At 29.2% G+C, this 72,089-nt stretch overlaps 6 protein-coding genes and 1 long non-coding RNA gene across 7 annotated transcripts in view; 3 read left to right on the top strand and 4 right to left on the bottom strand.

Annotated features, from left to right (window-relative positions):
• The window catches only part of LOC135949004 (uncharacterized), a 4,343-nt gene extending 4,021 nt beyond the window's left edge, over nt 1-322 (bottom strand). The window contains exon 1 of the mRNA XM_065498461.1: nt 245-322. Within this exon, the coding sequence (XP_065354533.1) occupies nt 245-322 (78 nt within the window). The remainder of the gene's footprint in view (nt 1-244) is intronic.
• Nucleotides 323-26,508: 26,186 nt separating this feature from the next.
• On the bottom strand, nt 26,509-30,933 carry LOC135963657 (uncharacterized). The gene is made up of 4 exons (XM_065515600.1): nt 30,730-30,933; nt 30,510-30,667; nt 30,329-30,442; nt 26,509-26,686 (listed from the first exon to the last, which is right to left on the bottom strand). The coding sequence occupies exons 1-4, from the start codon at nt 30,916-30,918 to the stop codon at nt 26,566-26,568; spliced, it is 582 nt and encodes a 193-aa protein (XP_065371672.1). The 5' UTR covers nt 30,919-30,933; the 3' UTR covers nt 26,509-26,565.
• A 14,191-nt stretch (nt 30,934-45,124) lies between these two features.
• LOC135949003 (uncharacterized) lies at nt 45,125-49,983 on the top strand. The gene is made up of 4 exons (XM_065498460.1): nt 45,125-45,740; nt 48,291-49,140; nt 49,296-49,547; nt 49,672-49,983. The coding sequence occupies exons 1-4, from the start codon at nt 45,125-45,127 to the stop codon at nt 49,946-49,948; spliced, it is 1,995 nt and encodes a 664-aa protein (XP_065354532.1). The 3' UTR covers nt 49,949-49,983.
• A 10,759-nt stretch (nt 49,984-60,742) lies between these two features.
• Nucleotides 60,743-64,180, top strand: LOC135948999 (uncharacterized). Its single transcript, XM_065498457.1, has 4 exons — nt 60,743-61,151; nt 61,220-61,730; nt 62,231-62,542; nt 63,886-64,180. Exons 1-4 carry the CDS (start codon nt 60,911-60,913, stop codon nt 64,151-64,153), a joined length of 1,332 nt encoding a protein of 443 aa, XP_065354529.1. The 5' UTR covers nt 60,743-60,910; the 3' UTR covers nt 64,154-64,180.
• Nucleotides 64,181-64,246: 66 nt separating this feature from the next.
• LOC135963560 (uncharacterized) lies at nt 64,247-66,642 on the bottom strand. The gene is made up of 3 exons (XM_065515476.1): nt 65,742-66,642; nt 64,462-64,572; nt 64,247-64,391 (listed from the first exon to the last, which is right to left on the bottom strand). Exons 1-3 carry the CDS (start codon nt 66,620-66,622, stop codon nt 64,253-64,255), a joined length of 1,131 nt encoding a protein of 376 aa, XP_065371548.1. The 5' UTR covers nt 66,623-66,642; the 3' UTR covers nt 64,247-64,252.
• A 395-nt stretch (nt 66,643-67,037) lies between these two features.
• On the top strand, nt 67,038-68,021 carry LOC135963930 (uncharacterized). The gene is made up of 4 exons (XM_065515943.1): nt 67,038-67,139; nt 67,198-67,499; nt 67,587-67,697; nt 67,774-68,021. The coding sequence occupies exons 1-4, from the start codon at nt 67,056-67,058 to the stop codon at nt 67,928-67,930; spliced, it is 654 nt and encodes a 217-aa protein (XP_065372015.1). The 5' UTR covers nt 67,038-67,055; the 3' UTR covers nt 67,931-68,021.
• LOC135963931 (uncharacterized) lies at nt 67,966-71,799 on the bottom strand. Its single transcript, XR_010576861.1, has 2 exons — nt 71,677-71,799; nt 67,966-68,148 (listed from the first exon to the last, which is right to left on the bottom strand). It is a non-coding gene; the product is annotated as an uncharacterized LOC135963931 (long non-coding RNA).
• Between the last annotated feature and the right edge of the window lie 290 nt (nt 71,800-72,089).

Here is a 72,089-nt window from a genome sequence, read left to right as displayed (position 1 = left end):
TAAAACTTCTAACCAAAATAAATAGAGTCAAGTTATTAGCAAATTAGACAAATTATACCAACAAATACTGAAGATATTTTTTCTATCAACGTACAAGTTAAATACTTCTAAATCCACACATACAATTTAGGGCAAAAACAAAATAGAAAAACTTTGGTCTCTTTTAAAATTATATGGGGGGGGTGTGTTTTTGTTAAAACAAAAGAAATCAAATACTGTGCAATTAATACTTTTGTTGACCCACTTCACCACACATTGAGTACATCCCAACACAAAACCAACCATAGTTATCATCATCGTCATCATCACTGCCAGACACCATCTTTAGAGTGAAATGAGTATTTTTAACATCATGACAATGATATACACTTCCTAATAAACGAACACGCACACTAGTTGGATACGTTCAAATTTTACAAAACAGTCATTCCATGAAAGATGTATTAAAAAATTCAATTATTTGGACGTGTGTCTTTAGACTTTGTTCAAATATCCTATTTGACATTTCCATTTTCCAGTAAAAATTAAGAGGTTATAAATTGAAATATATAAATGAAAATATAATATTTTAATTGCAAAATTTAAAGCGGTGATAATAACCTTTCATATGGCCCCAGAATAGCTCTAAATGATATGAATACAAAACTTATAAATTTGTAGAATTTTGTCACCTTTTCAAAAATTTCAAAATGTAAATGCCTAAATAGCTCCTTAGGGTATAGTACATATATGTGCCAAAAATTAACAAAATCTGAAGACCCAAGGGAATTTTTTGGTTGATGTACGGTGTGAAATGAATGAAATAATAGTATGTAATTTAAAACAAAAAGAACCACTTGAACTCGATTTTTCGTTTTTGTACATTTTTTTGTTAAAAACTAATTTAATTAACAACTTAAAGAAAAGAAGAACTTGTCCTCTAATGTTACACAGTCCGGCCAAATCAGCCAGAAGCTACAAAAACAGTAAAATGATTCGTTCATTCGTTCGTTTTTCATGTTTTGTTTTATTAAGTTTTATTTTCATGATTATTTTACAAAAGCCAATCGAGTTAAACAAACGCACTTTGAACAACCAACTAAACCACACCACACCACATCTTCTCTCATCCATACTCATCAACAAAAAATTAAAATAAAAAACTAAAAACAAAAAGATAAAGATAAAATATCTGTTAAAGACAGTTTTCAGTTGGTGTGTGTATGTGTATATGTGGTAGTTTTTGTTTTTGTTTCGCATACAAAAACAAACGAAAAAGTATTAGAGAAAGAAAAAAAAACTCAGAACTGAATCAGAATCAGAGTTAGAATTATAGAAGAAGAAAAGATAAGATAAAAGTTTTCCTCCATCTCCATAAAAGGAAAAAAGTTTTGTAGAGTTTTTAGTTAAAATACTAAAGGCCATGAAATTGTTGAGAGTGTTGGAATTGTTGAGTGCAACTTTGCCGCTTGTGTTTCTTTTAAAGTTGTCCTCTTCTAATAAAGTGGCAGCATTAGCGAAAGAGGATACAATGGAAAATGTAAACGACATTGATTTCTATAACGCCTCTAGTGCCCATGAAGGTGGATGTGGTGTCCATGTGAATGTTGATGGCAATGTGCTAACAACCCCCACAACACGAGTATTAAGCAACAACATTGATGGCACAGCACCACATTCGAGGGGTAAGCGTTTTATTGCTTTTCCCGTTGGTTCATCATTTTCGGTAAGTAAAAGTCTAAAAGCATTCAAAAGTGTCAACAAACACAATTTTATAATTGACAATTTATTTTTCCAACCTTCAACCTCCCACCATCTCTCAATCTGTTAACAGACAGCCGTTTGCATGACAACTGGTGTTATTGGAAATCCCGATTATCGATACTTAAGTATGGGTTTGAATTGGGGCATTGCTTATGATTTGCCGAACTCAACATGGGTGCTGCAAAATGCCAATGGCTTTGGTGCCAAAGATCAACAACAGCTTGTTAGCCCACAAATTAAGCGTAGGCATCGCCGTGATCTCTATGGCAAATTGGAAACTCTAATAAATGGGTGAGTTGAGAAATACATATTTCTATGCAAATATTAGTCAAATGAAAAGCTCATTACACATTTAAATCTACATATTCAACTTTGATTTCTACACTGATAGAAATAATGTTGGTAAATGAATATTAAATACATATATAAAAAAAGTTAGTCTAGTTAGTATGTCCGTCAAGCATTCATAGTAGGTTGGTCAATATTTGTCACTTTTTTTGTTTTTCGATGGTCCCAAGTTCTCCTTCATTTACAAACCAGGAGGCGAAATAATTACTCTCTCCCAAATTGTATGGTTCACACAACAACAAAATACATTGATTTACATGTATTTTGTTGTTGCAAGACTTGGGTTTTTGACAACAGATTTAGGGCCATTATTACAACTTGCCGTTATAGTTAAAGTTACCTTTAAGGGTACCTTTTTCTATTAATCATCATTTAGTGTTTATTATTGAAGAACATTTTTTACTCTTCAATAATAAACACTAATACAAAATTTATTTTTTATTAAGATTTAGTGTTAATGTTCTAAATTCCCAATTTGATTCTTGATCAATTCCCTGAAATTTATTGTTGGGGATAAGCTAGTCCCTCTGCGCATGTCGTTGGTTGCTTTGGCCAGATCACCAGGAAACCTTTTCCCAAAAGGCTTTAGAAAAGCCAAAGATAAATACCAAAAAAGCTGTATATCGAATGAGAAAGTTTGATTTGTAAAAAATATCAAAGCATAGACAAAACACCAACCATAAACAATGATTTTATCTTTTCTTACATTCCCTACTACAATTGGTTGGGTTCTTTTCGACTCGACTCGAAATGTAATGTATAAGTGGGTTAAGAAAAAATAAAAATAAATCATTTTGTTTTTTGATAACAAAGAAAATTTCCAAAATGTGAAAATTACGGTCACCCTAATATACAGTAGTTACCATTAGAAAAACCTAATTTGTGATTAATTTTACATTGATACCAACTCTTCCAGTGGTTTTTGAGTTGGAAGTGAATTAGTTACGTCGTTGTTCTATTGGAGCTATTGCCATAAGGCTTTTGTTAACGTATTTAGAATTGACACAAAACTTAATTATGATAAACATTGGAAATTTATGAATTATGGAGAATTATTCTCAATATTCACAAAAAAATAAAGTGTTTTTCAGAAAAATTTCTACAAAAATCATAAATCATTGGTAACAGACTAATTTTTATGAGTGTAAAACAAATAAAACACATACTACTACTTCGAACTTAACCACTTTGGCATGTTTATGATATGAATATGATAAATTGAAATGATTTTTAGTATTATTTTTTGTGCTCATGTTCCACATACTTACTTATATGGACAAACATTGGTTTATATGGATTTTTGTTTATTTAAGAGCCTCAACAGTAAAACAAACACAACAGAACTGAACAGGACAGAGAAAATAACAAAAATATACTCGTAGATGTATAAAAAAGCCCTTCTTAGTATTTGCTAGTTATCGTGCATTTAACATGTTTAAGTAGTTTGCCAATCACAACTTGACAAATATTTATGGCCCTCTCATTTATGGTAACTACCACACTCTGCACACACTGCTTTTCACATTTCCCATAGACAAATAAATACATTCAGTGTCGGTTAAAACATATTGGACAACAAATTACTTCTATACTATTTCTATGCGGAAAACAAACAAATTTGCTTGTTTCTTAAAACCACACGCAGAGAAAAAATATAGTTGGGCATGGTTACTGTAACCATTTCAATATTGTTAAAAATTTTTTAACTATATTATAGTCACAGTAACCATTTACATGATTGTGGTAACCATAATATGGTTAATTTACGATATACATGATTGTATCGACCATATATATGGTTACAGTAAACAAATATATGTTTGTGACAACCATTTATATGATGATATATGACTTATCATATTATGGTGCTCTCGGCTTAAGGCTTATCATAATCTGAGAACAACATATTATGATAAAATTATTCATCATAAATATGGTTGCCACAAACATATATATGTTTATTGTAACCATATATATGGTTGAGACAATCATGTGAATCGTAAATTAACCATATTATGGTTACCACAATCATGTAAATGGTTACTGTGACTATAATATTGTTAAACATTTTGTAACACTATTTAAATGGTTACAGTAACCATGCCCAATTATATTTTTTCTCTGCGTGCAGAGATCGAAAATAACTCGTCCATATATCGAAAAACCCAAATAGTGATTTATATTTTTGTGATAAAAACAAATCACTGAAAATAACAGTTATAAAATGATTTTATAACTTTTATTAGTTTTTGTTGTTTTTTAATGGTTTGATGTGAGATAAACCATTCATTTGTTCTTGCTCTTAATAACTGTTACTTTCTCTTTTATTTACATACAATAACATTAACATTTTAGTAATTTTTAAATAATTATGGAAATAATATGATAAGTAGGAAGTAATGAAGTCTGAGTAACAGAAATGAGATTTTTTTTTTTAATAACAATATTAATCTTTTGATAAGTTTTATATATTTAAGCGTTGATTTGCATCAAATGTATTTTTGCGATTTATTTTTCATGTTCGCAAATAAAAGTCACAAGCTGACCTTTACGAAAAAAATAAATTATAAATCACTCATTCAGATTAATTGTGTTTGTTTCTTTTGTGTTTCTCTCAACCCCAAACCTAAAATGTTCTCGAATAAATCACTCTCTCAGTGATATATCACAAAAAATTATATTTAAATGTCGCAGCCATTTAAAAATGAGAATTTACCATTGAAATGAAAGTGAACCCGTTATTTTCGGTCTCTGCTTAAAACATAAAATATATGTATGTATGTTACGAAAAGTTCCAACCCTGATTTAACTAAAAAACACAAAATTATGGAAATGTTTGTATTTTAAAAGCAAGAAAATGCATAAAACAATAAATAGCATGGATCAAACTGGTTATTTATGAAAAAGATAAGAAAAACTGACCGTTACAAATGTTCAATAAAAATTTCAATTGAACAACATTCCTAACGTCACGTTTAACTAATATTTAAAAAAAAAATACTACAATCATATATACATATGATGGCTACAATCATATCATGAACTTTGTTCAATATATTTTGACCAATACTGTACATATACATACATATGTATCTGTGATGATGCATGTGCTTGTGTATAAATATGTTTTTTTTCTTGTTGTAGTTTTTGTTTTTGGGAATTTTACTATGAGGCACTTTAATACTTTTTCTTATTGTTGATGTTGGCTTCAGATTTTGTCCCCTTAAAGCGCCAGAAAATTTATAAATATTATTTCTGTTTTTGTGGTTATTGTTGATTTTATTTTAATATGCTTATAGATGATAGTTTTGCTTTCTTTTTTATCTGTGATAAAAGTGTGAGATTTACCTTTTGGTTTGTAATACAAACTAGGGTTGTCAATTATTCGAGTTTACTACTAAATATTTTATACTGTTACAGTAACTAAAGTGTACAAATTTCCATCAAATTATGATTATATTTACGTATTGTAATTTAATTTAAATTTAACCCTAATGTGGACCTGTATAAAATTTTCGCCTGAAATGTCTAATAATTGTTTAGTTTACGTCCAGCAATAATGGGACGTTTTAATTACATTATAATCTCCCAATATATTGCTGGGAGTATAAATTTATTGAAATACAAAATTATCTAAAATAATACGAGATTTATTTTGAAATTAATTTATTCGATATTTTATTCTAAAATTAAAAGTTTTATTCAATCAAATGGCATTTCTTTTTCTTTCCACGATAATTCGAATAATTTTTATTTGAATGACAACCCTAATAGAAACATATCGTTCCATAAATGCTAAAAGTCCTGGCGAAGTTTTTTTTTTAATTTTTTTAAAAGCAAACACACTGCGAAGCGTTTTTCTGGTCCACATATACACCCAGAGTCTCTGGCGGTAATCGAACCCACAACCCTCAGATTGATAGTCCTGCCCACTTTCGTTTACACTATCTGGGCAACGTGAAAATATTATTTAACAGTTATAGTTGATAACATTTAGAGAACTCTTAATAATATTGGAGATTTTTTCATATTTTTAATATTAAAACCTTTTTGCTTAATTAGGAAGTTTTGTTTTTTAGTTAAAGATATTTATACTCCAATATAGATATACGTATGTACCCTCCTATATTTAATATACCGATATACTAAAATTGTAGAGAGGAGAACATAAATGAGTGAGTGATACTCTCAATACAATCTTTATGAATTTGTTGTGATAAGCATAACGAGAATAACAGCAATAACAACAACGACATAATAGAAATAATGCCTCAAGTGACTTTTATTTCTATTTGTATTTTAATATCCAATTGTTTGTATTTCTAAGAGTGTATGTATGAATGTACATATGTATATGTATGTGTAGTGTAAGGACTTGTAAAAAAAACACAAATACCCACACATCAGGTAAATATTTCTAAAATCCCTGCTAGTAATTGGAAGTTATATTTTCCATGCATGTGTCTACTTCGTTACGAAGAAATATTATTCTGCAGTTTACATTCTAAAAGAAAAGAAATGAACATGACATACTCAGTAAATTTATGAATTTTAAAGTCATCCAACCGATGACATAAAAAATGTATGTGTTGAAACAAATATAATTTATAAAGATTTCTTAATTAATTAGTATTAAATTTAAATTATATTTATATTTATAATTGAAATGTTTTTTAAAAGCGTGCACTGTGGTTCCAAATCAAAATCTAGGTGGACAAAATTATTTGGCGCTCTTTTTATATAGAATTGGTGTCTCCGATTCCAAAAAAAAATGTTTAAAAGATCAATATAAACTTTTTGCAAGTTACAGTAGGGTCTAGATATATAAAAATCATTAATAAAAAAATAGGTTTTCATGTGTTTCTGAAACGAAATTGTCTGTATTTACAATATTTCAAGTTACAGTAGGTTCTAGATATATAAAAATCATTAATAAAAAAAAATATTTCTAAAAATTCCATTCCATAAAAATGTTAAAAAAGTATTTCGGCGGGTGCTGGCGGCTACAATTTTTTTACAAAGACATTCCCCAGAAGTTTCTTTAAATAATGTATATAGTCATTGGACGGACTTCGAAGGTATTTTTTTTTTTTGACAAGCTATATAATATTGTTAGAAAAAAAATATCAGTATATTTGAGACCCAAGTTTAAAGGACTATAACAGGAAAATGGAGAGGCCCATAATTTTCCAAATTCTGAAGATACCGATTTTTATAATTTTATCCACCTAGATTTTGATTTGGAACCACAGTGGCGTGCCAGTAAATAAAGTTTCTTTTTTTTTGATAAAAGCATTTTTTTGATAAAAGTGCTATAATTAGTGAAATTTTGTTTAAAGGTAAATACGTTTTCCAATTAATTGGTGTTTGCATAAATGGAATGCAATAAAATATTTCCATTTTAATGACAGAAACATAATTGGAAACAAAATCATTGGTAGGCAAATAGAGGCATCTAATTTGTGTGCATGTATGGGTAAAAACTAAAATATCTGCAACAACATCAAGCAACTGAATGAAATATTTGTATTTTTACGCTCTATTATTATCATTCGGGTTGTGTAAATTTACGAATAATCTTCGTAACCTAAACAATATGAACGCCTGCCAATGCACTAAATGATGAATCGAAATAGTTTCACCTTGTATGTATCATATGCATGGACAGTTTTATCCGAACGGTGGAACGAAAGAAATCATATTCGATGTGTTTCAACTTCAAGATGATACATATGGGAGATTTTTTCGATAGAAATTATTTGCAGGGATATTTAATTGTTTGTATGTATGTGTATTTCTGTATGCGTATTGGTATGTTTATTTAGCAAATGATATTTGTGCAGGTTTATGCAAATACACAAACAAACACAAGCAATAGTATCTGCGAATATACCATATTCAAATATTGTTTATTGTTGTTATTTACACCAGTATAGTTCATTCTTGTATGATTTTTCTAAACTAATGTATGTATGTAAGCATATTAGGATGACCCCAATCACTTCCTTTCTCAAAAATTATAGTTATAGGTTCAATCGTTTGTGAGCTGGATGAAAGTTTTTCTGTTTGCTATTCCATATGATCCAAATTAACTAGATGAAATGTTAGTTTGCCCATTTTTTTTTTTTTTTGATTTTTCAGAAGACTTTTGTTTTCTTGAAAATTTATTTAAAGTTATTTAATTTTCGTAAGAAAAATCTGTAGTATTTACTTTTGCCATTTAACTCTTTAACTTCAGTTGAGAATAGCGGTATTTTTTATACACATGTACATGTATACACATGTGCAAATAAAAAAAAAAATCAATATTTTTCAAAATTTCATCAACGTTTTGCAAAAAAATATTTCCGAAACCGGTCGAGTTTTCAATAATGAAAAAACCGGATTATCGGTTTCAGTTTTAGATACTCTAAGGGCCACCCCAAGATATATGTATCTAAACATCATATATATGTAGCTATCTACATTATGTAAATACATACATACATATGTATATGTTTATGTTTATATAACAGTATGTGTGTGCTTTTGTATGTGGTTGTTACAATAAAATATTGGCCAACATTTTATTGGCATTTAAATTGGGTTCCTATTTTGTTGTATTTTTTTTTCTCCGCAAACAAAACAAAAATTTGCTTTAAAATTACTATAATCTTTTTCAATTTTTTACTTTGTTGTGGTTTTTATGGTCAATAGATACATGTTGATATAGAACACTGTTGCCATTTACAATGAAATCGAAATATGATATGATAATACAGCAAAAAAAAAATAATACTAGAAAATTCAATAAATTGTTAAGTCTGCAGTGGCAACACTTTCAATTACATACACATGTACATTGACCAATATTAAATGAAAATAATTGCATGTATTTGTATCTATATTTATTCAAAAGGTTTTAGGTTGCTTTATCAACAACCCCCACAAAAAAGTGTGTGTATCAAAATGTAATTTTTAATTTTGTAATTAGTACATTAAAATGTGGTTTTGTAATTAAAAAATAAAACACAATCAATAACTAAAACTGGCAAATTATGCACAGAAATTAAAACACAAGAATTTTATTTAATTTTATAAGTCAACTACTAAAACTTTCCATAATCCGATTTACTTCAATAAATAATTTTTAAATTTGCATTCCCAAAAGAAACAACCTTATGGGGAGGAGAAAGAACAATTAAAGCAGACTACTTCAAGTATTAAAAACCAGTAAGAAAGTATAATCGGATTCCGACGGATTCCGACCACACAATAGCCTTTACATTACACTAAACTGACTCTGAACAATATCCCCCATATCAATATATATTACCAGTGTTAGTGGTTAGCTATGGACCTATCATAACTCAATATCAGAATGTGATTCACTTCGACATAAAACTTATTTCTCATACATTTTATCCCACTTCTAATATATGCCTATATGGGCAAAAGCATTAATTGTTTATGATTTTGACAAATGTGCTAACGCCACTACTAGCTCAGAATCGAATGTTCATAATTTTGTTTAAAAATATAAAAAAAATATTATTGAAAGTTTTTTTTCCTTTTTTGAATTTTTTTCACAGCAGATATGAAGGAGCAATATTGTTATATGCGTTATTACTCTATCACCATCCGGTAGAAAGTTATGTGATTTTTCCATTTTTTTCACACAGTTAAACGCAAAGCCAACTGATAACAAGTACGAAGATATAGTCGTTCAATCACGACCATATAGTACCCTACACTAAGTACTTGCGTAAAAATAGTTTTTGTTTAAAATTTCAATAAATTGTTATTCGTTAGTGATTTTTGGAAGTGGGCTTTTAATATGGGTGCTATGACTTATCATGGACCGAACGTAATTTAATTTATGCTCATGATTTCTTGCTGTATGGAACTTGCTTCTTTTGAATTATATGCAGAGAAAAACATGGTTGGACATGGTTACGACAACTATACTATGTTCTCTGTAACAATATATTGTTGTCGTAAACATATAATTATTGTTTTAATTTAATTTCAACAATATTATAGTCACTGTAATCGTTTATATTTTCATCGCAATTATAAATATGAATATGGTTTTCGAACAACTAAATAATGATAATTAGGTAAACATATTATTTTTATGTACAACCTTTAAATGTTAAGTTAATATACGCGTAGTTTACAACAACTAAATAATAATAAATGTAGTCATAATATGTTTAACATGCAAACAAAATATGTTTACTTTTAATTGTCTGTTTTCCCACCATTTGTGAGTGTTAGTGTTTGTCTAAGCTATGTTATTTTTACAAGTAAATTTTGAGTGTCAGTAATTCCCATTCGCTCTATAGTTTTATTTGTATATTATCTTTAACTTTCCTAGGCGAATAACAATAAATTTGATTTAATCAATAATATTTTAATTGTGAATTTAGTACTTTAAAACTAAAACCTATTAAAATTTTGTATTTCCAAAAATAAATTTTAATAATAATATGATTATTTTGGATCATAATATGATTTAATTGTATCATAATATGATTTAATTGGGTCATAAATATGATGACTTTGGGTCATATTATGATTAATTTATATCATAATATGATTATTTCAAAACATATTATGATTGATTTTTATCATAATTTGATTATTTCAGAACATATTATGATATTGTATGATACTAATAATGATCATAATATGTTTTGGACTACAAGCAAAAATCTGATCATAATATGTTGCTCTTAGTTTATGGTTACCACAATCATGTTTTTTCTCTGCGTGTAGATATCAGCATTTTAAGAGGTTGATTCTGGTTAAAGTGATTTTCGGATGTTGGCTTTATATGGGAAATATGACCAATTACGGATCGATCGCCATGAAATTATGTGCCGTAATTTCGTTTTTGTTGAATTTTATGTGGATAGCAATATTTTCAAAAGATTTATGGTCATTCAAATGATATTCGGAAATGGTTATTATATGTGAGCTATGACCAATTATGGACCGATCTCCATGAAACTTGGTCTGTCTATATGAAACTTATTTGTATCGAATTTTATTTATCTACTAACATTTTTGTTAGACATTGGCGTAGATAGGGTGGTGCTGGGGTGGGCAAAACCTCCCCAGACACGCATCTGCCCACCCGAGATAAAAATTTGGAAAGTCGCTGAAAGATTTTTTTGGATTTGTAGATTGTTCCGATAAGAAATTCCTGTGCCCTAGAACATTAATCATGGGGTTTTTGGAACCCAAAAAGTTAAAAAATATTCCAATGCCAATTGTACAACGGAGCACATGTAATGTTTGGTTTTTACAAGCTAAAATAAAGGAGTCAAATCCGCAAATCTTTTTGGTTCATTTCTTATCCGACAGGCTAAATTTAGTTATTGTGGATTCGTGTTCACACATATCATCAGCGCAAACATTCTTATCATAGAGGCATTATGCATTACTATTAGTTCTGCTAGTTGCGAAAGAAGTTTCTCAGCTATGCGTAGAATATAACAATGGTTACAAATATAATAATAATGGTTACAAATATAATAATAATAATGCAATGCTTCAGGAACGATTTTCAAATTTAGCAGTTTTTTTTCAGTTCAATTCTTTATTTATAAAATTATTTGTACAAAGGCGTATATACATATGTATGTATACAATATTCCATTTTTAGATATAGAGAGTTTAGATATAAATAAATCTTTTCAACTCAAAAATAGTATTTTGTCTAACTAATATAATAAGGAACAAACAGTTTAGATCAAGAGGAAAATTAAAAAAAGACCCAAAAAAAAATTATAAAAATATTTTATAAAATAAATTAGCAGTTTTAAATATTAATTTAGTTTTGTTTTATTTTAGTTTTGTTTTAATACAAAAATATTTTTTTTATAAAAAAAATTGTTTATTTTTACTATTTGGGAAGGGTACTTGCCCACCCCAGAATAATAGTCTAGCTACGCTTATGTTGTTAGTTAAAGTGATTATCGGAAGTGGTCCTTATAAAGCAATTGTATGTAGCCCATCTGAACACAAAAGCTAGATTTTTACAAACTTTATCCTAAAATCGAGCTAGACCTTCCCAATATTTAAAATTTTGCAGATTTAATGAACCAAAAAAATCGTAGTATTAAAAATTTACTATGGAAGACTAGATATTTTGATTTCAGTTCTTAAAAAATATTTTGATTATGCTAATTTTATTAATTTATCACCTAAATTAACAGAAAATATTAATATTAAAAAGAAATTCATACCAACGGATTTTACACGCTGAAGTACCACATTTATTTCATACACAACAAATTTACTCAAATTTGAACAAAATATTGTTTTTTCCCATATATGCCATCGACGGCATTTATCCAAAATGGTTTATCTGCAGATTTTGTAAAAATGAGTTTTTGATGCCAAACTATTCCCCGTAATGCACTTTTCCTATTGTATGAATTTCTAATCAAAATGTTGATTTGTTTGCGACTTATTCACATTTTTTGTTTGGTTTATCTACATACACACTTTTTTTTGAAGGCAAAATGGTTTATCTACAATGTATTTGTGAGATTTTCATAGCAGTCGTATATTAAAAATCTGTAAGAACGTAATTATTTTCAAACGAATTTTCTTTTCTAATGAATATTACGCTGATTTAAATATGTTTCTATCCTCACACAGTTTAACGACAAAAAAGTTCGATAATTGAGATGTGAGTTTATTACTTTAGCCAAAAATATTATAAGTTAACATAGTGTTTATATAATATGTAAATACATATCGCTCATTTGCTGCAAGAACGTCATAATTCAAAAAAAGTCGATTCGAGAAAAACGGATTTGAATGTTTTATGACATTTTAATTTTTCTTAAATAAATTTGCAACAAATCATGCGATTTCAGAAATAAAACCTGATTTAAATAGTAGATATTAATATATTTCTAATCTGTATTTAACCCAAATTTTTACTTGTCAAATATACGAGAAAACATGAATTTTAATTTTGACGTTTACAACGAAATAACACTCTCATACAAAAAATAATTGACCTTTTTTAAAACTGATAAAACTATATGACAGACTAAAGAACGGCGCATATTTTGTATTACTCAGTTCTAAACACCCGGATTTAGAATTATAACGTTGTTGCAGCAAATGAGCGATACATATGCCAACATTTTTGTCCTCAAATTTCATCTTAACAAACACAGCCTAAAGGGTCAATCGGAACCATTTTGACTATTCTCAATAGAAAACAAAAAAAATTATTGAGCAAAAATATCTGGAAAAGCTACAGACTCAGTTGGAATGTGACAGTGCACATGCAAAAATTGAAAAAAGTTGAAGGACAAATCCATATATATGCTCATGATTATATCAATATAACGAAAGAGGCGCGGAAAAGTGTAATAGTAGGTGCCAAAAAATAAGCAAACCTTTTGATACCGAATATACAATTTTTTTCAAAAACGTCAACGATGAAATATTATACGCTTTTTCCTCCTACGTAAAATACAAAGTCAAAGATCTTCCAATACGAATGAAAAGATACCCAGGATATATAGATCCACAATCACTTCATCAAGAATACCTTCCAATATCCACCAGTAAATGGAAACATCTACAGGAATTAAAATCTGTGATAAATAATGAATATCATTTCGAAGTATATAAACAGTATTTAAACTTTTTTTTTCAAACAAAATTTAATATTTACATCGAAAATTTTCTAAGACAAAATGGTTTATCTACCGTAAAAATGTGAATAGTGGATTTTATTTCATAATTTATATTTTAGAGAATTAGTAGAAGCCTATCATTCATATTGTAGAAGATCGATTTGTTAAATACTCACTAGTTAAGGAATTAAACAGTTTTTTGCTTCTCCTGAACAATTAGGTTTTTGCAGATAAACCATTTTGGATAAATGCCGTCGATATATTTTTTTGGTTTGTAACAAATTAAATTCTAAACACATTTATTTGTTATTACTGCTGAACTAAATGTTTGTGTGTTTAGTACAATTGTTTGAGATTATTAATTTTTTTTTATATAATTTGACCCCGCCTGAAGCATGTTATAACATGACATTTTCTAAGCATTTCGCAGAATATATTTTTATTACTCTTTCATTCTTCTTGATAAAGACATTCCCCGAGGTTGTTTAGCTTAATCATGATTTATATTTTAAGCCACCACAATAAAATGAAATGTTCATTGTTTAATTTACTTACCATTCATTCCCTTTGTAATTTCCACAATATTCATTTGCGGTGCTATGAAGACAGCAAATCCATATATTTTTTGTAAATGTCTATTTTCCAAAAAACATCCGTCATCTTACAAATGTGCATTAGGGTGGCTCTTACTTTGCACTTTAGGACTAAACTTGTTCTCCGTTTAGAAAATGGGATAAAGTAAACAAATTTTAATAAAAAATAGTTTTTGTGTTTTATTTCCACTAATAGATGTTTCAATTTAAAAATTGTTTTGTTATCGATAACTCATTATAACTTGATATCAAGTTAAAATTTTAATAATTTTTTTTTTTTTGATTCAAATAAACGCTAAATGAGGATTAAAAATTAAGACTTTAACAGGGGTTAATGTGGGGACCGACTTGAAATTTACGGATTTAAATTTTGTGATTTTATGATTTTAGAATGGATCGATATTAGAAAATTTTTATATTTTATTTATGGGTAAATAAAATACAAAATCTATTTATACCCTACACCATCATAGTGGGGGGAGTATATTGGGTTAGTGCTTAAGTATAACAATCTGCTCAGGATATAGATATCCAAACCAAATTCAGCACAAATATGTTTTATATAAACTGAACTTATACTACCAAATTTAGTACCGATCTGTCCATTATTTTCCATAGCTCCCATATAAGGACCACCCTCGAAAATTTCATTAATGAGCATAAATCTCTGGTATCCAAATAAAATTCAACACAAATAAGTTTCATACATATGCAAATCACCAAATTTTGTTACGAAATCACTCTCGAAAATAAATTATTGAAATTTGAAGAATTATTGAATGCTCATAAACTCATTATGTGGTGTTATGTGGTCGGACTTGACCGATTGTACTTATTACTTATTTTAATTGGAATTTTTTTAAAATTTAATTTTTTAAATTTTTTACATACATAGCATGGTAGGGTTTGTCTTTTTAAGTAGTGTTATCAAATAAAAACAAAAAAATGTATTTAAACAGTAGTATGAATATCGTAATATTAACGTTTAATTTCAATTTTATTTCTCATGCATTCCAAACAAATTTGAATGAAATTGTAATTGTGGTTTTAGACACAATCAAGCATTTCAATAAAGAATAAAATGTCTAAATGTTTGTGTATTCATCCATGTATACATTGTGCATATTGTAATCAAATCTTAATAAGAGGGCAGAGGGTAACATAGAGACGAGACGAAATTGTCCAAAAACCAAAGTCTGTTATCGAAAACCTAACTCTTGCAACAATAAAATGACATGTTAGTCAATGTATTTTGTTGCTGTAACAGACATATGATTTGTTGCATTTTTGTTTTACAATGCAGAGTGTCTCCTCGTCTCCATTTATAATTTTCTATGATGAAGGGTTTGTTGAGAAAATAAATCAATTTATGTTTATATATCGGTTTTGGTTCTTTTACCATTTGACCACCTGTTTGAGACATATGCAATTTAGCAATTGTTTATAGAAAATCACAAATCGTATCAATCAAATTCCATTGAAAGGACTCTTCATGTAAAATGTAACAAACGAAATTTCTGACACTGGCAACTCAATTAAGTTCAATTGCCACTCCTGCGTTGTTGATGTTACTGTTGTTGTTGTTGTCATTGGCTTCGTTGTTGTCATCATCAGAGATTGAGTTTGTATTCAAAATTCAATACAAATTCACGCAAATGAAAGAATGAATGAATGAATCTACATCAATGTGTTGAACACACATACACAAAACTACTACACACATTTACGTATATACACACGCACACATACTTAGATACATGTATGTATACATTAAGCTGATACAAAAATATACATGTATGTATGTATCTACGACAATAATCACATATCGCATAATCAACACAATAATTTATAATAATATTCGTACATATTTGAAATAATGTTGCTTTTGCTACTCATGAACATTTTATAAAAAGTCTGTAATTATACTAAAATATTTGTATTCCCGAACTAAACCTCTTGAATTCTTTGTGTGTCTGCTTACAACTCAAAGAAAACTAAACATAAATATTGCATCTTCCTAATGTAAATATATACGGCAACGTTGGGGTTAAAACGGGTCAAAAATGTGCATTTATTGCATTTAAAGTATATTTACCATTTTCTGTAGCCAAAAATCTAATTACAAATTATGACGAAGATCGGTCCATAATTGGCTTTTGTCCCGTATTATACATAAACCTAAAAAAAACACTTTAATACTAAAAAAATGTCTGAAATAATTACGTGTCGATATAAAATTATTCACAAACAATAATTGATAAGCCGTAATTGACCCTAACTCCTATATAAGGTATGTCCCGAAAACACTTGAATACTCTGAAAACCCTTAAATATATGGATTTCAAGGTTAATCTATGAAGGTAAATATTTTAAATTTTTTAAATTTAGAATTTTTTTTTTAAATTTTAAAAATATTTTTTCCGATTTTTACCCATTGTATACGTCGTTGCAAAGGTCTTTGAAATATCTATCATTAGATATCCATATTGTCTATATTAATGACTTAGTAATCCAGATATAGGTCAAAAATCGAATCAAATATAGGTTGTCCTAGTTTTTTCCTTACATCTCAGCCATTTGTGGACCGATTTTAAATAGCGACCGAGCCGGAAGAATTTCGGAGATATTGATGTATGAATCGTGTATGTAGTTATTTGGGGGCTTCGGAATGTTGATTTCAACACACAGACGGACATGGCTATATCGATTCCGATATCTATAACGATCCAGAATATATATACTTTATGGGGTCGCAAATGAAAAATGTGGAAATTACAAACGGAATGACAAACTTATATATACCCTTGCCACTCATGGTGAAGGGTATAATAAATATGTATGTGAAAAATTTTATAACAAAAAATTCGGGCTAATAAATATTTTTCCCGATTTGTTTGTAATTTTTGTAATTACCATTTACGACCCCTATAGATAAACAAGTTGATAAGCGATGTGCGTATGTTGGTGGAAATCAAATTTCCGAAGGCTTCATATATTTTACGGTCCCCGAACCTGGATACCAAATATGCGTTAGTACTGAAAATCATCAAAATGGCTAATATATGATAAAAAAACGACTTCCTCGATTTTTTTGCGTATTTGTGTATTATTGTATATTATTATACCTATTAGGCTGGGTCGATTTGTATGGACGATCAAAAAGTAAAAAATCGTGAGACATAGATAGAGACATAGAAACATAGAAAACTTATAAATTCATGTTTGTGTCTAACCAAACAAGTAACAATTTAAATTTTAAACAATTACAAACAAATTTAAAGAAAATATTTAAAAAATTCAATCGGTGTTTTGGTTTATGTACAGAAATTAATATTCGAGATAAGTTTCACGAAAAATGGTATAGCAGAAACGCAATCTACGGAAAATTCTAAGAAAGTTTCCTCAAGAAACCATAGGTCTAAAATCAAGTCCTATCTTGTGCATTTCGTAGAAAGATAAGTAGAAAATTTGACAATTGATACTTTTAAAACTGCAGGTTATTATTCACAAATGTGTGTATACATGTAAAATATATTAGAATTCATCATCATCAACAAACATTTGCAAACATACTCGTACTTAAAATGATTCACAAGTAGGTACAACTTTGTTACTTTGTTAATAATGCAAACGTGTAAAACTTTCAGCTTTCATACAAACATAAGAGAGCTATCTGAAATAGCTTTTCACAAGCATAGATGGGGGTAGTGCACTAATTTTGCAGTTTGCACTAATGCTTAGTGATAGTGCAAAATTAGTGCAATCATTTTGTTCATATTTAGTGATGAGTTGAAAATTAGCAGCCGCACTAAACATTAGTGATCGTGAGTTAAAAAATTTTGCACTCAAAATTAAATTAGTTGATTTAAAAAAATGCAATCATCAGTTTATTGCAACTTTTTTGTATGCACTAATTGTGCAGCTTCAAATTGTGCACTAAATGTTTAAGCTCAAAATGGTTTAAGTTTAATTCTGTACACTAATTTAAAACTTAAGACTAATATTTCATTAAAAATAACAAAAAATATTTAAAATTTTTATTTTTCGAATTTGGATTAAACAATTTTATGACTAATCATTTTTGAAAATTTAGTGATAGTATGTTTAATACAGCTTTTTTTGATTGCAGGTTAAAATTTTGCACTAATTAATTGTAGTGCAGATTTTTGCACTAAATCTTCGTTTAGTGATAGTTAAAAAATTATCACTATCACTATTTTTTTTTTAGTGCTAGTTAAGAAATAAGCATTATCACTAAAGCTGATAAAAAATAGTGCAAACTAAATTTGTTGCAATATTAGTGAGTGATAGTGCAATGCTGATTTCAATCAACATTTAGTGCACTACCCCCAACTATGTTCACAAGTACATATTTCTGTCAATAGACAGAATAGATTGTAAAATGTCCAGGCATTTCATTAAACTACTATCAGTGTGTGGTCTATTGAGTTAAAAAGGTCAAATTTTTCTCAAATTAGTCGGACTAGCAGTCCTGTCACAGAATTCAATTCCGATCTAAAGTGAACGTATTTCGCTTATTCAGAAAAAGTAAAACGAAAATTTCTTTCGGAATGAAACCAGTTTCAGTTTTCAAAGCGGAATTGATATTTGTTTGTAATTATTTGTTTTCTAAAAATTTTAATCAATTTCCGTACCAAAAACTTCACTTTAGTTTTAGTCCGGAATTGAAACCATTCCGAACAAAATGTGTGACAGGCCTCTGTATTGTATATTTTTGCTAAATTTATTATTTACTAGTTGACCTCCTCCGGCTTCGCCCGGTAGCTATTTACTAATGTTAGTTCTTCAAGTTTCTCCAACCCACATACACCTGCCTGTTCTTATTTATTTGCAAATAAAATATCTAAATTTGTACTGCATACTTTAGGGGGCTTTTTTTATTACAGTTGACAGGATTCAAAAAGCCGGTTTTAGCCGCCATTTTTAATTTTTTTTTCTATACAAACCATTTCCTGAAAATTTCGAATCGAATAAAAAAAAAATCATCCAAATCGCTCCAGCCGTTCTCACGTGATGACATTACATACATGGACCATTTCATTTTTATATATATATATAGATTTCATCAAGCGATTTTCGTATACATTCCTAAGACATTTATCAAGTTTAATTAGTAAATTTAATAAATCTAGACTAGTCGCAATGTATCAAATTGATATCAATAAAAAAGGCGCATTTTAAAATAATCTTTTTATTTCGAAAACATAAAAACAATATTTAAAAATGTATTTAAAATAGTAAAACAAAAACGGAGGGTTAAAAGACAAAACGGTTCAGTTTTTTTTATAAGATATTAACTAGCTTTAGTGCGTAATATATAATTTAAGTAAATCGGTTCAGTATTCTGAGTTTTATTATTTTATTTCAATTGAGCTTATCCTTTCATCATAGGAACAATGTGTGAAAAATTCTGCAATATATTTTTTAACTTTTTTGGAGGTTGGAAAAATCCTATTTTTACCGATTTTTCCCATTTTCAATCCCAAACATTTTTAATCAACAATGAATATTTGAGGAAAATTTTATTCCTCTAAGTCCGCCACAAGACGCCCTATCGTACTTTCAACAAACGGACGGACAGACTGACGGACTTAGCTAAATCGTCTTAGAATTTTATAAGGCCCCTGAAAATATACAGTCTTTGGTTCTACGAACAATATTTCTATACCTTACAAACGGAATGACAAATTCAATGTACCGCCTTGGTGGTTGATATACAAATACATGTTATTATACCTTGCATAGACTTTCCATTCTACCCTCGAATAAAAATGCTAATCTATGTATATGTATGTATGAATTTAAATTTCTAGATATGTATATGTATTTGCATTTAAAATACACAAACATATTATATACAATATATGTATAGATGTATATATGTATGCATAAGTAGATATGCATTAGTATGTACAAACTACCCAGCAGTTAAGCAAGTAGTCAATGTATCCCTTACAGACAGTAATTGTCACAAATGTCTTATCACTTGGCTGACTCCATTTTATATATTTTGGTCATTTGACACGTGTGTGCACTTTGTAGTGCATAGAGAAGACAATTGGTTACTTTATGCATCGCAAGTAATCTAGAGACACTTAAGTGTCTCTAAGTAATCTAGAGTGTAGTCACTTTAAACGTTTTGTGAGTAATTCGTACAAACTGGTTTTTTACAAATTGTGTTAATATAATTCTCATGCAGTTTATTGTTATTTTTGCTTAAGTATACTGATATCCCATGTAACATCACTTTAGTGTCTCTTAGTAACCTATGGTGAAGTCACTTCAAACTTTTTTTTGTACAGCACTTTATTTTACCCACCAGAAGCGTTGACACTACTTTCGATCAGCTATCCGATAGTCACATTGTAATCAAAAGGGCATACACGTGTTAAAATAACTAATCAAGCAGCTGAACAAGTAACCAGTTACAAAGCTAGCAAGGTAACTGACGCTATGTAACCAGTATGTGAATCCAATGCGTTGCCTACTTTGGACTAGCTATTAGACAGTCCCATTGTAATCAAAACGAGACAATTGACCCCCAGCCTAGGACATGCCCGTGTTAAAATGACTAGCCACGTGGCTATTAAAGTAACTAGATCCCACCCTAAATGATGGGTAAAATCACTAGTTCGGTACTGTCTCCTAGAACTGCTGGGTAGTACAAATACACACACACACTCACTTTTATATTGTACATATTTTCATGTACTCAAATGCAAGTACGCTACTTACAAATGCATTATAGAAGCAACATGACTCTAACAATTGTTGCATGTCAACTAGCAAAGACTTTCTTGTTACATTCAAATCTTATGCGGTTTAAAAATGTAAATGTGTTTCTATTTGAATTGCATGCGATTGTGTGCGTGTAAGATTGATATGGTGTGTGTGCCTGTGTGTAATGGCAACATTGTGTGGTGTTAAGACAAATGAGTTAGATTATGATACCGACAATGGCTGCTGCATACGGCAACTATGGTCTTATACATATGCACGTATGTAGAAGGAGTTCTAACTAGTTAAGAGTTCTACACTGAAGTAGATAAAAATAATCCGACTGATTAAACGGCTGAAGAGAGAGAGTTAAAATAAACAAAATCTTCAAAATTTTTATTTGATCATAATAGTCATTAAACTTGAAAAAGGCTAGCTAGCATCAATTTTATAACTAACATAACCTATAGAAATGGTAAAAACTTCTGAAGATATCTGGTGTCAAGTGTAGCTTCGCATCACTGTTACAATCACAATATCAATTGTTTACTTTGTGGCAGTGAGATGTTTGTATGTGTAATTGTACATGAAAGCTGGCAGCAAACTCTCTGCTCATTTTGACACTTATTGTGTGAATTTGTGTAAAATTTCAACGCATACAACCAGAAACATAACATTTCAATAACAAACTCTACCACAAAAACAATCAACACAAACATAAATTTTTGCAACAAAATATTGAAACTTCAACACAATGCATTTTCATGTCATTTTCACAAAACATTCATTAGTTCATACATACATTCATTCATTCATTCACTTATTCACTTGCTCTTGCTTTAACACATTTTCTAGTCTCCTCTATTCAATTCTATTTAGAGTTCAATACTTCACAGCCACAGCCGAAACAATTGTTAAAACATTCGTACATTTGAACAGACATACATACATACGTACATACATACGTACATACATACGTACATACATATGTATGTTGTTCTCACGTAGATTTTGGCTTAAAATACGATTTGAGTGGAAAATAAAACAATTGCAGAAAGTGCAAACAAGCAAACAACACATACACTTTATTTAGAGCTGTTCATGAATTTATTAAATTTTCATTAAACTGTTGTTGCCACACTTGCAACATGTCACAGCCGTCATTGTTTTACTCTTTTTTGTCAAACAAATTAAATTGTTTCTGTTTAATTAAGACATTGATGATCATGCTGGTGATTTATGGAGACGCTGTAAAACTACTTAAAACTACTTTAAATGTTGCGGCAAGTGAAAATTTTACAACGTTTGTGACACCACATGATGTTGTCGTCGATGACAACGATATTCTGGCAATAAACAATTTCGATGGGAGTTTCTTTAACAAAAATCAAATCATTTTTGACACATTGCAACCTACACAAGTGCACACTGACGATAATGATTTATTGTCACTATCGTTGCAAAACTGTCCAAGAACAACCAACATCACAGCAACTGCAACTGAAAACAGCAGGACTAATACAGCTACAACACAACTAATAACAGTCATGGCAACCACAGACATGATGAGAAATACAAATACAACCTCAACTATGGCTAAAACAGACCTGTCCAATGTATCATTCCCATCATCGCTGTCTTCAGCATCGTCCTCATCTTTGTCATCGTCATTATTATTGCAGCAGCAAAGTTTACTTTCTCGTCCGAAACGTTATCTTTCATTTCCGGAAGGATCATCATTTTCCGTATGTTTGTAAAGACTTTAGTGTACTCACGGTTGTGGGAAGTATGTATAAATTTGTGTACATTAGGGTGGCAGCGATTGTATGAAGGCCAATTTAACAGTTTGGCGACCAATTCCCAAAATGTTTATCCTTGCGTTAGTATTTCTTTGACATAAAAAGGTCCTTATTGAAGGGCAAAGGAAACATATGACTTCATATGGTATCATGTCATATCTGCATTCTCATACAAATCAAAAAATATTCAAACTTTTGTAATTATTGGCAAAAATGTTAAGTTTTTTTTTTAAATCTTGACATAGAATTACTTAAAGTAATCAGTTTAAATTAATACGTTGTAAACTCTATATAAAATCACCGTTTGTTTGTTTTACGAAATTCAGTATTTTTCGAATTTTATTTGAATTTTTCAAAAACCATTTTCCCTATGAAATATGGATATCGAAATATTATTTGTCATGCTTTCTTGGTGATAAATATTAAAATATTACGACTTTATAGATATTATAAATAAAAACAGACCATCTGGACAAAATTAGTAGTGGAAACAGCCACAACTTTTTGTGGGCCAGCCTAATGTACATACTACATATGTATCTATGTATATGTATTAATGTGTGTTTGTATTTATGTATATGTGTCGAGCCGAGCACCTTTTTCCAACATATACATTTAGATATTAGTGTGTATGGACACATTTAAGCCATCTTTGATTATCCAATATTTAAAACTCCATCACCATCGCCGGATGAAATGTTAAGAGTTTTTGTTGTAGTTCTTTTCACCTGTAAATGCTCACATGAAAAACAAGAATTTACCAATTAGTGTGTTAATTTCTTTGGCCATTGCATACATCCATCCATTCATTGTTGTTTCTTTTTCTGCTACTTCTTTGTCTGGTTGTTCTTTAGGTTGCTGTTTGTTTTACGGTGGGCATTATTGGTAATCCCAGATACAACTACATGAGCTTTGGCCTAAATTGGGGTGTGGCCTACGATTTGCCCAATACCACATGGATATTAAATCATTTGCATGGTTTTGCCAAAAGGCCAATACCTGTGGCCGTATGGCACAGACGTTCAAGGCGCTCTTTATACAAAGAAATTGAAAATGTAGTTGATAAGTGAGCTCACATCGAGTAATTTAAAATTTCATTTTTAATTTCATGATTTCTATTTCATTATTTTATTTTATTTAGCATGGGCTATAATGGACGCGACTGTATATTGAGAGCTTTGTGCGAGAGTCGCAACTATTTTCAAAATACCAAAATGGGCATGATTGGAGAAATGTTAAGGGTTATATTTAGGTATATAATGTAATGGTATATAAGTAATATTAATACCCATATTAATAAATAATTGCTTTAATTTGTTTTTAGCCTACCCAATCAACGAATATTTACGCGAGAATTGATCGAGAATTCCGATATTAAGTTGTATGATGGAGCCTATCGAAGAGCTCGCTCGATCAGTGACTGTTCCAAACAGTATGATTGTGATTTCTCGCTACTGGAGCTGGCATTTGGCAAATACTCTACACCGCCCGATGGATACTATACCAAACATTAACATCTTAATTTTATTGTCAACTAACCCCCCCATATCCATAAACAGTTTTTAGACTTAGCATGTTTACAAATAAACATAAATATTTATTCAGTATTCTCTACACAAAATTCGAAAATCTCTCTTAATTTCCATTAAAACATGGCGTAGGACATAATTCAATTCAATTAATGCAACACTATTTAAACCATTTATTTATAGTGTGTGTTTTTCTTTCATAAATATTGAAATTATCTTGTTTCAACTTAATTTGATTTGGTGTTTTTGGTTTGTGTAGAATCATAGAATCATGACTACTTAATTATCTAAAATTACATAAATATTTAGATTCGTGTGTTTGTTTGATGTAATTCATAATGATAAATTAATCTCAAATTATTTTTAACAATTCGCGGAGTGCGAAAACTTTATTTTGATGAAACCACAATTATGTTTATAGCAAATACACACATAAATCTATCTATCTTTCTATGTACATTAGGGTGGCCCAAACTGTTATTTAATATTTCTCATTTAGCAAACAATCTCATTTACTAAACAATGTAAAAATATATGTAATAAACTGTTTTTCACATGTTGCTTAAAAGGAATAACATTAAAATAATCATTATAGCGCGATGTATAGTAAATGTTTTAGCTTAAATTTAAATATTCGTAGTGTAACAGAAAAAAAGTATACGAAATTATACATCGGTGGAGAGCTTATAAAATTTGGGTTATTTTGATGATTGTCAGATAGGGATGAAATTAGGTTTAAACAAATTTCAATAAACATTGTACTGGACTGAATTTTAAAAAACGAGTAAAACCATTTCGGTGAAATTACATGATTTTTATGATCAAGACATTTCATATATTTTTTTTTAAATTTCTAATAACCAATTGAATGCGTCTCTCAAAGGCCTCAAAGAAATATGGAAAAAATGTAAAAAACCTCAAAAAAGGACCTTTTTATCCTTTGATCCAGCTCGCCAAATATTGACCCCAGGACGAAAAAATTTCAAAACGTAGTCTTAGAATGAATCAAATTTTCATTTATTTTATTTATTTATTTAATTCAAAAAAAGATGCCGCATAGGGCCTAATTTGAGGCGGGAACATCGATACCTTATTTTTTCTCCATACAAACGGGGCCACCTTAATGTACATATGTATGTGCCTACAATCAAACATCTAATAAATACGTATTTTCGTCTGACAAAACGGCTACGCCATAGTTAATCGGTGACATTTATTCACTATGTGGTTTGTTAGAGTTTTGGTTGTGAAAAAAGAAATACATAATGAAATTTTAATGCGAACAAAATACTTGTTGAAAGCGAAAGTTTTTGACATTTGTCAAACAAATTATGTACCTTGTCGTACATATAAACATACAAAAGTAGATAAATATAGAGTTTTTCCTACACTTTAACATTATTGATTACACTATGCTACACTAAAAATATGCAGAGCTTCACATATAGCAATTCTGTTTTATGTAGTGAAATAACGATAAACTTAATGTTACAATTTCAAACATCAAAAAGACATATTTTGTTTTGCAACAAATTTTAATTTTATTCACTCTCCAAGTTGATCGCGAGCAGTAAAATATTTGTTTCTCATTTTAGGCAAAAAGCTTACTAAAGTTCTTTCCAAACCAAGTATTCTTTTTCTCAAATTTTATGTCATATTAAAATTATTTATTTAAAAAACATTTCGTATCCTAACTTTTTTCTAATAGATGCAAAAAAAATATTATCTGAAACGGATAAAAAAACCTGACTTACATATATGCTTATAAAACGCATTGCTAAAAATTTGATATTGCTTATTTTAGATGGACTTGGTAATGACATAATTACTATAAATCGTCCCCTTAATTAAACAATAGTGTATAATTTTTTTGCCATTTCGAAATAATTGAGTTTAAAATTTTTGTGTTAGTAGACATCTAGAACAAAAATAATATTTCAATTGATCTTTTGACCCACTTTGTGGAAGTAGAATTTCACCAAATTTTGACTACATATAGAATGATAATTTTCAAATCAAATTTTATAGCTTTTTTAATAAGGCCACCTGTACATTTATTTTGCATGTATGTCGGTGAAACGTGTAAAAACCAAAATAAGTAAAAGTCTTTTTAGAAACGTCTCTTAATTTTTTATTTAAAATTCAATCCAATATTTGCATCCGATTACACATCATCCGTGAATGGCGATATATTATTAAAGCTGAGTGGACAATGACTGTGTAGTATTTGGTGGCAATTATCATGTCTCAAATAGGGAAAATGTCGTTTGTCGTCATCATCTAAACTGAAATTAAAAAAAAAAATGTAATAGAAAGAAAGTATCAAAAAAGCTTGGTTTTATTAAAAAAAAATTGTTTAATTAGCTGAAAAAATCTTAAGTAAATATATATTTAATTAAATTACAGTCTAAGCGGAAAGGGTCTTACACTTTTCCCATTTTCTTTGGGGAAATTACATCGGAATCCGATGCCTTGAGCCCATATAATTGGCTCTGGCACAATATTATTTTTGGCATTGACACAAGACTATATTATTGGAATAAATACTCGCATGTATGAGTGTGAATATTTTTAATTTTTATTTTATCTTTTTTGTATCCACAAACATGCGACTGGTATTTAGGAAATCCAAATATCTTTTGCCTCTTTTTAGTAACCGAGCGGTTTTAGATCTTGTTGTAGATACAGTTGTTGCATTTATGACTGAGTTTTGTGTTGTTGTTGTTGGCTTGCTGTCATTAAGATGGTTTCCGCTGACGGAAATAAATGCAATTTCCTTATCCGCATTATTATTATTATTATTTGAACTTGATGCCTGCTCTGTAACTAACAAGGAAGCTCTTCCTGAACTTGTTGTGGTGTGCGTATGCAATACACTTGTAACAAATACAACTACAACAACAAAAACACACATGCATTGACCGAAAAGGACCCTTTTTTATTTTAAGGTGTTTCCTTTTATTTCATTTCAACCAGTGTTTATTGCTTTTCTTGTCTTTGGCAAAACTCTTTTGCTCGGTATCAATGTCTGGAATGAACTGAATATAACTTTGTTGACAACTTCAATTACTTTCATTTAGTTTATTAGATTTTGTTTCCATCTTTGAAAACTGATAACATTCTTTGAGATGAAAATAATGAAAAAAACTTTAAATTCTTTATTATTTTCTTGTAAAACATGAGATTTTTACAAGAACACAAGATTTTTTTTACACCACCATAGTGGGGAGGGTATAATGCGTTTATTCAGATGTTTGAAACGCCCAAAAATATTAGTCTAAAACCAACCAACCAACCAACTTTCAGAGTCGATTAAACGGTGTCCATCCATCCGACCATCTGACTGGCTTGTGCGCAAAATACAGGTCGCAGTTTTGAAGATATTTCTATCAAATTTGGTACACATAATTTTTTCGGACCAAGGACGAAGCCTATTAAAATTGGCTGAAATTGGTCCATTATTTCACCTAGCCCCCATACAAATGTCCTTCCGAAATTTTACTTTATCAGTCATAAATCTTTAATTTATACATATATCTACACAAAATTCGCTCAAAATAAGTTTTATATATACGAAATTCATGTCACCAAATTTTGTTACGATCGGTCCATAATTAGTCATAGCTCCCAAAATACCCGTTTCACTTTAACTTGCATAAATCTCTTAAAAATTTTGATATGCACATAAAATTCAACATATATAACTTTCATATAGGCATAAATCATAAGACCTAATTTCAAGGTGATCGGTCAATAATTGTTCATAGCTCCCATATAAGGCCCACTTCCTAAAATCACACGATTATAAATTATTGATATTTTAAAAGAAAAATGTTTTGATATTTTAAAAGAAAAATGTTTTGATATTTTAAAAGAAAAATGTTTTTTTTTACTTGTTTTTTCTTTTTGTTGTTGTTTTGTTTTTAAAACTTTTCACATACCGAAAAATTACATATCGCACTTGATCAACAAGAGGGTATTAACTCAAAATTTTGAAAATTTCACTTTTTTCAAGAAATTAACTAACAACATCAATATCTATCTACTGTAAAAAATTCATCCCGAAAACAATATTTGAGACCAGTTTCGTGATAATGTAGTGACTATTTCAAGTTAATACAAAAGTAGAAATAGAAATACATCGTAATTTTCATTAAAAAAAGTATTATATTTAGTTGAGCCTTTATTCAAGTTAAAAATTATCTAATTGTTTTATTTATATTTGGTTGTATTTTGAGTTGATACTGTTTTGTTGATAAAATTGGTTGTACTTTATGATTTTAATTCGAAATGTGACTCTTTTTATAATAAAATTGTTCACATTTTTTCAGAAAAATGGTATTAACTCAAAAAATGGATTTTTTTTGCAATAATTGGAAACATTGAAAAGAAAAACAATGTAGTTATATTTTTAAATGGAATTTACATACACAGAAAAAAGAAATTCATAATTGGAATGAATTTTGTAATAAATATTATTAATCGAACTTGACTTTTTTTCCCAAACTTATTTCATTCAAAATAAGAACATGTTCATAAATATTATAAAATTTTACATGACGGAAATTTTTGCTTTTTTTACTTAATTTTTTTAATAAATTGCATTATAATTCAGTATTATATAATGAATTAGTGCAAGAATATTTGCATAATAGCCATATATTGGCCAATATTTTAAGATAAAAAGGAGAATATCTGAAACTTAAAAATTATCATTAAACATAATAAAACATTCATAAATATAAAAGCATTTCATCCTCTTAAATCAATTTAATCATTTTCGCGCTTTTTATATCATTTTGTAGCTGAAAATCATAAAAAAACTAAAAATTTTCCATGAAAAATTTCAAACATTTTTGAACAACATAAAAATAAAAATGAAATTGAAATTATATTTTTCAAGCCTTCTAGATTTTATTTCAAAACATAAAATATTAAAAAAATCATACTATTTAAGAAATTATTTATAAATGTTATGAATTGAAATCAATGAATTCGAATCATAATATTTATGTTGAAACTTTTTTCTGTGTACTATGATGTATTCAGACTTTCAAAAAAAAATTTTAAAATTTTGAGTTAATACCCTCTTGTTGATCAAGTGCGATATGTAATTGTATGACATATACATTTTATATCAATTGGGTTTTTTTGATAAACGACTTTACCAGTACATATCATATACCCCTCACCTCATCTTCAAAAATTTTAATTGTTTACCCTGATGTATTGTTTTTTACATATACGATATTTCTACGTAATTTACAATAGCAAAATATTTTTTTTTATCTTTTACCATCAATAATTCATTATCAAATTAGTTTAACTTTAACACATTTTATACAAACATTTCGGTCTGGAAGAAACAGCTTATTTAGTGACAAAAAATGCTGTTCCTTGTGCGAAATATATAGAAATTACATATGTGTGGAAAACCACACACCAGGGTAAGCAACAATTTTACTCTCACCACTCCCTGAAAATTATGTTTGGTTAATCGTTTTTTAGAAAAAAACTCAAACAAAAAAAATACTCAAAATAATCACACATACAAGTGTTGTTTTTTTCACATAGTTTTTTCTACTAATACATTCTCACCACTTAGGTTTCTGACAACTGACTTAGGTCTTTGACAGTAGAATTTCCGCTCTATGTCTATTCTCTATGGTTTGAATTTTCATACAGACTTTGAGCTCAAATAATACTCGTTATTCCCATTAAATTTAACAAGACTTTTCCGACGGAAACCGGGATTTTCAGGCCAAATTTTACCGAACCTTAAATCATAAATCGGCCTAATTGGAAAGAAACCGAAACTTTTCAAATGTACTATACATTTCTGTAGTAACGAGTTTTAGTATTTTAAACATGCAATAATTAGAATAAAAAAAAACTAGTAACTAGATTCTAGTTATTGCTCAACTTACGTAAATATATATTTTAAGAGTTTGAACAACATTCCACTACTGAATTCACTTTCCGCATCCAAATGGGCTGTACAATATGATTTCAATACACAAGCCTGACCATCCAGACCATTACTAAAAAATAGTAAATATAATTTAAAGTAAAAATATGTATGTATATAGAAATATTAATAGAACTTACCCATCTAAAACATCTGTTAATGATTGAAAAACATCTCTTTTGAAAAACGGCCTCCTACGATCTGCCTTATCTGGAAATGGAAAATTGGCACGAAAACCAAAACCATAGCCCCACAATGTATTCACTTTAAGAATGTTGTTTTTAACTGTGGTACGCCACTACAAGCAAAATGTAACAAATGTCATATGGCACATAATAATATAGAATTAGTAGGACTCACCGACATACGAGATCCTTTGGTGAAATCCAAATATCGTTTGCCTCTCTTCAACGTTGGCAGGTTTGTGTCGTGGGTTTCATTTGAATGTACTTCGTATTCCGATGACAACAATTGACCGTCCACATTTAACTGTGCCGATAAAATGAAAATGAATAAAATGACTAAAAGATTAACACAAAATAATTGCATTTTTCCTATTCCCACTAATTAATGGAAATTTCTTTAATTTGCATGTACGTAGAGTAAAGTTTTAATTGTTTTTCGTATGTTTTCGTGTGTGCGTTTGCAATAAATTATTTAAAATTTATAGTTTTACTTTATTTCTCGCTCTCAACAATTAATTTTGCAATAAAATAAGACAATAAAATTAATTTATTATCCGCTATCCACAAACATTTCTTTTCATTTCACGCTCTTCTCATTCACATTCTTTGTATTTCTTTTTTGCCACTCATTTTTCAGGACACTCTTTGCTGTTCTTTTCCTGTTTCTGTTTCTGCTACTGATTCTGTTTTATATTATTTTATTTTATTATATTGAAATGTTTCCAGTGGATTAAAGGTTGTTAACACTAGATGTTGAGTATTGTTAATGTTTTATTCGTTGACTTTTTCTCTTCTGTACTTCAAGTAAAATAAAATAAATTGTCTTTAATGTCTTTTTATCCATACGAATAAATTTACATACATACAAACAAACATACAAATTCATTTATTCATATTTATTTTTCTTTGATTTTTATTTATTCTTCTCATTTGTGTGATAGTACATGTACGAGTATCTTATTAACTGTGTCTTTATGTCATCATGATTGTCACATCAGTAAAATTCAGTTAATATTCGAATTGAACACTTAAACCTTGCATGACGCGTACATTACTTTGTACTAATAAACATTTAATTTAAACATAAACAGGTAAGAGTATTATATTCGGCTATGCTGAATCTTTTATACCCACCATCAATATGTAGTTTTTGCCTTCTATGGTCCGAACTGTACTGAATTTGATAGATTGATTATTTTTTTAAAACTTTAAATGGCTTATGTCAATATGATTATATATATTTATATTATTTATGAACAATATAGAGGTTATATGGGGGTCAATTATGGACTGATCCTCATAAAAGTGGGTAAAAGATTTGATTCACATAAAACTTGTTTATGTCCAATTTGATCACGATCTTTCACGAACTTTCAAGTCATTTTCTGAGTGGCTCATTGTATGTAGACTACTTTACATTATAATTTCAGAGTACTTAGAAATAATTAGTGGAAAATTGTATCAGGATTGCCGCATAGTTAACATATTTATAGCTGCTTCAACAGTATTCCGGGGGACCGATATTCCTCATTTCCAGCGAGATATACTAATGTGGGTCTGCGACAAATATTTTAATGTGTTATAAACGGAATAGTAAATTTTTGCCTTTGAAAAAATATAACAACCAATTCATGCGAGTTATAGGTGTATCTAATATTTTTAAAATTAACATTACCTTAAATCGATATTAGATTTACATCTGTATATTTTTAGCATTCATAAGCACGAGTTTGTCTGTACATTCATATTCTAGCATGTAGTCGTTAACATGCATTTCAATGAATCAAATCAATTCTAAATCTGCCTTTAAACTATTTGAAAATATATCTTAGTTAAAATGATAAGAATTGGGGTCTTAGTGCATATGGCATAAATATTTTAAAATAATATTTATCCAAATTTATCTGTAAATAGATTTGAAGGTAATTTTGGTATTTCTTTAACCCATTTTCTAACTATTTATGCTGTTGGATCACTAAATGTCCTCACTACATAAATTTTGCTTTTCCAATTTAGTAAATTTTGCTGTTAAAATTGTGTAGGGAGCCCATCTCTTTATATTTGTTAAGTTTGTTTTTATAAATTAGGTTATAGGCATATTTTACTCCCCAATCTTTTCTATAGAAACACAACTACAAACAAAAAAGAGATTAGTAAACTAATAAAAGGAATTTCAAAATTTATATAATATACATATAAGTTCCAACTTCAATCGTGAAAATATTCTCAAATTGGGAAAATATTCTTTCGGTATATGAAATAGTTAAGCTTCATATTCTCGCCATTTGCATAACAAAATATCTGTACATAATAAGAGTAGAATAAATTGGCTACTTGATCTTATTGAACCTCCAAACACAAATTTTCCAGCCATGTATGGCGGGCTTCATGTACTTCATGATTTTAAAAAAACAATATGATCTGGTGGAAACTTATGTAATCTTCAAATTCATATCCTAGCAATTCCATTCAAAAAGCCAATATATGTTGTCCCATTTTCAGAACATTTTCAGAACAAATATAACCATACTATTCAAACATAATTTAAGCCTAGTTAAGTTATCACGAGAAGTGCAGCTACATATACATACATACATCTCCAGACTATATAAAAACATGGAAAGACATAAAGAATTTATCCATCTTCTCATCGCAAGTGGCAGATTCCAACTCACATTATATAACATTCGTAAAGAAAAATTCAATTTATGATTAATATGGAAGCCAAGCGATTTAAACGTTCTCACCGGCTCAATACTCACAACATTTAGGAAAATATTTAGACGAGAATACCAGATTCATCTAAAAAGAGAAACTTAAAATCTGTTTATATTCAACTTTTTTAAAAATAGACTCACTTCCTTCATTTCATCACAGTTACAGTCAAATATGTTGCACTATTGTACAAAATTTGTTTTCTGTATTTGAACTGTAGATTTAGCCCGAATATCGTACTCAAATTTAAGAAATCATTATTTGAATTATCTGTAATAATATGAAAATGTATTTATTTGTATAAACTCGTATTTACGTACATTCGTACATAGTTATTTATGTAATCATATGTTTGTATATATGTATGTATGTATGTTTGTTTGTATATTAAAGTCAAGCTACTTTACTTCCTCCACGACTTGAGAAACTAAGCTGAAAGCTGTTTGGAGAAAAAGTAAATGTTCTATATTTTTGTTGACATTTGACAATTTGTTGACAATTTAAGAAGTAAATAGAAGCACTCCAAATGGAAAATGTGTAAATTACTTTTACTCGTACGCATGCATCAATTTATTATGGAAACTAGACTTAAATTTATGTATTTTCGAAAACTAGAGTAAATTTATCTAAAATATTTTATTATTAACATAAATTAGTATATCTGAAGGGGTAAACATGATTTGAATATCGATATACTTAACTATACCTATAGATTTTTTTAAATTCTATTAAAGGCATTTACAAATTACTAAATATTTATGCTGTAAAACACTTACAAAATATTATTAATAATCTCAACTTGTTTGAAATTCCTGAAAAATGTTTGTTTGTTCAAAAGAAGCGCCGATGATATACATAGCTACTCATAAACACTCTTAAATAAATATTTCAATGTTTTTTTAAAAAACACACATAGTGTTACAGTTTAAACAAAAAAATTCCGTTAATACCAAATCAAATACACAATAAAACAAACGGCAAGTCAGTCGGTCAGCTACGGTCAAAATCATTTATTGTGAATCACAAGTTATCACCCAGGTGTGAATATTCATTCAATCGTTGGTAACGGTAACGGTTCCAAGTTCTTAAACCGCTAATTAATACAACATGAAGGTGCCCTACTTTTTCTACAAATGTTAAACAAGAATCTAGAATTCTGTTTGATTTTGTTTGTTGGCTGCATGAATCGTGCTGATTTTAATAAACTTTCATTCTTAAATATACTACATACAATTATTCAGAAGTAGGAAATTGTACAAATCATTTTATTAAATAAATTAATGTTTAATTAAATGATGAAATTTAAATCTGTAGTGTAATATTATTCTAACACACACATTTAAGATATTATTTACCAGCATAAGACAAAAATCAGTTCGAACTACGACGAGTTTTTAAGAAATGGAAAAAACTGAAACTACTTCAAAATTCTCTTAAATCCAAAACTTATTGGTGCAGAATTACCCCCTGCACCATAATCAATTTTTAATTTTATAAAAGGTTTATCAGACAGATTTTCCATACAAAATCTGTTTTATAAAACTGTAATAAATATAAAAATTGATTATGAATAAGGATTTAGGCTTTATTTTTCTTCTTTTTTTAAACAAAGTCATTATTTTGACATATGACTTGAAGTAAATGAGCATTAGGCAAACTCGACCTCTATACTTAGTCAAAGCCTAAAAATTAACTCATTAATTTTAACCCTCTAACCGGCCAATTTTATTTTGAGGTAAAAAAATATGCCAGATTATTGTTTGAATAAAAAAAATACGTTGGAATAAAAAAAAAACAAAAGACAAGTGCACGTTCATATTTATCTCAATAAGTAAATTGTTTGTCTCTTTACACACATTTATCGTTATAACGGGAGATATAAGTAAATAAAGCAGCATTACATACATTTAATATACCCCGCCTAAAGGCAGCCTTGCCGGTTAGAAGGTTAAGATACCATACCGAAAATGTCAATTCTACGCAATTTCCAGTTGTATTTCAGATTTTTTATTAATTCAATCATACATTTCTGAAACATACGAATTGGTTATTTCTGTGGAAACATTTTGGTTTTGGCTTTTAATTGTAACAAAGTTCATGTAAACTTCATTATTTTTTTTTAATAGGAGTTCATTTTGTCATTGCTGTAGAGTATAATTTGAGATATAATTTGACTTTTCTCCAATTTGTTTAAAATTATAGCAAACAAACTGTCTAATGTAGAGTTTCCAAAAAACCGAAGAATTTCAAAACCGCGGTTTCAGTTTTAAAAAATTGAAAACCGATAGGTTTCGGTCGGTTTTGTGATAATATATTAAATATCAAGTGTTATTGTTGATAATATAGGAAAAGCTAACAAATTTGAAATTCAAACTTAATGGGTGTTCAAGAGGTTAAAGGAAAATTGGTACATTTTCTTTTAATTGTACTTTTTTAATATATTAAATTATTACATTAAAGTTGACTAATATCCATCTCAGTAAAGAAATAATCAAGAATAGGGTCTCAATGGTATTATGATACCAAAAAAGGAGAACTAAACCAAACTAAGGAGTACTTTTTCGTTCTTCAAAATGGTACTTTTTGAATTTTCTATAATATTGAAACTATAATCAGAAAATTACTTTGATTTCAAACTTGACGGGGGTTCAATTGTGGAAAATTGGTACTTTATCTTCTAATAAATTATTTATTATTTAATTCTAATAATACGTTTCGAATGAGCTAGTATCCACATTATAATGTAACAATAAACTTGAAACTATTACTATTAATTCACAAAAGGAGAAGAAGCGCACCGGGTCAGCCAGTACTCCATACTTTTATTGGATATTTGAAAATATCTAACTCCCATATGCATAAACAATTTTTAAATTTATAAAAGGTTTATAAAACAAAATTTCCATTCAAAATGTGTTTTATAACCCTTTGATAAATTTAAAAACTGTTTATGCATATGGGGGTAAGTCATTGTTAAAAACACTTTGCATCCTTTTTTTTAATTAAATAAATAAACAGTCATTTGAATTTTAATTGTCAGGAAATACTTGGATGAAAAAGTTTGTTTTTCATTTCTAAATTTTTAATTTTTAATAATTGTCGGTTTCGGTTTTAGGCCTTGAAACCGCGGTTTCGGTTTCAATTAAAACCGAACCCGAAACTCTAGTCTAATGTCATATTTAATACATCAAATATAACAATTCAATATGAAATCACATAACAACACATCTAATCGAAATCAGAACAAATATTGAATTGTTCTACGGATTCTTCTAGCAAATCAATACTGACTCGCCACCATTGATTCATTACATTTTGATATAAATTCTTAAATTATATACTTAGTACATATGTACATATGGGCAATTCCATATCATCGTACGTGACATTTGTACGCCTATAGAGTGGAATAGATTTTGCAAAAATAAGAGTATCTGCAAAATAATTTAAAATAATAAAAAGTTCTTTCAAAATATTGTTGTCCAAATTGTTGAGCGAAATAAGGGTCGAAATAAGGATATCGTACGTGACATAAAACGGAACTCATTTTGAGGTACATGTAGAAATATGCAAAAATATTCGAATCGTGTGAGGCGTTATGTTTTCTTTTAATTTCTTACACTAAACGAAATATTTTTCCTTTACAATCCGTCATATTTAAATAAAAACAATCTTTGGATGATTTTATAATAAATAAAATTTAATATCGTACGTGATATACCGTACGTGACAGATTTTTCTCTTATAATAAAACAATATATATTCTGTAAATATAAGTATACAAAAACTAAAAAAAATAATAGAAAATATACATTCGGTTTCAATAAACAATTTGACATTTCATACTACAAGCTAATTGGGAGCCTAGTTTTCGCCACAATTTTAGCCTAAAACACACCTAAAACATTAAAAAATTAAATAAAATCAGTTAAACTATTATTTTTGTCCTTAAAATGTTGTAATAAGCTCTAAATGCTTTCACATAGTAATAATTTAGGGTTTTCTCCTATTAAAATCATCTTGAAAAAAAGTTTCAAGGCTTTTTGTGTTTTCAGTCGTGGTAGCGATTCTCGTGGAATTGCCCATATGTATGTACATAAGTATGTATGCAATTGTGTGTGCATGCAGATAAATATAGTACATATCAATGCGTGTGCATTTCTATAAATCTTCAAAATGTCAATGTTTAAAATGCATTTCCTATTAGACATTGAAATTAATTACTCTGTTAGATTTATTACACAAACTAGATGTGTTGTTTTCGAATCAATTTGTTAATTTTATAACTTGAATTTATCATTTATTCACTCACTCACTCACTCACTCACTCATTCATCCACTCAAATGATGTTTATTAATTAGTTGACTTTCTACGAACACCTGACCGTTTAAACTTTAAAGTGTAACAATGGAACAAAATGGAATTAATTAGCAAATTATATAAATTCCTTGAATTTTATGCATTTCATTTGTGTGTTGGATAATTGTACAAAATCCCCCCAAAAAAATGCAAATTTTGTTATTTGTTTATGAAATTAGTCAGAATCGATGGAGATGTAAAATGTGTTTGAGATTATAACAAATGACATGACAGGACATTGTCATTGTCATTGTGCTGAACGTACTTAGTTTGTTCTACTTGTATGTATGTATGTATTTTTTAATTGAATGTTCGATGTTTATACTCTAGCCTAAATTGTAGGATTTTGTTTCGATTATTGTACCCTACATCACCATACGTTGGAACGCCACATGTATGTATTTACCTTGTTCATGGTTATACAAAGCAAACATACTGGGACAAATTTATATGTAATTGGAATGGGGATCATAAATCTGTTTAATAAAATAAATCTGGTGATAAAATTACATTCAGTAAATGTTATATTTATAGATTTACAAGTTTTATATCAACGAAAATAAAATTACAAAATTTACTTTAACTCTAAAACATTCAAATTCATATTGATGTCTAGACAACATTTTGCATTACCTCTACGATTATTACTTCTAACTAATGTAAGGTATTTTATCGCGGTTTAGACCGACTATAATATCATACTGTTTTTGCAATTGATATAAAAATTTTAATATCTGCATACTGATGACAAGCATCAATTTTAAATTATAACACCACCACAAAACGATGTTACGATGTTGTGATGTTGGGATGATATTAATAAATTATCTGGTGTACAAAATAATTATAATGGAGAGGCACTTTCAGCATAAAATGATAAATACATTAACGAAATGTGCATGAGTCCGAGCGACGACCACTCATAAATTCATTTATTCATACTTATATACATATTAGGGTATTCAATCGATTAACCGTTAATCGGTTAACCGATTAATTTTTGTCGGTTAACTGTCCGAATAATTTAAAATTGACGATTTTCAAATAACGAATAAACCGATTAATTTGTGTCGATTAACCGATTAACCGAAATGTCTCTTTTTTGCACTTTGTACAGAATTATTTTTTAAAATTTAATTTCTTAACTCGTGACCATTCCCTTCTAGCAATAGTTATTAGAAGAATAGTACGGAAACTGAAACTAAGGAATTTGGAAATGACATTTTTTCTAGAATATTCTATGATGAACTTTGTGATAATGAGTTGAAGGACGACATGGTAATAGACGAAACTAAAGACATTACTGAAACGAGTCTTTAATCAGAACTTAACGATACTATTAAAGTATTCAAAATCTGAGAAATTGGATACTTTTTATCGTACCTTATTTACGATTTTTCCAAATCTACAATCAGTGAGATAGTTTTTTCAAGTCAAGTTTAATTAAAACTAAAAAAAGTCTTTTAAAATTTAAGCATTTAAATTACATTCATTTTTTAAAAGATTATTTTAGAAGATCTCCTTAAAATCTAAAGAAAAGAACTCACATGTGTATATTTTTATTTATTGTTTTGTTGAATTATTATGTTTTTTATGTTTTTGTTCTTTTTAGTAACAAAATGCTTATATAAGTATACAAAATTCGTGTTTTTCTTTTCAATTTAAAATTAAAATAGAAATTATTCGGTTAATCGAATAATTTAATATTAACCGATTAAATCTAAACCCCGATTAATTATTTGCTCGATTAACCGATTAATCCAGAAACCCGATTAATTGAATACCCTAATATATATGTATGTACTTGCATAAAACAGGTATACATAAATACGACAACATATTAGTTTATGATCTATAGATACTAATAATGTATGTAGTACATTAGGGGACTCCAAAGGTATAAATAACATTGTTCTGAAAATTTTATCAACATTTTTTTTTCATTTAATCATAGACTTTTAAATAAAATAAAATGTAAACATTTTCCTGGCATCATTAATTTGATACCAAAAACAAAGTAAACAAGTAAGAGAGCTATACATATTCGGTTGTGCCGAATCTTATATACCCTTCACCACATTATACTTCAAAATAAAAATTTTAAATATTTTTAGGTAAACAAAATTTTTTTCATTTTTTGGAAAAAAAATTTTTCGAATAGTTTTTTTAAATTAAATTTTTTTTAATTTTAAAATTTTTTGTTTTTTTCAATTTTTTTTTAATATTTAGCGAAAAACAAACTTGGTGAAAAAACAATTCGGGTTAAAATATATTTTTTTCGATTTTGAGCCATTATAGGTCCAATTATGGTTTTTATACGTCGTTGCAAAGGTCTTTGAAATATATATCATTAGATATCCATATTGTCTATATTAATGACTTAGTAATCCAGATATAGGTCAAAAATCGAGGTTGTCCTGGCTTTTTCCTTATATCTCAGCCATTTGTGGACCGATTTTCTCGATATTAATGTATCGTGTATGTAAGATATTTGGGGGCTTCGGAAAGTTCATTTCAACATACAGGCAGACAGCTTAATCGACTCCGCTATCTATAAGGATCCAGAATATATATACTTTATAAGGTCGAAAAATTATATTGTGGAAATTACAAACGGAATGACAAACTTATATATAAAAATAACCTCTATCTTAGATTTTCATGAAAATTTGTTTTTGATGGCAAAATATTCAGAAAGTTCAAAGAAAAACATATATTTTTTGCAACTGATTGACATTTTTGTAATTTTTCTATCATAAAAAATTATACATATTTCTGAATGCAGAACTCTCTATCTTTTTGAATAATTACTTTTTATTACTTTATTTTGTGTAATATTTATTCACTTATAATCTGATCAAATATTATAGATTGACTAAAATGTTTTCGAGATATCGCCTATATCATATCTTTTTAGAATGTTTTTGCATCTATCTATGGCAGTAATGCAAAATATAAAAATATATTGTAAAAGAAAAAATTTATGTTTTCTGAAATAGAATATTTGAATATTAAAAAATGTTCCCAAAAATATGGTTTTCCATTCTAAGAAATACTAAATGAGTACTAATTATTTCCCTGCAGGGAATATTGAAACTATACTGACTTACTATTGTCACAGTCGCCAGTACTAGTGATTTATTGTACCCCAGACAATGCTATTTACTATAGACATTTAACATGTGCGTGTCTTTGGAAGTCTAATCATGACATTAGTACTATTGACTAGGTACTACTTTTGGGACCATATGTAGACATTGAATTCAGCGACAGACATATTAGTAATTCTAGTCTACACTTTTGGTATTTTTCTGAAGTAGATGTCGATAACGAAACTGCATATATTGTTAACATTTGACGTTGTATTAAAAAATTAAAAGACAAAAAGTTACGAATTGTTGTTGACAAAATGGTTTTTCTCATCAAAGGCCCAAAAGTCACCAAAATAGTCGAAAAATCTGGTGACTTGGATACACTTGTCCCCAGGTTTTCTTCAGGGTTTGAATAACTAGTAATTTAACTAGTTGATATGGGTTTATTAAGTTCAATATATTATTTTTATTAGAGTATAAAGATCCACAGAGTCCGACCGAAACCGGTTCTTTCAGGATGAAACCGAAGCGAACCTAATATCATTATTCGACCTAATCTATTAATTTCCGAAAAAAATTAATTACTATGTCGGACCCTACAATCAATATCATCTATTTTATATTTTTAATTATTTTTATTGTACAGGTCTAATCTTACTTAATGTCTTGGACAGATTTGCAACAACCATCTAAACTCTAACCGAATTTGCTAAAATTTTTGTTATAAAGGCCACCCTAATGTTGATATGTTTGTATGTATGTAAGTTGTGAGAAGTTTATTTCCATACAACCAACAACAACAACAATTATTAAAATATTAATAATAATAGTAATAGATTTACATGATAATCTAACAAAATGATTGAAAGCTTTTAATAAACATTTTGATGCCTACAGAGTCTAAATTGCACTTAAATAAGTATGTGAATTAATACGACACACATGAAAAACTCCTTCCAATAAAACACTATATTGTAAGTATTGTCTTAAGAGATAATATTTTGGGAAACATCATAAAGCAAACCAAAGTTTATTTTAATACAGACAAATTTGGTAACAAAACCAATTTTTATGTGAGTCGGAAGCAACTGCTCAGCAAACGCAGACATTTGAAATCAAACTCGTTGTAACTCTACATTCATATTTTTTGTTTTCAATAAATTCATTAATATATAAGAACAAATATTTTGCAACGAAACTAGAGAAAATAAACTAAATTATAAAATAAATTTTGAAGGTAAAAAATGTAATATTGCTGTAGCTAATGGGAAGACAATTTTAAAAATTAGAAAGGATCTATTTTGCTGCACGCAAATGAAAAATATAGTTGTACATGTTTACTATAACCATTTCAACATTTTTACAAGTTTTTTAACAATATTATGGTAACTGTAATTATTTATATGATTCTGGTAAGCATAATATGATAAAGATACGATTCACATGATTTTTGCAATCATATAGTATATATGTATATTGTTCTCGGCTTATGGTTATCCTAATCTGAGACAATATAAAAATTATCATGAACATGATTGCCATAAACATATATTTAATTACTATTGTACAATCAGATTGCGATTATCATGTGGATGGTAAATTTACCATATTATGGTTACCGCAATCATATAAATAATTACAGCGACCATAATATTGTTAAAAACATCATATGCACATATTTCTTACAATATTGGTGTAATTGTAATTATTACTAATGTGGTTTCAATATGTATGTATGTATATTAGGGCTATAACCAAATTTTGGACGTAGCACCACGCGATGGCAAATATTGTGTTACATTTGTTTCGGTTCATTTTGGAATAAAATCCTCACTCAAAAAAAGTCAACATTTTCTAAAATTTTTATTACTAAAACAGAGGATTTTTCCCGTTACCGCAAATTTTAAATATAGATACGAGCCAGTTTTTTGGATATAAAAAAAAATAAAAAAATTATTTCCAAACTTTACCGAGTTTTGTGGATGAACTTTTTTGACAACCGCGGATAAATAATACCAATTTTTTTAAATAACTTTCAATTGGCTATTCGACTATGCTAGGGCCATTTTGATATTTGCAATAAATGTAACAAAGTTATAGCCCTAATGTATATATTAGAATATGTATTTTTTAATTAAAATTTTTAAATTGAACAACAAACTATTATTCAAATATGTTTGCTTTTAAATGTATGTATGCGGATTTAGATTCGAAAATGATTTGAAAATATCATTTGCTAACAAGTTAATCAAATGTAATTTGTCAAATGTTTTTTTTTTCAAATCAACCTCAAATTTGAGAATAACGTTTGATTTCAAATGTTAACATCATCATATTTCAAACGCTTGACTTTGAGTTTGTTTTTAAAATAAATATATTAATCCGAAATTTATAGAATATATTTAATTAAAGACATTATCCCGTTAACTATTTACCAGGAGTATTTGAAATATATAGACACTCAAAGTTACCTTTCTTTTTTAATCTGTATAGTAAAAAACAAATAAAAATTTTCAAACCCCAAAGAGATAACACTAACTAGTCTGCATACGCAGTTATTTATTATGGCTATTTAAATATAGTTAAACATTTTTATGAATCAAGTTTATGTAGAAATAAAAAATAACGTTCATTTGCGACAAGAGGATCATAATTAAAATTTTGCGATTACAAAACATTCATCTGGCAAAATTATTTCAAGTAATCCAATTAATCCGAAAATTGACATCAAAACACCCGATGTAGACAAACGTTATTTAAAGAATAATTGAATATCTCAAAACATTCAAAGTCATTTTACTAGAAACTATGTTTGGGCGATATGTATGCGTGAGTACTCTTTAAATACACTGTTTAATAATTTTAAAAAAATATTCGACAATGAGGTGTTAATATGACTATTAAACGTTTTAAAAAATGCTCTGCATCGTTTTAACATATAACTGTTGAAAATTGGGTATTTACTCTAATAAATAGCCAACAACTTCAGGTTGATAAATTTTTAGAATAATTCTTACAGTGAATGTCGAAACATTCATATTAAACAAAATGTTTATATATTACACAAGAAAGTAAAATTCAAAGTGGGACCATGAGGAAATCTCGAGATAATAAACATTTAGTAAAATGTTCATAATATTTCGAAGAATAATCGACAAACTTCAAATATATTTGTAGACATATCTGTTCAATTAGTTGTCTTATTAACACTTATACAGTTGTCTTATTAACACTTTAGTTAAATTTATCTGCTGGGATAGTAAATTAAAATATATTTTCTCTATACGTTTGTCACACTTCGTCTGTCTGTTGAGATGATCCTTATCCAGGGAGGATGAAATTTGTGAATATGTCAAAATACCTGTGTCCGTAGACACAGGCATTAAAATCAATCCCCCTTTACGCCATAGTTTAATATGATTTTTAATTTTTAATTTTTTTGTAAAAATTTTATATTAAAAAATCAAAAAGTTGAAAAAAAAGTTCATTAATAGCAAACGTTTCAACTATAGAACCCTATCTGGTTTATCCTTCGTATGTGTATTAGCGACGTACAAAATATTTAAAATACATATCTATAAAAATATTTCACAATTTTGACTGACACTGTCTTTGGCCTAATTTAAATATTCAAATAAACAATAAGTTAATAGTATTTGATTGTTATTATTTTTAAAGCACTTAATGGTAATTTAATATCAACTATTGTGAAAGGGACAAGGTATAAATTTGACTCAAACTCACTTTCTCACTCATCTACTCACAAAATAATCTAGCTAGTTTTATACAAATTTAGTATCGTATTTAGTGTTTTTTTTTATTTTTCTTATTTTTTATTGGGTACTTAGTTTTTATGGCCAGAGCATCATTAGAGTTTAATCATAATCAGCCAAATAAAATCATTACAACAGCTGGCTATTTTAAGAGCCATAGTGCGTTTCAGTGTGTGTGTGTATGTGTTTGATTTTTTTGTTCCACTTTTATTATAGTCCAAATTATTGCCATTAAGATTGGTCGAGTGCGAGACTTAAGGTTTTTAACCATTGTTGGTTGGTCTATATAAAAATTGCATTAATTTTACGGTTGATTAGTAGTGTACAATAATTTCATCGCCTGGGATACGAAATAAAAATTAAAATAATTTTTAACATTTTTGTCTTTAAATATATTAACAAACTCAAATTGTGCAAAGTAAATAGATACAAGTGTATGTTTGCATATTTATGCGAAATAAATAATAATTATAGCAACACACAATAAATAATAATGTGTAGTAAAATTTTAATTGAAAATACTTATTTGTTGTCACTAAAGTAAACCAAAAAACACCAAAAATATAGAAAATAAACATGATAAACATAGTGATTTCAAATTTACTCATAATCATAATCGTAAGCCTCATGATGTGTGGGTGGTTTTTGCTGCCCATATGTGCCATAAGCTCCCTGAGACCCTACAACATAACAAAATCATTGTCTGATGAAATTCAAAAGGCAGCCACACAGGAATTTGTGCTTGACAATAGTTGGAATATTCTAAGAAATTCATTAAACAAGGATAAAAATATCACATTATTTAATCACCCACTGCCGCATTATACAGCAGCAACAGCATTTGACACATCTTCTTGGCAATTAACGCAAAGTGTATTGAACGAACATAAAAGTGCTGACAAGAATGCCGCTCGTCGTTCTGTTCCTGATGAGAATGTTAAAATTCATAATGATTTTCATTATGGAATTAATAAAAGCAATCAAGAAAATAATTTCTACAACAACCAAAAACAACCAACACCTTTATTGTCTAACATCAAACTTGTAAACTCATCAACCTTATCGCCATCGTCAGCATCATCGTTGTCACCAAGAGCAACAAACTCCACATCATCATCATCAGCGTCGTCATATTTTGAACGTGTTGAATTGCTTGAATCTCTGACGCATACGAAAAATGAAAAATTACTACTTCATCGAAACAAACGCTATTTATTATTTCCCGAAGGTAGTTCTTTCCAGTTAGGTGAGTGAAACTAATTGATAATCAAATCTATTATACGAACACCTACCCGGTAATACAGGACATGCAATTGGTATTTGTCGTTTTCTTATTTCTCATCTACTCTCCCCTAACACTTATTACGAATTAGGGAATATATTAGTTTGTCATTCTGCTTGTAACACTAAGGAATATCTATCAGGAAGTCTGTTTGCTTACAACACACTCACGTCCAAAGTACTCAACCGAAATTATTGAGATGTCCCCAATAATGTTAGTCAAAATCCTACGCTGTTTAATATTGAAAATCAGCAAAATCACTGCAATAGAATTAAGTATTTGCCCAAAACAATTTTCAATATTATTACCCAATAAGCACCAAAGCCCCAAAAATTCAAGCAGTTGAACATTTTGTTGGAATTTGACTTGAATGCAAATGTAATTATGTTTTAAACTTGAAAAATATTTGAAAAAATTAAATATTTTCAAACAAAAACATATGGCTTGAATTTATGTTTCCTTTTTACTGGAGAATGCTATTGAAATAAAGTGTAATACAAATGTAATTCAATTACCTGACTATATTTCAAGGCTTGAATTACACTTGCTTTCAACTTGCATTCCAGCAAAAATGCTTATTGGGTAAGAACAAGACTCATTTTTGTAACACTACATTCAAGATAATGGTATTTAAGATTCGGCACAGCCCAAAATTGCACTATAGCTGAATTGTTTCCATCATAGAGAAATACACATAGATCGGAAACAAAAATATACTCAAAATGTCATACATACCTAGTAGTTCTAGGAGACAGTCCCGAACTAATAATTTTACCCAACATTTAGGGTGGAAACTAATTATTTCAATAGCTACGTGACTAGTTATTTTAGCATGTCCTAAGCAGGGGGTCAATTGACACTTTTTGATTACAATGGTACTGTCTAATAGCTTGTCCAAAGTAGTCAACGCATTGGATTCACATACTGCTTAAATAGCGTCAGTTACCGTACTAGCTACCAAACTGGTAAAAATACACATCAAAGACAGTCTAATAAAGGATTGCTTGTATACAAACCTTTCCCCGACAACTCCTGAATGGATTGCTTTCTAAAGTGCAGTACAAAATAAACGTTTAAAGTGACTTCACTATAGGTTACTAAGAGATACTAAAGTGTCTATTGACTTCATGCTATGTTACATGGGATATCAGTATACTTAAGCAAAAATAAACATAAACTGTATGAGAATTATATCAACACAATTTCTTTAAAATCAGTTTGTACGAATTACTAACAAAACGTTTAAAGTGACTACACTTCAGTTTACTTAGAGACACTTAAGTGAAAATTGTCTTCACGTTCGATTATGTGTTCTCTCTGCACTACAAAGAGCACAGACGTGTCAAATGACCAAAATATATAAATTAGATTCAGCCAAGTGCTAAGACATTTGTGACAATTACTGTCTTTAAGGGATACATTGACAACTTGCTTAACAGCTGGGTTTTAGTTTTCATATAAATTTTCTACTAATATACTTGCATTACTTAGGATTTTGACAGCAGAGTTTCCACTCTATGTCAGCCTCTGTGGTTTCTATATTGAATCTACAGTGCTTAATGTTGTCATTATAAACTCGTTTCAGTGATTAAATTTTCGTTGACAACTAAAGTTTTGTATGTATTATTTTTACTTCAAGTCTAGACATGATGCATAAATAATAACTTTTTCATTTAAACAAAAATCCTTACAGAAATCCTTTTGTGGAAATGTTTTTTCTGATTTCAATTTGTGATTCAATATGCAGCCATTACTCCTTTCAGCGCGACTACCGTTACCACTAAGCTGCCGTTTTCGATATAGTATTAAATGCAATTAAACCTATTTTATAAATAATTTTAAACTATGAAAATGCAAATTTTGAATTGATATAATAATTTAAAATGTAATACATATAAAACCAGTTTTTTTTAATTATTGGAAACATTATTAATAATTTATTAAGGGAAATATCGTTACCGCTAAGCTGCTGTTACCGAAATAAGAATAAATACCGTTACCGTTTAGTTATCATTACCGAAATAATCCAACTTAGCGTTACCCTTTAATCGTTTCGAAACGGTAGACACCTTTGCATACGATATGTTTGTATGAAACTACATACAACATTGAAGTGATTTTCGAGAGATGAAGCTATTGAATTAACCAGAAGTTTGATTACAAGTTTAATCAGAAATGTACAGGACATGGTCTAAATTTGTAATTGTTAAGAAATTAAGAATTAAAAAAAAATAAAATTAAACTCAATTTAAAAAGATTCCTTAGACACAATTACTTATCACATTCGCTTATTGTTTTATTTTAATGATGTGGTATGTAATTGTACTCGTAAATGCCTAAAATATCTTTATCATCTTATCAAACAATTAAAATCATAAACATCCTTTGCCTTTATCATTTTCATCTCCTTCCTTTCGTAATGATTTATATTTCTTGTCTTGTTCTGTTCTGTCGTGTCGTGTCTTGTCACAACTTTCGCACATCTTTTAATTCATTTAACTTTTAATATTACAGTTTTTGATCTTATCATAGCGGTTGTGGATTACACTAACTTTGCCATTATGGGCATAACATGTGCAGTGGCCTGGGAGTTACCGAGCAAACCGCCTAGTGAGATAATTGAGAATTTCCGCACAAAACTTAACGATGGTACATTCGGTCTCAGTAGACGCAATGATTCCACACTGCAACAACTTGAGTACATTAATAGCCAACGAACGGAACAGGAGGCCGTAGAAGACAATAAAAGATGGGAGGTAGGCGTACCAGTAGACACTGCAAACATGTACAACCAACCCTATACACAGTATCAGCAGCACCAGCAGCTGTCAGCAACAGTTGCAACCACATCCGGACGTGAAAAATTGTTAACGAACGCACCAAAGCCACAACAACTACCACCACCCCCATCTTCAAGCAATTTCTATCACAACAACGACAACAACTATCGTCACCGAGAGAAATTCCAACCATCAACAGCAACAACATCTTTCTATAGCCAGCATCCGCAGCAACAACAGTGGCCCAACTACAATTTCGAAACGTTTGATACTAATCAAAGAAAAACTTTATACGCCAACGACAATAAACAACGGCCAATGTACCGAAATGATTTTGCCTTCCAAGCAAACAAAAACAACAACCAACAGGCTCAGCATTCAGCCAACAAATGGAATGCTGAAAATTGGCAACCAAAAAAACACCAATACTCACACCAGCAGCCGCAGCCGCAGCAGACGAAAATTCCATACAACGATGCAGGCGATTACTGGAACAAAGACAACTGGTGGGATCGCAACAAAGACCGCATAGAAAAACACTGGCAGGAAAACCAACAGAAATGGTCGTCGCAGTATCAAGAAAAGTAAAAACAATTCACATACTCACTACTTACATTTATTTGCATTCAACCATGAAACAGTTGTGAGCAAAAATAATTACAACTGTCCACAAATAAGCATTTCCAATTTATGTCTAACATTCCTTCTCTGTTTTTTTTTATTTTGAATATTCCAACAGTTCCCATAATTATCAAACACCCATGTTTAGCAGGCGCACAGGCAGAAATCGTAAAATTTTAAATAAACCACCAAAACATCGCATCTACCCGGTATTTGGCAAACGTAGACGTAGACGTAGCAGTTCTGCTGACCATCATCGTGCACATTTGCACAATGACGATTTCTCACAAATACTGCAAGACATTCACACCCGAGAACATTTACAGACACGACAAAAACTGTATGGAAAAATTGAAAAACTTTATAAAGCGTAAGTAGTTGTTGCCGTAGGTGTTGTTGGACAGTTCGCATATGTGCAACCTACATATTTATACATGACCCAAAAATTAAACAAAATTAACGAATTTTATTTATTTTATTTTTTTATTTGATAGACGTGGTCAGAATGGAACCGCTTGTGTTTTGAGGGCTCTCTGTGAAACAGAAAAAAATCATTTAAATGCTCATTACAACGAAACACCTCAAAGTTTTGTTATGGAACTTTTGCGTTCCATATTTGCATTGCCCAAAGCAATGCTGGCCAACTCAAAGGATTCGTCGTTGCATCTACATTCCCGCTACACGGATGCGGTCTTGCATGCACATGATGTCACCCAAAGTTGTAGTCAGCAATATTACGATTGTGAATACAGCATCACCTACGATATATAAACAGATACATTAATACCCTCCCACATGCACAATTGACAAATATGTACAATGTAATTTAGGAGTACATACATACATACATACATATGTATAAATAAAATGCTCATTTCGACAATTAACCCTTTCAGCCACGCTTTTTTATGTACATATAAGTTTAAGATCAAAACAATTGCATTCTTACTTTAATCAAGGTTAGTTTATTATAAAAAGTGAGAACAAAGTTATCAAAACTTGAAAAAACCACCCCCATTCCAAGGTTTTTTGTGGAGTGAAGTGGTTAGTTTACTAACCACCGTGGCGGTTGGCATTAAAAATAACTATGATAAAAATTTTTGTTTCGTATATGTATATTTTTTTTGAAATCGAATATTTTTGAGAAGAAGACTTCAAAAAATATAATTGTTTAGCAAAATGACAATAGATGCCAATAAACTATATTTTAAAGACTATTGAAAATGTGGTTATTAAACTAACCACCAAACCGCAAAGAGTTAATACAATACGTTTTTATTCTATATTTTAAGTAGCAAGAAAGTGAATACACTTTTTAATTTACATACATATTTATGCCGGTCAAATAAGTGTTTAACTGCCGTATAAAATATAGTTAAAGGAATTGGTGGTGGTTAAAGGTCAAATTGGATCATGTTTGATCATGATCTATAAACCTACATATGTATATGAAAACCAAATTAAAGCAAATTTAGAAATTTTGGAAAAACATTAAATTTTGTTTGGAAACTCAAACAGATTATGGTTACAGCAATTATATACATATACATACAGTGATCATAATATTGTTAAAAACTTGTAATGGATGGATGTTATTTTGTTCTTTAGTATCTGAGAAACCGTGCCGGAAGTCAATAGAAAATTGTAAAATTGTGTAAACAATGGTACTTTTTTGATTAAACCATTTCAGCAAGTTTTGAAATATCTCTTGTTTAAAAATCCTTTCAAGAAATATGTTCGCCCTTAAAATGACATTTTACGGATGCATTTTTCTGCTTAGAAACAATTTATTTTAAATGAACATTGCAATCCAAAAAATAAAACAACAAATAAGTAGAACATAAAATGACAAAAACAGTCGAGCAAAAATCATTCATACAAAATTAAATGAAAATGCATTTTTTGTTTGTGTTGTGCGTAGTGCCGTTTTGTCGGTTCACCGAAAATTGACACGTTTTAGAAACCCGGTTTTTCGGTTAACCGAGACTTTGAAAGGATTACTTTGAACACAATATTTAAATTTTTAGTATTTGTATGTATATGTATGTAGAAAACATAAAATACTCAAAAAAGTAAACATGTAGCTTTATAATTTCGAGTCATAACAAAAACTAAATTTTACAGGAGAAGGTTTTTATTATTTATTTCTTGTTTAAATTAAGTTAGAGCAACAAAATTCAGTATGAAGACACATTTTATTCCAATACATAAAATAAAATGAATCCAATTGCTTTCTCATATCAGCAGAATAACAGCGAATTTTTGGCGCTTAAGCTTTTTTTTTGCTGTCATTCTTATAAACAACTGGAAAGAATCATTTTCTGAGTCGATTAAACGATGTCCGTCCGTCTGGCAGGCTGGTCGGCTGGCTGGCTGTCCATGTAAACCTTGTGCGCAGAGTACAGGTCGCAATTTTGAATATATTTCGATGAAATTGGGTACATATGTATGTATTAGTTTTTCAACCCAAGGACCAAGCCTATTGAAACGCTTAAAAATGTTGGTATACATACAAAATTCAACACAAATAACTTTCATATATAATTTATATAATTTTGTAATCAATACAGTGGATGTTCAATAGTACGAATCATTATCGTAATGTTGGGAAATATTTTTTCTTTCTGATGCATACATATAGTTGCCTTAACCCAGATATGCCGACTGCTTGAGCTTGATCATTTTAAAAGTTCTTTTATATTAGTTTGGAAGCAAATGAGAAATAAAAAAAACATTGCAAATATAGTTTTTTAAAAATTTATTGAAAAAAGTGTTTTTTTAAGTCGTCCAATATAGAGGACATTGGGGTCACAACAACAAAACTAAAACGCAATAATGAAACATTCATGCATATAACAATCAAGCTACTCTTGTAAATGTACAAAATTTTACTTTACGTACAAACGAGATGTGTCCATAATGACTGAATATGGGCAATTTGAAAATATCACAAATTAAAAATTCAATAACTCAAAAATAGTAGCAAAAAATAATGCGATCACACAATCTCCAATGAGATATTGGTGAGTACTAAGTATGTGAACAAAAAAATGCTATTTTGATAAACGTGTCATATCCTGTAAACAAGAACTACATGTAGTACAGTCGGCATATCTGGGTTAATATAGAAAGGCACTAACTCATGTTCGGGTTTTCTTTTTCAAAATAGTAGAACGTAAATTGTTGAACGAAATTTTTATTGCGAATAATGTCGCTAGAATAACACTGTTTCGATTTAGTTCCCTACAGCTGTCACAGTAAAGACTGATATACGTACAATTTTTTCTTTATTCAACAAGTTTTAAATATTTAAGGACAAATAAAAAACAATACCCGTTTCTGGTGCCACTTTCGTAAAAGCTTTCGTTATAGAATGCATACTGTCTAGAGTAAGACAGTGTTATAGCGTTTCCGTCCGTTGTATGAAGTACATTTTGCAGATCGAAACTAACACACAGAAATGAAGAATCTCCTGGTCCGCTAAAAAATGTTGACACTTTCACAAGTTCACATCTTAGGCATATTAAAATAATGTTTCAGTATTATTATTAGACTTGGGTAGTTCATGAACGAACTACATAGTTCAATTGAACGATTCCATTATTTGAACTAACTGAACTAGTTCAAATCGTTTGCTCACTTAGTTAAGTATTGAACTATGAATTGAAATGGTTCTTATCTAACTATCCGTTCTCAGAATTATACGGAAACTGAAAACAAATTAAAAACCCAAGGAGCAATTTAGCTCTAGTATCATATCTGTTGTTTTATAAGAAATGAATTACTCGTTTCTTGTTCTTTTATACATAGGTAGTTCAAAATTCAAAAAGAACGATTGAACTAGAAGAGCTACCAGTTCATTTTTGAACTATGAACTAAAATGAGCGGTCATTGAAATGAAATATTAAGCACAAGTCTAATTATTATATTATAACTTTTAAAAACAACATATCTTTCAGTTCTTTTATAAAGAAATTTTAGCTTAAGCAACAAGCCCTAGTCACAAAAAAACAACAAAATGTTCAAAGTTCACTTAAGCTAAAATTGTTTTTGTTATAAATTCATAACGGTACACAGTGTGGCCGTCAAATTTTTATAGATAATGCAAATGATGCCAATGAATTCATTTATTAAAAAAACGCTTTATGGAAAATATGTCGCTTGAGTTTTTTTTGCGGATATGGCTCGATTTGTCGTTGATTGATTTAATAAATATTAATGATTAATAAAATAAAATTTAAAGAATTGGGGTATTCAAACGGTCTCCTATTAAGTCATAATGTCCTAATATTTTTTTTAGTTTAAACAAATTTTTGTTATGTTTCAATTTGTTTAAACTAAAAAAATATATTGGGACATTATGACAATATGACTTAATAGGAGACCGTTTGAATACCCCAAATATAATAATAATAAAATCATCAGTAAGCTTTGAATGAATCATTAGTAAGATTTAACCTAAACTTCTGGAATTATACGAGAGACCATAATATTAGGCCTGTTTGGCACAGGTTATTATAGATATGCAACAAATGGCAGTTGTAAAAAATGTAATATCGCACCGTATGACTATTTTGACCTTCTATAACCACTTTTCAATGGCTGTAATTTGCAGAGCTAGGGAAAAAATAGGCAACGAGTGTGACATACATATGTATATTTATCCCTCTTTCCAACCCACAACCATTCTGACATTTTCTTTGGTCTGTTTTCTATTGCCATATTACTAATACCAGCTGATTCATATCTGTATAATTTGTGCCTGTTGGTTTGCTTGCTAGATTTTACTATTTTTACTAGCTATTCCAAATTTCAATACAAAAAGTAAAAAAAAAAAAAAATGGAAAGCCGTAAAATAGTAATTTTAAAAAAGTTAACTCATCCTTCTCTATGATTTAGAATCATTATAATGCTTGCGAATTTTATAGCATTTTAGATTTCATATCAAACCAAATGTTTGATACTTACATGAGAATACATATAAAAGAAAAACATCAAAACATGAAATTTATTGATTTTATTGTCATATTTTAAAGCAAGGTTAACCGAAATCCACATTTTAAATTAGCCGGTTCACATAAAACCGAAATGACGAAGAAAACCCTAGTTATGCTGCTGATGACGCTGCTCTATTCATCCAAAAGGGTTGCAAAATAAAAAGGAATGCTACTAAATAAATATGTATTTAGAAGTATGTAGTTTAGTATGTGAATGTAACAAAAAAAAACCACAGATCCACCTAGAAAACAAAGTGAGTGAGTGAGTGAATGGCTGTTAGTTTAGAGTTTGATTTGAAGTTTTATTTTGGGGTTTAGTATTTTTTTCATTTTTATTTCTCGATTATTTTTATTTTACCAGAAAATTGTTGTTTAAATGAAGTGCATTTTTTTACTCATACTATTATTTATTTTATATACACACATTCATATACATATATTTATTTTTCTCTAAAATAAAACAAAAACTGTCGTCATTCGAAACCCGCACCAGATTGTTAATTGAAAAAAAGTTTATTTTTATAAAACAAAAACAAATAAAACTAAAATAAAGAACTACAAGCTTAATGAATGGCAGAGCATGAACTAATTTACACTAAAAGCGTTTTTATATTTTTATACGACGCGACGAGAGTATTTGATTCGTATTCATACTCAAATATTATTTTGTTCTTTGATAATTTTTAGTTTTTTACAAAAAGGTTCGAAATTACTGAAACAAAAGAAAAATAAATAAATAAATGAAAAAGCTTAACAAAATTTTAGTTAAATCAATTATAATTTTACTAATATGTGCCTGTAAATATTTATTCACCAAAATATCCTGAAGTACTTCCTAGTAAATGGGCATTATCAGATGAATAAATATTTTGCTATACTTCCAAAATTCTGCAGTAACATTCGCCCAAATATAAATTTGTAGTTTATATTCTTCAAACGAAACAAACGACCATAAATGTATCAGTTAGCTAATAACTTTGAAAATATTTGAAAAAAAAATTATAAACTTATCTTCTTTATTAAATAAATTAGAAAAAAAAAATGTTATTTCTCTTTTCTATTACATAATTAAAATAATATAGAATTATATTTCAACTTAAAAATAATAAACTGCATTTTTGGAAAAGAATAGCGACCCTATAATTCTGAAAGGGCATGTTGAGTAGATCATTTTTGCAGAACAAACTTATAGTCAAGCTGGTCTGAGTTTTTCTTACAGTGCACAGTGGGTTGAATGGTACCCAAAGTGGCGATTAATTCATAGAAGCCGTAGTTTTAAAATATTATATTTTTTTTATTGATGAGTTATTATAAGCCCATAAAAACACAGCATTTTAGAAAAAAAAGGTAAAAAAAAAATTTTTAACCCTTTAAGCGCATTATTGTTTTTTGGAAAAAAAACATTTTTTCACAATTTATGCTGTAACTTTGGAATGGAAAGCGATAAATTATTGAATAAAATTGGAAATTAAAGCATACTTAATGTGCTATTAAAAAATTCAAAACATAAATTTAGTATATGTATTTACATTAGCATAAATTTTATTTAAAATCTAATTTTTGTTTTTCACAAAATTTTATAAATGTACAAATTTTTTTTAAAAAAAGCCACAAAAGACAATATTATAAATTTTTGTTATGAACAATAATAAATACATAAAAACACAACTTTAAAAAAAATGTTTTAACCTATTTTGTATCAGAATATGTTTTTCAGCAAGAGGAGTTCTTTCACTATATATAGAAGCTGAAAGTTCATATTTTAAGAGCATTTAATGGAATTTACCCGATCTCGCCCTGATTTTTTTTAAACTCAATCTATATATCGAAAAAACCACAATAATGTAGAACTATAAAAAAAATCTTAAAAAATATTTTCAAAACATTTATCTAAACAAAAATTATTTATTTATGTTCTCAAATACCTGAAGTTGATGGTTCCATTTTAATATTTTTACTTTTAACAGATTTAACAAAAAATATAAGCTCTCAAAATATCACAATTTTCAATTTTAACCACAGCACGCAAAATTTGTAAAAATTATTTGATTTTGACCGCTCACTGCCAATAAAATAAGTTACTCACAACTGTAATTTTAGCAGTTTGTGATGTATTATTTAATGCACTTTAACCCAATACCAAACATTACTGAAACAGATAAAGTTCAGCTTTTGAATTAATCGCCACTTTTGGTACATTTCAACCCTCTGTGCAGTGGGTCAAAATTTTAATTATACCCTTCACCATGAGTGGCAAGGGTATATATAAGTTTGTCATTCCGTTTGTAATTTCCACATTATTCATTTGCGACCCCATAAAGTATATATATTCTGGATCGTTATAGATAGCGGAATCGATATAGCCATGTCCGTCTGTCCGTCTGTGTGTTGAAATCAACTTTCCGAAGCCCCCAAATAACTTACATACACGATTCATACATCAATATCTCCGAAATTCTTCCGGCTCGGTTTAAAATCGAGAAAATCGGTCTACAAATGCCTGAGATATAAGGAAAAAACTAGGACAACCTAGATTTCTGACCTATTTTTGACCTATATCTGGATTACTAAGTCATTAATATAGACAATATGGATATCTAATGATAGATATTTCAAAGACTTTTGCAACGACGTATATAAGACCATTGTAGTTGGACATACAATGGGTCAACATCGGAAAAAAATATTTGTTAACCCGAATTTTTTTTCATCAAAAAATTTTTTTTTTGTCATAAATTCTTTTTCCAAAAAAATTAATTAAAGAAATTTAAAAAAAAAATTTGAAAAAACTTTTTAAAAAAAATTAAAAAATAATTTGGAAAAAAAAATTTTAAAACATTAAAAAAAAAATTTGGATTTTGTTTAAATAAAAATATTTTTAAGTATAATTTGGTGAAGGGTATATAAGATTCGGCACAAATATAGCTCTCTACTTGTTTTTTGATCATAGGGAGCATTATACTAAATGAAAAAATGTTGTAAGTTAATGTCTCAGAGAATTGTTATTGTCAGAGTTATGTTGTGAAATTTTATGGGGAACATTTTTGTGCAAGACCTTAACCCTCTATCTCTTCTCTTTAGGGGATTTTCTTGGCCCTTTGTTCGAGAAAATCAAAAAAAGTCCTTTCAAAAAGGACATTTAAGGATTCAAATATTCTACGAAAATTTTGTATGTCCTTTGGGTCAAAATGACCCAAAAACTGTATTATCGCCAACAATTTTGCCATTAAAAAATTACTTTTGCAATTTAATTTAAAAGAATGGAAATGTGTACATAATTGTCGTTCTAATAACATATAAAACACAAAAATTGGTTAAAAAATGTTAAAGTTATTAAAACATCGCCAGACCATTAACGTGTCTGGCCTGAGAATAAGAAATTTAGAAAAAAAAATTAACATATTTTGAGAAAAATTAAAATAAAAACAGGTATGGCCAAAAAAAATATTTTATTTAACGAATGTTTCGAATCTTCATTTTCAAATTTTTAAAATTTTTGTTAAAAAAATTTCAGAATTTTTTGATCATCACATTGAGATTTATTGAGATCATAATAGGGAATAAAAATATGAAAAAATTATGTCAATACCTCTTACAGTTTTTCCGTATCATATTTCGGCGAATGAGCCCAATTTCCTTACTGTTATAAATTTTAAGTAAAACCTATTCACAATATTATAGTCCTGGTAATTTTAAATATGGTCTGAAAGTTTTACTAAAATCGGAAATCGTTAACCTTTAAATCGTGAAGGTCAATATTTGGAATTTCTAATGAAAAGATAGCGAAATGTTATATATTTTGAAACTTGAGGAACAAAGGAGATACAGGCTTAATTTCCAAAAAAAAATGTTAATGTAATATTCATTAATATAAATAAATCTACATATTTCTAGAAAACAATGCAGAAAGTCAACGAGTTTCACCTATTTATTTCATATAAATAGTAAAATTTTGCATATATCTGAACTTTGACCTAGATGCGCGTTCAGAAATCGTTGACCGATTTGGCTCAAATTTTCAGCACTTAACTTTTAGTCACATATTCCACCCGGCACTCTTTGAAATCTAAAATAAATCGGCTGTCACTCTAATACATATCTTAATTTGTCTCTTTTAGTTCAAGAGATAATTAATTTTTTTTTATTTTGCTCGAATAGAATATCAATAATATCTGTGATAAAATTCCGAATAAAATATAAACAACTTGCTAATAGTTATCTCGTGCCTATAAAGAGTATTTTTACGTTTTTATCAAAAAAGTCCTTTTTCTTTTATAGAGAACAAATTTCTTTCGGACTATATAACATTTTTATATGACCCTTAAGGAGAACTTAATGCAAAATCATGTTAAGTAAAATTTGGTTCACTGAATCTGATTAGCCCCCCAGACCAATAAAATTTTAAAAACAAAAATTAGGTTCCTAGATAAAGCTAAGCCTATATGTTACGTCAAAGTTATTTAGCTATCACACGGTAAATAACGTCACAGTGGGCACTTTTCTAAAAAAAAGTCAGTTTTTGAAACACATTTTTCCCGTTTTAAGAATTTCGGTATTTAAAAATATTTATTTAAGCACATTTAGATCTATATCAGTTTTAAATTTTGATATCTTTTACCGTTAACATTTTATATTAATTCAAATTATATATTTTTCTTCATGGAAAATCACAATATTATCATTTTTAGTTTCTAATGTAAATGACGTCCGAAAAATTCATAAAATTTTTTAATTTTACTAAATTATTAATCTCCAAGTCCTAAGTTTGTCACAAATATCTACTACTTATTTGAAAAGCTTATATTTAATCTTCAGAAGCTTCATAAACCCTCTCCAAAAATTATTATGTTTTTCATATATTCGTAAAAAACGTAACTCTTTATGGAGACTAGATAAGTTTTAGTAAGTGGATTTTTGGCGATTTTTTTAAAAAATGTGAAATCCAAGGTGGCTTATAATTTTGCTAATTAAGCGTAAAGAGTTTTATTTACAACTTTGGTGACCCCCATTGAAATTTTTCGGCAAACATATTCGTAGAATATTTTAATTTCTCGAAAAAAAAATCAAATTGACCACCTAATGAGAGAAGCTAGAGGGTTAAGATCTTCCATAAAAATGATGCACATAAAATTCCACAATATCACTCTGACAATCAGAATTCTCTCAGACATTAACTTACAGCATCTTTTTCATTTAGTATAATTAGTTTAACAAAATTTGAAAAAATTATAATATCATTCATTCATATATATTTATAATTTTGATTAAAGCAAAACCAAACGTAACCCACCTTAACAATTTTACCCACCATACTGTGTATGTATTTCATTTTGGTGGAAAAGAAATTGAATTTTTGCAGAATGGGTAAGTGAACTTTGACTGATTATTTGCATAAAAGATTCGGATGTAATTTTTAAGCAATTATTTTTAATCGATCCTTCTCGGTTTATAGAATTTCTAATACAATTAAAATTAATTAAAGTAGAAATAAGAAAGTATGATGAATTTTAATTAAATATGTCATGTTTAGAAGAAATATTCAAGTTTGAATTAATATTGTTTTAAAAATTTTACAAATCAGTGAATAGAAGTTACGCCAAGATATTTACTACACAATCCGACAGCAAGACAAGAAGGAAATCATTTAACAGTTGTTTAAGTTATCTTTTCCACACTTTTGACAATGTACAAATTATAAAAACACGAAGTACCAGATAGTAGTTTAAAACAAAAGACTTTTAAAATGTATACCAGAAAATAATAACAAAAAAAATATATATGCGTGTATGTATACAGCGACAACTACATGCATACAAATAGAAATTCTTCTTGTTCAAGAACAAAAACAATTTAACAGATTTAGGTAGCCTCACCGTAAACTATATTCGCTACACCACCATAACCACCTTAAAGTATACAGATCGACTCAGTATCACTTGCTGAATTAGACGATGTCCGTCCGTACGTCTGACTGGTTGTCCATGTAAACTTTGAAGATATTTCGATAAAATTTAGCACGAAGACTTGGGCTGAAATCGGTCCATTATTTCACCCAGCCCCCATACAAATGTCTTGCCGAAATAGGACTTTAATGTTATGTTATCACTTAATGTTATGATGATCGGCACATAATCACTCACTAATAAATTATTGAAATTTTAAAGGAAAAAATTTTATTGCTCATTTACTCAGTGTATTTCTTACTTGTTTTATTAATGGATTTACTTGTTTGCTTGCCCTTAACATATACAAAAGTTATTAGACTTTCGAAATGATCATCCGGACCTATCCTAGAGATAGATGTTTTCAACGACGCCACAGACTGATGCTGTAATTTTTCTTCCACTTTGATTTAAATTTTTTTTTGGTTATGTCAGAGTTTGAAAAAGCATAGCACACATGAATTATTACCATTTATAGGGTGTATTGCTAATAAATGACTAAAAAGTTGAAAATAATTAACATCAGCACTTTGTCTTTCACTCCTTGGTCTTTTGTTTTCAGTTCATATTCTTTAGCTGAAAACAAACAAAAAAAAAAACTACATTTCAAAATTGGTAAACTTCTTCTCCAGCATAAACAGTTAGTAGTTTCACATGAAACTACGAAGAGTTGACTTCCATTCTCTGAAACATAATTACAAACTAAAAAAAAAACAAAAACAAAAACTTGCTGTTGATTTCAACAAAGAATTGTTACAGATAAAATAGAAAAGTATTATTTTATCGTCAATGAAATGAAATCAAACAAAATTATCTTCATTTGGTACACAATGGCTACTCTGGTTTGTTTTTTAATATGCATGATAACGACATCAAATGGGGATTCCCTGGAACAGACAATCGAACAACAACTAACCTTGGAACAGCTTCAACATCAATATCCCGAAAATGTGACCTCAGTTCAGGATGTTGTGCAGCCTTTAAAGCGTAAACGAAGATACTTGGAATTCCCCGAAGGTTCATCATTTCAATTAGGTAACATTTCTAAGGAAAATTATTTTGATGTTGTTGAAAACAACCCATTATTTTGCTTTCCCTTGTAGTTTATGACTTGATTGTAGGCGTGGTCGACTTCACCAACTACTTAATTTTGGGTGTAACTGTGGCCTTAGCATGGGAACTGCCATCTAAGCCACCTAGTGAAATTTTCGAAGACTTAACTGAACGTTTAAGAGACGGTACCCTGGGGACTTCGCGCAATGACACCGTAGAAAATATTAATTATATAGACCGCAAAACCAAGACGACTACAATGAAAACTCCTATCAGCAAATCCCAATATAATTTACAACCAATGTTTAGGCCTCCAATGCACTATCGATACTATACTCAGCGGACGCCGGATAGTTTTTACAAATATCCATTCCAAACAGAATCGCAGAGTCTGAAGTCTTACAAACCAAATCGATACAACACTTGGTCTAGAAAGAGTAATATTCTTAAGTACTACACTCCAAAGCCAGTGCATCCGTTTACAAAATGGACAAAAATCAAAATTCAGCCCAAATATAGTGCGAAGGGTGTAAGATATCCATGGTGGAATTTGCCTCAACGGTAAGTAATTAACAATTGTATTCGTTATTCATTTGAATAATCAATCAAAATTAATCGACCACTCGAATAAAAAAAATGGTAAATTTTTATTCGATCAAACTACTTAAATTCGAACAATTGAAAACCCTGGTAAACATATAATTTTTTAGACTGCTGAACTTCTTAGCCATAGAGCGGAAACTCTTCTGTCAAAGACCTAACTCAGTTGTCAGAAACATAAGTGGTGAGAATGTATTAGTAGAAAAAACTATGTGAAAACAAAAACAACACTCGTATGTGTGAATATTTTGAGTAATTTTTTCTTTTGAGTTTTTTTCTAGTTTCCGTTCTATGTTTCTCTATGTTCTTAGCATTTATATTTTCATGTATACATATACTAAACATTTCGATAAATCTAAATCACTCTACTCAATTAAGCAAACAAATTAAGATTTACATGCATATTTATTACTTAGTATGAATGGTTTTTCATTTAGATATAATTTTCTTTTAATTTTCAGACTAAAAAACTCTCTTATTACACGCCCCAGTGTTAGAAGATTTGATCAAAATATAAATTATAGCCGAGCTCAATTCAACTATAAAAAACCAATTGGAACATACAAAACGTTTCCTAGTACCGGACGATCTGAGCATCGGATATATCCAATTTTCGGAAAACAAAGTATTTCCGATGTTCGAAAACCTCAACATCGTTTCAGACGTAGTGGAATTTTCACCGAGATACCTTCAAAATTGGATCGTATACATATAGGGCAACATCGTAGAACGCGCCACGATTTGTACCAACGAATAGAAATCTATTTAACTGGGTAGGTTGATTACGCGCCCAATAAAATAAATAACATTGGTTATTTGATTATAACAAACCGCTTAAGAATCTCTGCAATATAAATTAAATTGTAGCTAAAGACAAGAGGTTAAATATCATCAGCAAGTGTCATCTTTGTACAGTTCGAAATGCAGAAAAATTCTCTTTGTTTATAAAATCAGACTAGAATCTAAAGGAAGTGTTGATGACACTTTAGTAAAACTAATTGAAGAGACTTCAAATATGTCCAAGCCCACTACCACCCACCTACCATACGTACACATACACACGGACATACTAGCAACATTTCCACCCACTACAAAAAACCCACGAACACACACACAAAGACAAAGGACATGGAAAAAGTAAATTGAGTTTGATTGCCCCCTACGCTGGTTTTTTATTTGAATTTTCTTTGTTTTCCAGATTTGACTTGTCTATTCTTCCATTATCTCGTCGTGTCTCTTCTCCTGTTGTCTTCCTTCCAATGTTACCAGTATCCTAGTGCTGATGCACATAGAATGGGAGGAAATCCTTCAATTACTTAAAACAATTTGCTCTCAACAGGGATTTAAGTGATCAACTATAAAAATTATAAAGCAATAACAACACCATCAAGAAAAAAATTCTAACTGACTGACTTGACGGTTACACCTTCAAAAAAAAAAAAGGAAGAGTACTAAACAAAACAACACTAACATCGACAATGACAGTTTTAACAAACAAGCATTCTATAGATTTTGTATAAAAAGAAGCCTTTCAAAAGGCCTTATTCATTATTACAACCGCATTTGTCGCAATCGATGAATCGGTTGTAATTTTAAAATATTTCATTCATAGGCACGGTATTCTCCGGTCAACTAGGAACACTGAAACTAAAGCAACTGAAATAAAACTTAACTAATAATTTTTATATAGTTTTTCTGATGAGATTCTTCTAGAGATTGGAATTAGTTCCGACATTTGATGGTGTTGTGGGAGAGTTTTGGTGCGTAAACGTTAGGCACCATGGTTTTCATTTTGATTTCTCATTATTTTAGAATTCTGTATGGAGTGGGCAAAATGTGGGTTTCTTTGAAAAACTACTCGTATAATATTAAAGAGAGCTAAATAAATTATATTAAAGAGAGACAGCATATAGGAATAATTTCCAAACCAGTCATATTTGAATTTTAAATAATCTTTAGAAGGCCTACAAAGTAAAGCTCTAGCATTTTCCCGATGGGTTGTAAAGCACATCCATACTTTCCCACTTAGGAGTGAGTGTATGTGAACAAATAAACACTTTTGTAAAAAATATTTACAATTGCCATTAAATAAATTTCACCCTTCTTTTTATTTCAGTCGGGGTTCGCATGGTCATCATTGCGTTTTAAGAGCTCTGTGTGAGACGGGACAAAAATCACACGAACGCAAGCCGGGTTCCTTTGTTGCCGAATTAATGCGTGCCATATTCACAATGCCCGAACCAATAGATGCAACTGCTGATGGCCTGCCTCAAATTGGCTATAAGGAGCAACGTTATGATACAGCCAATTCACTAAAAGGAAACTGTGCCAGTCGTTATAATCTTTGCAAAGACTCTTTATGGTCTTCACATTTGGTGCTTTAAAAACCAAAATAGTTGTATGTGTATTTAAATATGTATGAGCAAATAAATGTCTTTAATTTTTGTTTCTGGAAAATGTTTTTTTATTAGTATTTTATTGTCTCACAGAGATTTTTTCGAATTCAGTAACCAATCTAAAATACTAAACGGACACTTATTGTGGACGTGAGCATCACAAGTTTCGTAATCTGTCTCCATTATGCGAGTGTAGTCGTCTTTTAAACCATTAATTGTTGGAAATCTACAAAACAAAAGCCAATATAGATTTCTATTGCAATTCAATTTAAAATTGCTTTAAATATAATACTTACGTGAAGACAACTCGTAGTATATCCTGAATCATGGAATAACCAGGTGGCAATAAAAACCTTTTACTATCACACACTGCTCTCAAGATGCAAGATTTCATATCGATTCCTAAACTAGAAAAATATATTTTTTTTAAAAACATACAATCAAATCATTAGTAAGTGTTCTATACTTTAAATCTTGCTATTCGCGAATTCATGGTAGATAGCCCATTTTAAAATATTCAGATAACTCTTTTTGTTTGGTAAAAAATATAAATTAAATAAGTAACAGTGCTGTGCCGATTATTATATACACTCCACCAAATTATACTTTAATAAACAAATAAAAAATGTGTTTTCCCGATTTCTATGGCGTTACAATCCATATCCGTTGATTCCATCCATATTGTATATGTACATGACATAGTAATCGAGATATAGGTAAAATATATGGCTATTTGCGTATATATCAGCCATTTTTGGTCCAATTTTAAATACAAGCCGACCAAGGACTATATCCGATATATTGATATACATATGTATGATTACTTGGGAAGTTGGCAAGATGGATCCAGAATATACATATGTACTGGAAAACGGAATGACAAACATAATTAATCCCTTACCACTCATGGTGAAGGGAACGATTCAAAAAGTATTAAACATATGTAGGTATTCTAAATATCTTAAATTTATTTACAGTTCCAATAATGCTGAATCTAATCAAAGATTCTTAAAATGTTTATTACCTATTTATGACAGATAGCTAAACAAGTAAGAGAGCTATATTCGGCTGTGCCGAATCTTATATACCCTTCACCAAATTATACTTTAAAATAAAAATTTTAAATATTTTTAGATAAACTAAAATTATTTTTTTTTCCCAAAGTTGTTTTTTAATTTTTTGGAAAAAAAATTTGTTTCGAATTGTTTTTTTAAAATTAAAAAAAAAAAATTATTTTGGAAAATTTGTTTTTTTTAATATTTAGCGAAAAAAACTTTTGGTGAAAAAAAATTGTGTTAAAAAATATTTTTCCGATTTTGACCCATTGTAGGTCCAACTTACTATGGTCTTATATACGTCATTGCAAAGGTCTTTGAAATATCTATCATTAGATATCCATATTGTATAAAAATGATGAATTATGTATAAGTTTGCATTTTATTAATATTAGTCCTCGATATAAATATGCTAAGTAATTTTGTCTATGTTTGCACCTTTTCAGATTCAGACAAAAATGAAATTCTCTCAAATCCTAATAGAGCCACATTTTACAATTAAAATATTTGAAAATACTTACATCTTTGAAAACCCTTCAAAGTGATGAAATAGTTCTCTACGACCTCGATATGAATGATAGTGGGGAGAGTCTTCAAATGGTTCTAGATCCTCAAAGTAAATTGGTTCATATTCCCTGTGATGATAGTCGTCTATTGATGAAATCTGGTCATCGACATTACTAACATCTCTACTGAAACGGGGTCGAGGATTCCACTTGTTATTGATAGATGGATATTGTATTGTTTGTGGCCACTTTGCATTTGAAGACCATCGATTCCATTTATTATTATTGTAGTTGGAATATTTATTCACATATTTTTGTTGCTTTTCCGGTGACCACTGATAGTTTTTCAAATATTCGGAGGAACTGTATTTGGACCACGTTTGAGAGTTGTTAAAATATAAATTGGATGAAGAGGATGATGGTGATGATACCCATTGCAATGATGACACATTTTGGTCAATACGTTGCACCTTTGGTGGTTTAGTTGCCGGTTTGGCACGGTATTTTATCAACGATCCCGGTATTCCAACTAAGTTCAGCGGTGTGGGCCCCTTAGGAGCAGGTGCTTTCGTAGTAGGTTTTCTAAATCTCTTAGGTATCAGATCTATTCTAGCGGAGGGCATTGGATAGTAAACTGCCGCTTCGAAATTAAAATTAAATCCTTTCGGAAACATGGCTAGCAGACGTTTACTAACATTCAAAGTGAACTTGAGATGTGCTCCTTTTGGAAATAGCATCCATCTTTTCTTACGTGAAAACACCCGTTCCACTGCAGGTCTCAATGTGGATTTCTGATTCGTGTCTATTGAATTCGTTTGGCCGAAGACACACTCCGACCACTGGATGAACCCAATACAAAATAATAATATAAAAAATAAAATGCGCATAACACGCATATTGCAAAAGAAAAGAATACAAATGTTCTTATCGTGCCCGATTGTAAAGTGAAACTAGAGTAAAACTTATGAAAGTAAATCTTGATTGAAAATATTTTGGAAAAATTTAAGTTTTGTTGATTTTTCTAATTTGCCGGTAGACGACATTAACAAGATACATGCATACATATGTGTGTTTGTTAACAAGAACACAAAAGCTTGTTAACAAAACTTGACACACTTAAACAAAACGTACAATCAAGCACAGGTACACGAACACAAATTTTGATGTCTTCATCTCAATTAAGTACAATGTATTACGAGTACTTGGCCTGCTGCAAAGCAATTTATTCGTGGGTGATTCTATATTAATTTATTTTCTTTTAGAATCAGTCTTAAAAGTGAAACCGTTAAAGACAGCACAGCACAGCTCAGTCGTCAATATTTTGTAAAAATGAAGTTAAATTTCATAATAATTTTAATGATCTTTGCAAAAGCATCTAGGTCCCTTTTATATCCAGCATCATCGTCTTTGGGTGTAAGTTGATGTTAAAGAAATGTGAATTATAAATTTGATGGTTCAATTGATATTACAGTTGGTTTCATCAGTATCTGTGCCTATTACGGAACTGTTGCCTGATCGACGTTGCATTATAGATTGGTGCTTTCAAATGTCATACGACTTGCCTTATAAACTGTCGTCGTTTTACAATATCCCCATTTGGCCGGGTAAACATGGTCCAAAAACCCGCAAGCGTGATCTTAATTCATTTTTACTTGACCCTTTTAACAATTGGTCGATATTTGAAAAATACAATGCTACCGAACATCAAGGACGTCATCCAAGTGATTTTACGGCTGGCGAACTGTATCAAACTATCGAGGATTTCTTAGTCAGGTGTGTTGGCAGATCTGATTCTCAACAGCCGAACAAAAGTCATTTATAATTAACTACATATTTAATGAAAATAATGTCTAATTTTAGTTATGGATACCATGAAACTTGTCTATTGAAAAGTGTTTGTGAATTGGCCAAACATCCATTTGCTGAAGAACATCGAAATCTTTTAACCGATATTTTAACATTTATTCTGACGTACGTTTGCCGATTCGATTTGAAGTCTATTTTATTGAATTACTTAATTGTTTTTAATTTTATTCCATAACTTTAGGCCATCATTGCATGAGGGTTTTGTTAAATCAGAACAAATCTATCGTGAATCCTATGAAGATGCGGAAAGAAGTGGTTTTCTGGGTGAGGACTGTGTATTTTTATATCCCGACTGTGAACGTGATTTATTAAACAATCTTTCGAAAATAATAAGTTGATATTAAAACAATTGCTCTATAAATAAAAGTGTAAATATGTATGTATGTTTATTTAAATATTCATAAAATCAGTTATTGTTAAAAAATTAAATAGACTGTCGATGCATTGTGGATATAGTTGTTGACAATTTTCACCCATAAATCCTTGATTTTCAGCCAACCTATAAATAGTTTCTTCATATTTTTCATTTGGTGAAAAACCTTGGTGTATGGAAGGCCTAAAATTAAAAAATACAATATATGTACATACATACATATGTACATACATATATAAACAATTTATATTCATTTATGTACACACAGCCTCAAAAGTGAGTAAACACCAGCGAATTTTTTGATTTTTCTAGGATCTTGAAAATCAGTATATTCCGACTTAAATTTTTTTTTTTCACAACCGAATCTATTATTCAACTCAATCTCCAACAAACATAAACATTCAAATTTTAATCGATGAATAAATTTTAGGATTTTCATTATCTCACTTTTGAGGCTCACTGTATGTATATCGTCACCTTAAATGCAAACGGAAGTAACTACAATTTTATTATTTTTTTTACAGGAGAAGCAATAAACGTTATACAATCAATAATAATAAAGTCAAACGTTGAATTTGAATTTCTTTAATAAAGTTGTAATTTTTTATCGCAGGTGCATTTAGTTTGATAAAAAGAACCATAATCAATCAAAAACTAGATTTTAGATTTTTGTGTAGTTACGTCCGATTGCATTTATGGTGACGATATGTAAATATAAATTTTTTCGCTGCGCATACAAAAACTGATGTGTGTATTAGTTTTCAATTTCTTTTCCGTTTTCGAATAAATCTATTGGTTTAGGAATTAGTTTAGGAAATAGTCAAATCTGTAAATTGGTCTTCCTTGTACATTTTAAAATAAAATAACATTATTTCATACAAATTTCAACACATAATCAACAACAGAAAAGATACAATTTCAACAAATAATTTAATTACATCACTCCAATATATTGCAGAGAGTTTAAATTGGTTGGGATACGAAATTATCAGAAGAATGGATTGCAAAAATTTATTTAAAGTTAATGTTGGAAGTTATGACTTATAGTAACCGAGATATGTACATATGTATGTATATGTATTAGAGTGACAGCCGATTTTTTTTTTTTTAGATTTCAAAGAGTGCCGGGTGGAATATTGTGACACTAGGCCTAAATGTTAAGTGCTGAAAATTTAAGCCAAATCGGGCAACGATTTCTGGACGCGCATCGAGGTCAAAGTTCAGATATATGCAAAATTTTACTGTTAATATGTAATAAATAGGTGAAACTCGTTAACTTTCTGCATTGTTTTCTAGAAATATGTAAATTTATTTATATTAATGAATATTACATTAAAAAAAAAATTTTGGAAATTAACCCTGTATCTCCTTTGGTTCAAAATGACCCAAAAACTGTATTATCGCCAAAATTAGAGAAAAATGCAAATTTTTCAGTTTTTGAAAAAATTTTGCTACTAAATAAATACTTTTGCAATTGAATGCAAAAGAATCGAAATATGTACGTAATTATCGTTGTAATGAGATATAAATAACAAAATTTGATTAAAAAATTTTAAAGTTATTACAAATTCGCCAGACCATTAACGTGTTTAATGCCACTTGAACAAAAAATTTAGGAAAAAAATTAAGATATTTCGAGAAAAATTAAAATAAAAGCTCATTTTTACTTAAAATATGTCCATATTTACTTGTATATGAGTTTTTGTCTTCGTAGGATACCGTTAACCTATTCGCAGGTAAGGCCAAAAAAAATAATTTTTTTTAACGGCTGTTTCAAAACTCCATTTTCAAATTTTTAAAAATTTTGTTAAACAAATTTCAGATTTTTTCGATCATCACATTGGGGTTTATTGAGATCAAAATAGGGAATAAAAATATGAAAAAATTATATCAATACCTCTTACAGTTTTTCCGTACCTGCGATTTAAATTTAGCGCTTTTCAAGAAAAACTAATTTTTTGTCCATATTTAGGCGAATGAGTCCAATTTCCATACTGTTATAAATTTTAAGTAAAACCTATTCATAATATTATAGTCCTTGTAATTTTAAATATGTTCTGAAAGTTTTACTAAAATCGGAAAACGATAACCTTTAAATCGTGAAGGTCAAAGGTCAAATTTTTCAATATTTGGAATTTCTAATGAAAAGATAGCGAAATGTTATATATTTTTGGGCCGATTTTAATGCAACTTAAGGAAAATATAACATAAAGTCCAGAATTTAAAATAACAGCACAAAAATGGAAATTAACCCTTAGCAGCACTTGGGGTTCAAATTACCCTCAACTTTTAAAATCACGAAAAACACAACCATTTTGACCCCAAGTCCTCTTAAAGGTTAAAATCCATTTTTGCACTGTTGTTGTAAATGCTAGACACCAATATATATTTTCCTCAAGTTTCATGAAAATCGGCCCAAAAATATATAACATTTCGCTATCTCTCCATGAAAAATTCCAAATATTGAAAAATTTGACCTTTGACCTTCACGATTCAAAGGTTATCGTTTTCCGATTTTAGTAAAACTTTCAGAACATATTTAAAATTACAAGGACTATAATATTATGAATAGGTTTTACTTAAAATTTATAACAGTATGGAAATTGGACTCATTCGCCTAAATATGGACAAAAAATTAGTTTTTCTTGAAAAGCGCTAAATTTAAATCGCAGGTACGGAAAAACTGTAAGAGGTATTGATATAATTTTTTCATATTTTTATTCCCTATTTTGATCTCAATAAACCCCAATGTGATGATCGAAAAAATCTGAAATTTGTTTAACAAAATTTTTAAAAATTTGAAAATGGAGTTTTGAAACAGCCGTTAAAAAAAATTATTTTTTTTGGCCTTACCTGCGAATAGGTTAACGATATCCTACGAAGACAAAAACTCATATACAAGTAAATATGGACATATTTTAAGTAAAAATGAGCTTTTATTTTAATTTTTCTCGAAATATCTTAATTTTTTTCCTAAATTTTTTGTTCAATTGGCCTGAAACACGTTAATGGTCTGGCGAATTTGTAATAACTTTGAAATTTTTTAATCAAATTTTGTCATTTATATCTCATTACAACGATAATTACGTACATATTTCGATTCTTTTACATTCAATTGCAAAAGTATTTATTTAGTAGCAACATTTTTTCAAAAACTGAAAAATTTGCATTTTTCTCTAATTTTGGCGATAATACAGTATTGGGTCATTTTGAACCAAAGGAGATACAGGGTTAATTTCCAAAACTTTTTTTTAATGTAATATTCATTAATATAAATAAATCTACATATTTCCAGAAAACAATGCAGAAAGTTAACGAGTTTCACCTATTTATTCCATATTAACAGTAAAATTTTGCATATATCTGAACTTTGACCTCGATGCGCGTCCAGAAATCGTTGCCCGATTTGGCTCAAATTTTCAGCACTTAACATTTAGGCCTAGTGTCACAATATTCCACCCGGCACTCTTCAAAATTTTAACAAAAATTTTTTTCCATACAACTGATTGTCACTCTAATATGTATGCACAAAACAAATTTCGCGCAAATTTCCTAAAATATCAAATTTTTTTTCTACATAAATTATATTATTTATGGAACAAACTTTTTAATGATATAGCGAATTGATGAAAATAAACACCACTTTTGCTCTCCTCAAAAGTAGTTGTATTTGTATGCGTAGCGACGAAATACTTTGAAATTAGAACTTACGTTAAAAGGAATTTTACCATATCTGTGACTATATTCGCAAAGCTCTCATCGAAAGGATGTTTTGACAACTCACAAATTGATCGTTTCAAGCAGGTTCTATGATAGCCATATCTAAAATAATAACAAATAGCCTTCATCTGATGTATTCAAAAGTGGAAATGTTGTAAAATTGTGTTGTTTTGAAAAAAATAATTTTTAAATTGAATAAAATCAAAAAAAAGTTTTTACATCTTACATCTGTTTAATACATATTGGTCTTCATTCCAATAGTGAAAAAGTTTTTACTGACTTACCCTTCAAGCATATTTTCGAGACCCTCATAAAGTTCTTTCGCTGTGAAATCATGTTTATGCACTGTACGAGAGTTGAATAGTAAATTTCTTGACCCACTGTTTGCCCATATGGGAACCGTA

Source organism: Calliphora vicina, chromosome 1 (genome assembly GCF_958450345.1).
Source record: "Calliphora vicina chromosome 1, idCalVici1.1, whole genome shotgun sequence".
NCBI lineage: Eukaryota > Metazoa > Arthropoda > Insecta > Diptera > Calliphoridae > Calliphora > Calliphora vicina.
Note: the sequence above shows the minus strand (reverse complement) of the source record. Positions and strands in the feature narration are given on the sequence as shown.

What these genes read in the sequence shown, in the direction of transcription:
- LOC135963657 (XM_065515600.1), bottom strand. Translation starts at nt 30,918, where the DNA reads ATGCAATTATTTTGTGTTAATCTTTTAGTCATTTTATTCATTTTCATT. An exon ending in CCAAAGGATCTCGTATGTCG is followed by an intron (nt 30,668 to 30,729) that starts GTGAGTCCTACT and finishes TTTTGCTTGTAG; the next exon opens with TGGCGTACCACAGTTAAAAA. An exon ending in TTAACAGATGTTTTAGATGG is followed by an intron (nt 30,443 to 30,509) that starts GTAAGTTCTATT and finishes ACTATTTTTTAG; the next exon opens with TAATGGTCTGGATGGTCAGG.
- LOC135949003 (XM_065498460.1), top strand. Translation starts at nt 45,125, where the DNA reads ATGTGTGGGTGGTTTTTGCTGCCCATATGTGCCATAAGCTCCCTGAGA. An exon ending in TCGTCGCAGTATCAAGAAAA is followed by an intron (nt 49,141 to 49,295) that starts GTAAAAACAATT and finishes ATATTCCAACAG; the next exon opens with TTCCCATAATTATCAAACAC. An exon ending in ATTGAAAAACTTTATAAAGC is followed by an intron (nt 49,548 to 49,671) that starts GTAAGTAGTTGT and finishes TTTATTTGATAG; the next exon opens with ACGTGGTCAGAATGGAACCG.
- LOC135948999 (XM_065498457.1), top strand. Translation starts at nt 60,911, where the DNA reads ATGAAATCAAACAAAATTATCTTCATTTGGTACACAATGGCTACTCTG. An exon ending in TGGTGGAATTTGCCTCAACG is followed by an intron (nt 61,731 to 62,230) that starts GTAAGTAATTAA and finishes TTTAATTTTCAG; the next exon opens with ACTAAAAAACTCTCTTATTA. An exon ending in ATAGAAATCTATTTAACTGG is followed by an intron (nt 62,543 to 63,885) that starts GTAGGTTGATTA and finishes TTTTTATTTCAG; the next exon opens with TCGGGGTTCGCATGGTCATC.
- LOC135963560 (XM_065515476.1), bottom strand. Translation starts at nt 66,622, where the DNA reads ATGCGTGTTATGCGCATTTTATTTTTTATATTATTATTTTGTATTGGG. An exon ending in TTTGAAGGGTTTTCAAAGAT is followed by an intron (nt 64,573 to 65,741) that starts GTAAGTATTTTC and finishes ATATTTTTCTAG; the next exon opens with TTTAGGAATCGATATGAAAT. An exon ending in ATACTACGAGTTGTCTTCAC is followed by an intron (nt 64,392 to 64,461) that starts GTAAGTATTATA and finishes TTTGTTTTGTAG; the next exon opens with ATTTCCAACAATTAATGGTT.
- LOC135963930 (XM_065515943.1), top strand. Translation starts at nt 67,056, where the DNA reads ATGAAGTTAAATTTCATAATAATTTTAATGATCTTTGCAAAAGCATCT. An exon ending in CAGCATCATCGTCTTTGGGT is followed by an intron (nt 67,140 to 67,197) that starts GTAAGTTGATGT and finishes TTGATATTACAG; the next exon opens with TTGGTTTCATCAGTATCTGT. An exon ending in ATTTTAACATTTATTCTGAC is followed by an intron (nt 67,698 to 67,773) that starts GTACGTTTGCCG and finishes CCATAACTTTAG; the next exon opens with GCCATCATTGCATGAGGGTT.